The sequence below is a fragment of the Hippopotamus amphibius genome, chromosome 15 (assembly GCF_030028045.1).
Source record: "Hippopotamus amphibius kiboko isolate mHipAmp2 chromosome 15, mHipAmp2.hap2, whole genome shotgun sequence".
NCBI lineage: Eukaryota > Metazoa > Chordata > Mammalia > Artiodactyla > Hippopotamidae > Hippopotamus > Hippopotamus amphibius.
This window is the reverse complement of record NC_080200.1, coordinates 19,884,901-19,956,989: the sequence shown is the minus strand read 5'-3', so window position 1 is coordinate 19,956,989 and position 72,089 is coordinate 19,884,901. Positions and strand designations below refer to the sequence as shown.

At 36.5% G+C, this 72,089-nt stretch overlaps 4 protein-coding genes and 1 pseudogene across 4 annotated transcripts in view; all 5 read right to left on the bottom strand.

The window, feature by feature from the left end:
• The window catches only part of LOC130836322 (olfactory receptor 7A10-like), a 7,197-nt gene extending 3,487 nt beyond the window's left edge, over window positions 1–3,710 (bottom strand). The window contains exon 1 of the mRNA XM_057708376.1: window positions 2,804–3,710. Within this exon, the coding sequence (XP_057564359.1) occupies window positions 2,804–3,710 (907 nt within the window). The remainder of the gene's footprint in view (window positions 1–2,803) is intronic.
• A 10,411-nt stretch (window positions 3,711–14,121) lies between these two features.
• LOC130836321 (olfactory receptor 7A5-like) lies at window positions 14,122–15,018 on the bottom strand. Its single transcript, XM_057708375.1, has one exon. It carries the CDS (start codon window positions 14,953–14,955, stop codon window positions 14,122–14,124), a length of 834 nt encoding a protein of 277 aa, XP_057564358.1. The 5' UTR covers window positions 14,956–15,018.
• A 21,768-nt stretch (window positions 15,019–36,786) lies between these two features.
• On the bottom strand, window positions 36,787–37,755 carry LOC130836320 (olfactory receptor 7A10-like; annotated as a pseudogene).
• A 12,914-nt stretch (window positions 37,756–50,669) lies between these two features.
• On the bottom strand, window positions 50,670–51,623 carry LOC130836319 (olfactory receptor 7A10-like). Its single transcript, XM_057708373.1, has one exon. It carries the CDS (start codon window positions 51,621–51,623, stop codon window positions 50,670–50,672), a length of 954 nt encoding a protein of 317 aa, XP_057564356.1.
• A 17,306-nt stretch (window positions 51,624–68,929) lies between these two features.
• On the bottom strand, window positions 68,930–69,892 carry LOC130837369 (olfactory receptor 7A17-like). Its single transcript, XM_057710238.1, has one exon. The coding sequence runs from the start codon at window positions 69,890–69,892 to the stop codon at window positions 68,930–68,932; it is 963 nt and encodes a 320-aa protein (XP_057566221.1).
• Window positions 69,893–72,089: the final 2,197 nt, after the last annotated feature.

The following is a 72,089-nucleotide window of genomic DNA, read 5'->3' as shown; positions in this document are numbered from 1 at the left end:
TTGTTAAGTGTCCCACCTTCACGATCTAATCACCTCTCAAAGGCCCAACCTTTAAATACCTTCACATTGGGGATTAGATTTCAACATATGAATTTGGGGTGGGGGGGACACAAACATTCAGGCGGTAGTGCATAACAAAAACCTGTATGATCTAAGAGTGAGCCTAGTCCAACAGCCAGCAAGATAATGGGCCTTACGTTTCACAAATATAAGGAAGCAAATGTTGTCTGAATGAAGAGAGTCCTGAGGTCTGTATTAGAGTGGACACTGGCCAACATCTTGATTTCAGATTTGTGAGACCCTGAGAAGTGAACTCAGTCATGTCATGCCTGGACTTTGGTTCTACAGAAAGGAAAGATAACAAAAAGTTAATGTCAGCAAGGTGGAGAGATAGGAGATCCCATTGCTCCTTTCTTCCAGAAAACAAAACAAACAGTCAATAAGCAACAAGAAACTGGCAACAATTGCTCTGGAAAAACTCAGACTACAACCAAAGAGGAAGAAGAATCCCTGTGGAGTTAAAAAAAAAAAAAAAGTGAAGGGCTACATGAGAAAGCATAAAAAGCATTTTACCTTTATCACAACATCTTTCACTCAGGAGCTTGGCTCCAAAAGGGAAGAACTTATGCAACTCAATATAAAAACAAAAACAAAGAAAGAAAAATGAACAAACTGATTGAGGGGGTGGGGGCGAATGGGAAGCTGGGATGAAGTGACAGAGTAGCATTGACATATACACACTACCAAATGTAAAATAGATGGCTAGTGAGAAGCTACTGCATAACACAGGGTGATCAACTCAATGATTGGTGGTAACTTAGAGGGCTGGGATAGGGAGGATGGGAGGGAGTTGCAGAAGGGAGGGGTTATGGGGATATGTGTATAAATACAGCTGATTCACTTTGTTGTACAGCAAAACCTGGCACAACAGTGTAAAGCAATTATACTCCAATAAAGAGCTAAAATAAAAAAATTGAGCGGAAGATATTTTTTCAAACAAGACAAACAGTTGGCCAACAGGAACATGAAAAGATGCTCAACATAACTAATCATTAGGAAAAAACAAGTCAAAATCACATTGAGGTACCACTTCACACCTGTCAGAATGGCTGTTATCAATGAGACAAGAAACATGTTGGCAAGGAATCCTTGTGCAATGATGGTGGGAATGTAAATTGATGCAGATGCTCTGGAAAAAAGTATGAATGTTCTTCAAAAAATAAAATCAGAATTACCATATGGCCAAGCAATCCCACTTTTGGGGATTTATCAAAAAATATGAAACCACTAATTTAAAAAGATATATGCACTGCTATATTCATTCATTCATTCATGATTTTTTCCCGATCTTTATCAGAGTATAATTGCTTTACAATGTTGTGTTAATTTCTGCTGTAAAACAAACTGAATCAGCTGTACTTATACATATATCTCATAGCACCTCCCTCTTGAGCCTCTCTCCCCCCCCATCCCACCCCTCTAAGTCATCACCAAGCATCAAGTTGATCCCGTATGCTATGCAGCAGCTTCCCACTAGCCATCCATTTTACATTTATTAGTGTGTATATGTCAATGGAACTCTCTCACTTGCTCCCAGTTTCCACTTCTCATCCTGTGTCCTTAAGTCTGTTCTCTGTGTCTGCATCTTTATTTTTGACCTGCCACTAGGTTCATCAATAGCGTTTTTTTAGATTCCTTATATATGTGTTAGCATATGGTATTTGTTTTTCTCTTTATGACTACCTCCACTCTGTATCCTGGCTATTGTAAACATGCGGCACTATTTAGAACAGACAAGATAGGGAAGCAACCTAAGTGTCCATCAATAAATAAATGAATAAAAATATATTTATGCAATGGAATGTATATTTGGTACAAACATCCAGCAATAAAATAAATGTCATGGAGATGTAATGTACGGCATAGGGAATATTGGTCAATAATATAATAGTAACTCTGCGTGGTGACAAGTGATACCTAAATTGGTCAGTGTGAACATTTTGTAATGTATAAAAGTATCAAATCATTATGTTGGACACTTGAAATGAATATAACATTGCGTGTATATTATAATTTAATTAAAAAATGAAAAACAAGGGTAAAGGTTCCTCTTGAGGGAGGTAACCCCACAGAGAAAAAGAAGGGGGATATATATATATATATATATACATATATATACACATATATATATATATATATATACACACACACAAACTTGACTCTTTGACAATTCAAGGGTTGGGACAATGACCCTCTGTGAAATAGAAAATCTCCATAGAACTTAGAGTCATCCCTCTTCATCCACATTTCCACACCCATGGATTCAACCAAGCCTGTTATAAAATTATATAGATTGCCTTGGTCATCATTGTACTTTTTTATGTAATGCAACTCATGGCTATTCTTTTACAAAAGCTAGAAAAAAAGTACTTGGGATGATATATGTCAATTGAGGAAAAAATTATCTTTAAAAATCCATGTTGTTTCACTAAAGAAATTGGAATTTTCAACTATTTCTGATCTAAACTTTAGACATTTTTGTAGTACGAAGAAGTACAAATTAAAAACACTGCCTATACATCAGACTGAGAAGAAAGCTTAATAAAGTGAGTTACTGAAATTGTATAAAGGAGTTGAATTTTAAAAAATGGAAATTCCAGAAAATAAATAGAAGGAGCAAGTTTTATTCCACAGTGAGGAAAGTGTGACAATTACTGCTTGTCAGGCTTTGAGCCATGCAACCAAGGGTGCTTCATCACCCCCAGGACAATTGGGCTTTTGATATGTACCATTCCATATAATCTCTTCAGAGCCCCCTTTATGTCTTTATTCCTGAGGCTGTAGATGAAGGGGTTCAGCATGGGTGTGACCACAGTGTACATCACTGAGGCGGCTGCACTTGTGTATGAGCTGTGGCTAGCTGCAGAGCTAAGGTAAACTCCTAGGATTGTACAATAAAATAATAAGACAACTGAGATGTGAGACACACAGGTGGAAAATGCTTTATACTTCCCCTGAGCTGATGAGATTCTTCGTATGGTGGAAACTATTTTAGAGTAAGAGTAAAGGATACCAGCAAAGGGTCCACCAGCTAGCAGCACTGATGACAAACACAACAAAATATCATTAATAAAGGTATCAGAACAGGCAAGTTGGAGCATCTGATTGAGTTCACAGAAAAAGTGGGGGATTTCCACTTCTGTACAGAAGGTCAATTGCAAAGCCATTAAACTTTGTAACAAGGAATACATAGCACTCAACATCCAGCATACCAGAACCAGCAGTCCACAGAGCTGTGGGTTCATGATGACCGTGTAGTGCAGGGGGTGGCAGATGGCCACAAACCGGTCATAGGCCATCACCGTCAGGAGGAAGTCATCTAATACTACAAACAATATGTAAAAATACACCTGGATGATGCACCCTTCATAGGTTATGACTTTGCTCCCAGTCTGAATGTTCTGTAGCATCTTTGGGATGGTCGTGGAGGTGAAACAGATGTCTACGAAGGCGAGGTTGGAGAGGAAGAAGTACATGGGGGTATGGAGATGGGAGTCATAGATGGTGGCCAAGATGATGAGCAGGTTTCCAAACACAGTGATCAGATACATGGAGAGGAAAAGTCCAAATATGAGGGGCTGCAGTCCTGGTTCCTCTGAGAATCCCAGAAGAAGAAATTTGGAAATTTGTGTATTGTTACCTGATTCCATGTGGTGAGGTTACTACAAGGAAAAACAAAAGTTATATGACTAATTTTCACACAAATTGGCATAACTCATGTAGATGAAATAGCATACTTTCTATTTTGCAGTCAATAAATTAATTTTAATATTTGGTGTTTAGAAAAGTTCTCTTTGAGGAGATACCCTGCTTTGTGTCTGTGTAGGCATATTTGCCCCATTCTCAGCATAGTCACAAAGAAATCATGCATTCTACAGATTTAATGAGAAATATTTTCATGCATTTGAAGATTATATATTGAGTGCCAAACATGTTCCAAACACATATAGGTAACAAGCATATGGTGCTGAAAAACAAAAGTTTCCACTATCCAATGATGGTAAAAGATGATATGCAAATAAAATATTATATAATATGTCAGGTGGTGACAGATGTCATGAAGAAAACAAAACTCAGTATATAGGAGACCATAGTAGGTGGTGTTGTTGTGTACTGAGTTTTCAGGAAAGGCCAGCAAACAAGGTGAAAATTGAACAGATACCTCAAGAAAGAGAGAGAAGGAGCTAGTATGATATCAGAAGAATCGTGTGCCTGGCAGAGGGAATGGCCACTGCAAAGGACTTGCGGAAGATGCTGGTTCCATGTGTTCAAATCCCAACATGTAAGCAAGTGGGGAAAAGGAATAAGCAAGAGGGTGAATGATTAGAGATGATGTCAGAAGATGTTGAGTAACAAGTTGGCCTCACTGCTACAACTATAACTTCAGGACACAGAGACTCCCTCTTTCACATCTTGTTCCTTGCACTTTATTAATTTTGTAGAAAAAGCATCCTGTGAATTAAAGCAAATCCCGCTTTTAGCATCACTTGTTGATTGAGTTTTGGCCTCTGAATAATAAGGTATCTTAATATATGAGTCTTGTTGACTCTGTTTTAAGAAAGGCTCTCATTCCACAAGGCACAGGCACACACACCACGGCCTCCTGGGCTGTGTTCCTACCATGCACTTCTCACCCAGAGCCTTCCTTCTTACACCATGTATCATTATAACTGAAGCTAATCAGATCAGATTACCTTTCTCCTAAAGAATGTATACATGGTACCCAGAAATTCCAGTTCAGAAACGTGTGTGTGGACCAATAAACTTGGGGTTCTTTTCATGGTCACTTTCAGCTCTGTATTTAAAGAAATATAAAAAGTGTTTGTGTGTGTGTGAGAGAGAGAGAGACAGAGAGACAGAGAGAGAGACAGAGAGAGAGAGAGAGAAAGAAAAAAAATAGACATTAGAGGGTAAATATTTAATAAACTGTAATTGTCCCTGAGACTAGGTGAGGAATTAAAGATTCCTTGGTTTAGCAACATTCCAACTCCAGTTAACTTGCCTTGAGACACAGAAAAAGACAATAAAAAGATACTTTTATTACTTGACAGAGATAGTCATGACTTTAAGATGTAAGACACCTGAAAGATTTGAACACCCCAAAAGAAAAATAAGCAAAGTGAATAAACAAACAAAAATGAGAGTAGCACAGACATATATATACTACCAACTGTAAAATAGTCAGTGGGAAGTTGTTGTATAACAAAGGGAGCCCAACTCGAGGATGGAAGGTACCTTAGAGGACAGGGGCGGGGAGGGTGGGGGGGACTCGAGGGAGGGAGGGTGGGGGGGGGAGTCGAAGGAGGGAGGGAATACCGGAATATGTGCATAAAAACAGATGATTGAACTTGGTGTACCCCCAAAAATTTTTAAAAAATTAAAAAGAAAAAGAATGTACAAGCTACAGCAACAACAGTTGAGTATGTTTTCTTTAAAGCAATAGAAGACTTGTTTTTCCTCAGCCTTTTCTATTTGTTTCTATGTATTATTTTTTGTTAAGGTCCTTCAGGGAATGAGGCAAGCCCTTTCCCAGCTTTCTTATTGGGCATCTTGTGTTTGTTATTCCTGGAGTTTATGATTACTCTTCTTCTTAAAATAAATCTGATGGGCATATCCCAATCCTGATTCTGGTCTTTGTCCAACATGCAAAGGGATTTCCAAACCATACTATATAAATTCTACAGATACCATGACAATTCATTCCTTTGCCCTCAGTAAGTGTCTTCATATGATTTAAGCCGGAGGGCATTATGTTACACACACAGTTATTTTATCGAACTGTGACTTCACCATTATAATGCAAAATCCTAATCATCAGAGATTCACCTGCTTTGTTCACTATCGTATTTTAAGAAAGGCATGTGAATATATGGGCATTTATATAGGAACATATTGAAGCATATGTGAAGTTATGAAATCAAAAGAATAGCAGAGAAAATGAAAGCAAGTTAAATACAGTAGTTTCAAAGCAATTGTGTTTTAAAAAATTGAATGGAGCATAAAAACTAACTGACATAATATTAAAATAGTAATAATTTAATAGCATTGCATGGATTAGTAATTAAATTGGAAAATGTCTAAACATGAAATAATATGATGTATAGTGTTCCTAGAAATTATGACACAGGTAGATTCTCAGTTATATATTGAATGAATCAGGAATTATGTCTCAGCATAGATGCACATTAAATATTTGTTAAGGTTTTACTCAAATTTACTTGGGAAGATTAGATTATTGAATAAATCAGAGGGATTATCTATTCATTATGAGAGTAACCAATCCTTTTTATTGAACACCTAGAAAACTCCATACTAAAATCTCGAAGTGTGCCAAACCATCTCAAGGCAAAAAACTCAGAAAAAGAGAGACACATTTAATTAAATAAAATTCAAAATATTTTATGGCAAAACACTCCCCAAAGTTCAACTGAAAAACAGTAATTCTTAAAAATCATTCCAAAGGCTGATAGTGGTAAAATAAGAGGCATATATTATGTGGGCATAGAATAATAATAATACCAAATCAAAATGGCAATCCAATGTATTAACTTTTGATCAAGCTCAATAACAGTTAAGAAAAGAACACTTTTTTTCACAACCATCAGTCTGGGAAAGCACTTAAAGAGCTGCCACACAGTTTACAGTTGGTTCTTTTAAACAGGTAGCAATGGGGTACTATCTATATTTGTAGACAGAAATATAAAGTGATACATTGTTGAGAAAACAATCTGAAGAATGGCATAGATATTAAAAGTACAGATATCCCTTAACTCAATGTTTCTCAGCCTCAGCACTATTGACATTCTAGGGAAGATTGATCTTTGTGGTGGGGCCTGCCCTGTGCCTTGCAAGATGTCTAGAGTATCCCTGGCTTCCACCCACCCATCCTAGTGTAACAGACAGATATTTCTACAAGTATTGTTCAGTGTTCCTTGGGAAACAAAGTTGCCCCTGGTTAGAACAACAGTTTAAACTTAACAATCTCATATATTTTTGTAGGAATGATATAATAACTCAAAGGGAAAGATAAGATGAGGATAGTTCATCCTTAGTGTGAGTAGCACAACCCCTTATGAAATAGTAAACAGCTATTGAAATAATGAAACCGTATTATACTAGTTGGTTGGAAGAAAGTCTCTGGGGTATTATTGAGAAATAAGGAGAAGTGGACACAAGTAGAAGAAATAGATTGCACTGAAACATAAATATAAACATATGATTCTAATCATGCATTTGTATAAAATGTGTATGAATAGTTATATGTACATAATATAGAAAGAGAAGTTTTGAAAGAAACCAAGAACATATGGGAAAGTGTCACTGAGCATAAAACTAGGTTATGTGGTAGTGGTTTCAAAACAACTGAATGTAACATGGTTGCATAAACATCTGTAAGTAAGTTTCATAAAGACATGAAATAGTAATAATTTAATTATACCAACATGGGCCAATATTCAGTTTTAAATTGCTGAAGACTTAGGAATAAAGTAATATAACAGATGGCATTTTAAAATGCAAGGAGGAAGCAGTATTCAAGTTATATTTTTTTCTTAAATAAAGATGCACATTTTCAAATATGCTCATGGAGGACAAAGGTGACCTTTTTTCAAATGGTAAAGAAGAATGTCTTCTAGATGATGTCCAAAGGTGACACAACTTTAATAAAGACATTTAACCACAAAAGGCTAAAAGGAACAATAAGGAATAAGAGAAATGAGATTACAGGTTAGAAATAAGTAAATAGGTGATTAGTTAGCAATAAAAATACGCAGAACATTCTGTATCACTTTTGTTTAAAAAAATATATTTTCAAGTGAAGTATTTACAGTGACAGCTCAAATCTTTCAGTTAGAAAAATAAAAAATAAAATAGCACTGGAGAACACCTGAAACTATCACAACATTGTTAATCAACTATACCCCGTTATTACGTAAAAAGTTTAAAAAAATGGAGAGGAGCCCGTAGGACTGACTGATAAATTTGACCAGAGAAAATTTATATAGTATCAAAAATTCTCACAAACTTATTTAAACATGCATAAAATAAATGGCAAGAATTTTGTGGGGGAAAAAATAAACTTTATTTCTTTTTGAATAATGTGAACAAAGACAGGAGTTCAAACACTCCAACTGCACCATACAAAGTGTTCTCACAGACAATTTTTGATTAAGACAGTAAATGGCTAATACACAGACATATATACAGCCTCATAGGTTACAAAATAATTGCAAAGTAAAGCTCTGTATTGTGCCCATTTTCATATATTAAATTTTTCATGTGACTATCCAGAAAAGAGAAGTTACTATGATAAATATGTTTCAAGAAAATTTTTGCAGGGATATATTACATGAATCCCTTACTCATTAATACAGACTCTTACTCATTAATACAGAAACAATCAAATATGCATCATTAAAAAAAAACAACCAAATGAACAAAAAAACCCAACACTTATTGACTGTATATTCCTCCACATCTAATAACCTATTTCTCTACTCTTACAACTTAGTTTATAAGTAGGCTTATGTGCAAATTTTACTGCAAGTGCTTTATGCCTCTCATTCCCTCTTCTAATTGGATTTCCATTATGGGCATTTAATTGGCAACACTGAGCCTTATGTTACTGAGGTCAATGCTGGCTTTCCTTTACTGGTCATAACTAAACACATGTGTTTATGAATCAGGGTGGTAAACAAGAATAATCTCTGGTATCTGAGCTAGACTGGATTGGCTTTCAGGTGACCTCAGATAAATGTTTTAGGTTTCCATTCTCTCTAATCCTCTCCCACAGTTTCTACTAGCGTCTCAGACTCACCTGGATGGGAACTGAGAGAAAGGTCTCTGTGAGGAAGTTCAAATGCCACCTGGATGGTTGATATTGGAGACTGAAGCTCTGTCCCCATAAGACAGCTAGAGGGAGTGACGAATTGGTTTCCCAGCCAGACTAGGGTCTACAAAGGATGCGTGTTCTGTGGAGTCCAAGAGTTCTCAGGGTGAGGGGATTTTGGAGCAGAGGAGATTTTGTAGCTCACTTTATCTTCTCATTACAAATTTTTCTGATGTAACTCTCATATCTCTGTACATGATTTCCCTGTGGGACACAGGTCTAGACAGAAAGGAAAGTTTTTTTGTTCATTCTCTGTTCCTAGAGACCAGGTTACAAGGCAGGTGAATTCCACTTTTATTACTCCTTCTCGATTAACTCCCCTGCATCCAGAGGTCTAAACTTCCCATTGTCTTGTCCCAGCTTGAGCTAAAGTTTTCTCAAAGTCTAAGACTAAGAATTCTCTCTTGACTAGGTCCCTTGGATCTTCCAAGCTTTGACTAATGGCAAACACATAGATCCTAATATTTCTAAAAAAGTATTTTGTAAATATGATAACTTTGTCCTTTCATATGAAACCTTGGGCACTACCCTCCTTGGCTTCCTGACATTTTTGCCAACACAATTAAGATTTTCATGTTTATATCAGAAGTTAAGAGCTGCCATTGAGTCTCTCATTATCAATGTTTGTATTTTGGGGACAAGTTTGGATATTTTTATACATCATAACCTAACTAAGCACATTATAGGGATTGTCTATTTTAATTTTTACAGAAGTTCATTGGCTGATTAGTCTGCTTATGTACTTCATTCTCCATTGTAGAAAGGAGGCTCAGAGAGTTTTAATATTCTGTTCAAATGTATAAACCAAGAAATGGATGGAGTCTTGATTGAAATCTGTCAGAACACTTTTAGAGCACAAGCTGTGGGGCAGTGATTCTCTATCAGAGATGATTTTGCAACTGGGGATATTTTACAATGCTTGAAGGGATGCTACTGAACACCTGTAATGCACAGGACAGTGTCCAATACAAATAATTACACTGCCTCAAATATCAACAGTGAGAAGGTATAAAAATTTATTCTATACCAGCACTTCTCTAAATTCACTTTTCCAAAAAGTACAGGGATTGTAGTTCAAATGCAAGTGATCATTCAGCAGGTCTGATTCAGGGGGCCCAGGAACGCTGCATTTCTAACAATATCCTACGTGTTGTTGCTGCTGCAGGTCCTGATCTGCGGATCACAGTTTGAGTAGCAAGGAAGTGGTTCTGTGTTAGATCCAGGTGCAAGTAGTTTTAGGACTTTACCAACAATCTTCCATGTATGTAATTTTGAAAGAATATTTTCACTCACTTTATAAGCATTGGTAAATTCTGTTTGATTTTTTTAGCATAAGGTCTCTTGAGTGACATCAAATAATTTATCTCTGAAGGAGACCCTTTAATAGGCAGAATTAGATCCTCCAAAGATGTCCACATCCTTATCCTGAATATGCTAGCTTACATAGCAAGGGAGATTACAGTAGCTGATAGGATAAGGTTGCTGATCATTAATCTTGATATCAGATTAGCATGGATATCCATGTTAGACTAATGTACTCCCAGTGGTCCTCTATATATGGAAGACAGAAGAAGAATTGGACTCAGATAGACATTTTAAAAATGCTGTGCACCTGGATTTGAAGATGGAGGGAGGATCATGAACCAAGGAATGCTGGTGTCTGCTAGAAGTAAAATAAGGAAGTGATTGCATCTTCTTCTGGAGCACTGAGAGGGATCAGAGTCCTGCAGGCATCTTAATTTTAGTCCGGTGAGAACCTTTCAGGCTTCTGACCTTGTAGGACTTTAAGACACTCATTTGTTTTAAACCACTAGTGTGGTAATATGTCACAGGAGTAAGTGGAATCTAATACAGATATTTATTAAAGCAGACATTGTCCTTAGGAGCTGCGTTTTAGTCTTTCAGTTCCATCAGTGAGCTCCTCTTAGGTAAAGGCATTTTGCGTTGAAATCCTACCTTATATAGAAGGTTTCAGAGTCAGTTTGGAGATATTCTGCCTCATTAGCTGGTACAGAGAATTCCTCATTGCCTAAATGGAAATGTGGTATTGACTTTGAGGCCTTTGAGAATTTAAGATGGGAAAAGAAATTCATTATTAAAATTAAGGTCACACATTCTGCTTTAAACCTTCCTATCAAAATTTCTACATGCTTTCTATTTTCTGTTAATTCAAGTATCCATTCTTTTCACTTCCATCCCTCCAACTTCCTCTCAAGTGTTCTTTAAACACAATAGATGGGGTTACAAATGATAATGTGTGCATGCACATGTATGTGAGAGTGTGTTTATTTGAGAGTAATGTGTATATAGATGCAGACACATGTATACATACATGTACCCCTAACCTTGAACATGGTCTGTGGACTCAGGAAAGTATTTTTACACATTTCTTTCATTTCTCACAGCATCCATATGAAGTTAGGATTTTCATCTCACATTTTCTTCTGAACTGAGTAAAACTGAAACACAGGCCAATTACATTATTAAGAATAACATTACAAAGAAATTAAAAGTTATGTACCTTTCTGAATTACACAAAAATGAACCATGTAGTATGTACTGTAATTTTTTGAAATTCAGCAAATTGTATATTTAAAAGTTTGCAATTTATTGTATATAATTATACTTCAGTGAATTAGTTAGACTTTCAAATTTCTGGTTTTGCGTGGTTCAAGGTAGTAAGTAAAGCACGTGTAGTTTAGTCACACCTAACATTGGGAGATATGTCTTCTAACTAGGACTAAAGCAAAGTGTCACTTATTGATATAGGAACATAGAAATTAAAATAAAGCAATTAACATTTGATAACCCAACTTCTTCCTGTAAAGACTTACATTTATAAAAGGAAGAAATTGGCATAAAGTAGCTCAAGATAGATCATTACAACTGCACATGACATCATGGATGAGACTTTCTATTTTTTTTTCTATATTTTTTAGGTTTATTTATTATTAATTAATTTTTTTTTTTAGCTGCGTTAGGTTTTTTGTGCTGTGCACAGTCTGTCTCTGGTTGCGGTGAGTGGGGGCTACTCTTCCTTGCCCTGTGTGGGCTTTTCATTGCGGTGGCTTCTCTTTGCAGAGCACAGGCTCTAGGCTCCAGGCTTCAGTAGTTGTAGCACACAGCTTGCAGGCTGTAGAGCTCAAGCTCAGTAGTTGTGGCTCATTGCCTTAGTTGCTCCACTGTACGTGGGATCTTCCCAGACCATTGCTCAAACCCATGTCCCCTGAATTGGTAGGTGGACTCCTAACCACTGTGCCACCAGGGAAGTCCCTGGACAAATCTTTTTTTTTTTTTTTTTTTTTTTTTTTTTGTGGAAAAATGTTTCATTTCTCTTTTATTTCTCAAGATCACCTTTTTTTTAAATTTTATTTATTTATTTATTATTTTTGGGGGGCTACACCAAGTTCAATCATCCATTTTTATACACATATCCCCGTATTCCCTCCCTCCCTTGACTCCCCCCCACCATCCCTCGAGTCCCCCCCACCCTCCCCGTCCCAGTCCTCTAAGGCATCTTCCATCCTCAAGTTGAACTCCCTTTGTTATACAACAACTCCCCACTGGCTATCTATTTTACAGTTGGTAGTATATATATGTCTGTGCTACTCTCTTGCTTTGTCTCAGCTTCCCCTTCACCCCCCGACCCCCCAAACCTCGAGTTCTCCAGTCCATTCTCTGCATCTGCATCCTTGTTCTTGCCTGGACAAGTCTTTAAAACACCAAATAGAGCCTGGGAGCTGACAATAGATCCATGAAGAAGAGACAATCAGAATTTAAAACACCTTCCCTATTTGATAATAAATGCATTATGTTAAACCATTTGCTTTTAGGATGACTTGTTATGCAGCGACAAACTGATACAGTAATCCAAGTGAACAGAACTGAGGGAAATTATAATGATATATTGCTTCTCATTCTAGACAGTTGTTCAGATATTTGAATAGCATTTATAATTCCTCCGTTATTCAAGTCTAGTTCATATAACTATATTAAAAATTGAGTCCTTTGAGGTTTCCTTCTAGGTAAACATGAGAGGTTACATGGATATACCTGTGTGTTCAAAACTTTTGACTCTGGAATTTAAGCTCTCTAGGGAGCCACACTTTGGAGATATATACATATATACATTTATGAATGATATTTACAGTACTCATTTAGCACCCTTTCAGTGGTTATGACAAAACTTAGAATGGGGAAGATATTTCATTTATAGCAGTGGAAGGAATCAAGTCGGTAGGCAATAATGGGAGTTTCCAAGCAGAAGAAGAAAGATAATTCAATATAAAGTGTAATTACACCAAACAATACTTCACCCCAATGATAAACCCCTTTACATGTGGACACTGATCTTACATCCATCAACAAGTAAATGTAGACCATGAAAAAAGAGTTTGCATAATTAAATCTGATACAAATCTGTGCTTCATTTTAGTTAAATTCATCTCAGACGCTAGACTTCATAGTGTCAAATCCTTTATTGAAATTTGTGTTTCACATAGACTACAACTGCAGACAAACTTTTGATGATCAATTTTCCTAGTGACCCAGGTAATGTGGGCACAGAGCTTAATAAAGAACAAGACCTTATAGGGAATAAAACCAAATGCCCTGTTATGAAACACACTATATGTTAAAGTCTACATTTTCAGGAAGAGCAATTATGGTAGTGATGTACAAAGGAATGATGAACAAAAAGTGATAAACTATGGTTTGATATTTTACACTCTTATGAAATTTAGTCATTGACTTAGCTGCCAAAGTAATTTTATTTTTTCCAGAGATAGCAAAAAACTCATTATTATTCATTTAGTAGAATTAAAAGAAAAACTTTCTCATATATAATATTTCAAGAAGAAATTATTCTTAGGAAATGCACGAAGTCTCCTGAGATGAATGGGAATTTCCATATATTTCACCAAAGGTTGTGAATCAATTTGGGAGAGTGGAAAAATGACAAAGGAAAAAACATATGATGACACAGCAGAAAAGTCAATGAAGCCAGTTACTGAAATTGTATAGAGAAGTTGAAATCAAAGAAATGGAGACACCAGGCAATAAACTGAAGGAGCAAGTGCTATTTCCACAATCTGATCAAAGAATAACATTATCTGGGTCTGAGGCTTTCAAACCTACTATCATGTGCATTTCTACAGCCCCAGGACAAATGACCCCTATATAGTTTTCATCTCAACGAATCTTTTCAGAGCCTTCTTTATATCTTCATTTCTCAGACTGTAGATGAAAGGGTTCAGCATGGGTGTGACCACAGCATACATCACTGAGGCTGTTGCAATTGAGTGTGAACTGTGAGCGGCAGAAGAACTGAGGTATACTCCTAGGCTTGCACAATAAAATAAGGAGACACCTGAGAGGTGTGATGCACAGGTGGAAAATGCTTTATACTTCCCCTGAGCTGATGAGATCCTGTAGATAGAGGATACTATTTTAGAGTAAGAATAAAGGATACCAGCCATGGTACCAACACCTAGAACTCCAGCTCCTGAATGCATTAATATGTTATTAAGAAAGGTATCAGAACAGGCAAGTTGGACCAGCTGTTTGATTTCACAAAAAAAGTGAGGGATTTCCAAGTCTATACAAAAGGACAGCCTCAACACCATTAAGCTCTGTAACAAGGAATACATGGCACACATCATCCAGGATGCCAGGACCAGCATTCCACAGAGCTGGGGGTTCATGACGACTGTGTAGTGCAGGGGATGGCAGATGGCCACAAACCGGTCATAGGCCATCACACCCAGGAGAAAGTTGTCCAATCCTGCAAAGAGTATGTAAAAATACATCTGTGTGATGCAGCCATCATAGGTTATGACTTTGTTCTGAGTGTGAATGTTCCACAGCATCTTTGGAATTGTGGTGGAGGTAAAACAGAAGTCTACAAAGGACAGATTTGAGAGAAAAAAGTACATTGGTGTGTGGAGGTTGGAGTCTGAGCTGACAGCCAGGATGATGAGAAGGTTTCCAAGCACAGTGATCAGGTACATGGAGAGGAAAAGTCCGAATATGAGGGGCTGCAGCTCTGATTCCTCTGAAAGTCCCAGAAGAAGAAATTTTTGAAATTCGTGTATTGTTATCTGCTTCCATGGGGTAGAGATAACTACTGGGAGAAAAAGAAAATAAAATGACTAATTTTCACTGAAATGGGCTTACCTCACATAACTGAAATATTGTAATTTCTATTTTGCTGTCAAGAAATTGATGTTAATATTTTGTGTATAGATAAATTCTCCTTGAGGGTATACCGCATTTCATCTCCGACTAAAAATTTTTGTCCCATTCTCAGCATATTTCCAAAGAGTTCATGTATTTGCAGTTTTAATGAGAACTTCTTTCATGCACTTGAGAAAAATATGAGAACCTACCATGTTCCACACACTGATACAGAATAACTTAGGAGTGGTGAAAAACAAATCTCCTACAACTCAAATATGGTGAAAGATGATATGCAAATAAATATATAATATGTCAGAAGATGACAGATGCTATAGAGTAAACAGCACCAGGTGTAATGCAGAGAGTAGTAGGAGTTGGTATTCTTTTTAAGAGTTTTTTAATGTGGACCATTTTTGAAGTCCCCATTGTATCTGTTACAATATTGCTTCCTTCCCATGTTTTGGTCTTTCAGCCAAGAGGCATGTGGTATCCTAGCTCCATACCAGGGACTGAACCCACACCCCACCGCACTGGAAGGTGAAACCTTAGCCACTGAACCACCAGGGAAGGTGTTATTCTGTACTGAGTGTTCAGGCAAGGTGATATTTGAATAGAGACTTTAAGAAAGAGAGAAAAACTATCTAGTATGATGTCAGAAGTAGTTTATGCCGGGCGAGCGAACTGCCAGTCCAAAGAACCTGATCCAGTCTGGTTCCCTCTGTTTAAATCAAAACAAGGGAGCCACTGGGGCACAGGAATAAGGAAGAGGGGGGTAACTAGAGATGGTGTCAGAGGATGCTGGGGAAAAGGTGGCCTCCCTGCTGCAGATATAACTTCAGTAGACAGTGAATCCCTCCTTCTGTGTTGTTCCTTGCACTTTATGAATTTACTTGCAAAGGCTTCCTGTGAATTATATCAGATCTCCTTCTTAGTACCATCTGCTGATTGGGTTCTGGCCTCTGTCACCTTATTATGTCACCTTAATATATGAGTCCAGGTGCCTCTGCTTTAAGTGCTGCTCTCACTTCACAAGGCACAGTTACACAGAGATACTATGACTTCCTGGGCTATGTTACTATCATGAATTTCTCACCCAGAACCACCCTTCTTAGGCCATGGGTAGTTACAACTCAACCTGGTCAGATCAGCTTAACTTTCTCTTAAAAATGGTTTAAATGTTATCCAGAATTTCCAGTTCATAAGTTTCCAAGGGAATGATAAGGTTGGGGTTCCTTTTTGCTACAGCTACTTTCTCCTCTGTTTTGAAAGAAATAAAAAAAGTATGGGAGAGTGATAGAGATATAAAATTAAGAAAAGTGTTCTACTATGCTCAAATGGCCCCTGAGACAATGTGATGAAGAAAAGCTTCCTTGGTTTGGCAACATTCCAACTTCAGCTACATCTCCTGGATGCCCAGGAAAAATCATGAAGAAAAACACCTTTTTTCCAAGGACAGAAAAAGTGATGTCCATATGATGTGAAAAAAATATAGATTTAATATCCCAAGAGAAAAATAAGTGAAGGGAGTAAAATAACAATTCAAAAACAGATATTTCAAAATACTACAAAAACTGGGTATGTGTTATAAGAAGCAGTAGAAGACTTGTTTGTCCTGAGTCCTTTCCATATTATTTGATCAATTTTGTATGTTTGTTCTTGTTTTTTGTTTGTTTGTTTGTTTTTAATGAGACATATTTTGTTATTCTTGGGCTTAATTTTTTTACTATTTTTTTTTCATAAATTCAATGGGCACACTTTAATTCTAGTTCTGGTCTCCAGACAGCATGCAAAGGCCTTTCGAGAACATATTCTATCAAACCTGAGCAGGTCATGAAAATTCATTATCTTAATCTTGATAAATTTATTCAAATGATTTAAGCCTGAATACACTATGTTTTATTTCACAGTAATGTGACTTTGTCACTATAGTGTCACTAAAATGCAAGATCATAAGCAACAGATACTTCAACTACCTTCTTCAGATATTTTGCCAAAGGTATGTGAATATTTGCATTTATTAAGAAAATACTTAAGAAAATAATAAATGATGAAAAACAGAGTAGAAAAGTCTGAAACCAGTTAAAAAGGTGATTTCATATAATTCTATTAAACAAAACTGAATGGAACATCAAAAACTGACTGAAACATGATATACAATATCAGTAATTGAACAATTACAATGTGTATTAAAGATTTAGAAAAGAATTTGACTCAAGAGAATAGAACATATAATGGACCCAGAATTTTCTGGCACATAGCAGATACTTTGTTATTATTTGTTGAATGATAAGAATTAGGTCTCCTTATATATGAACACTATCATATGGGAAGGTTGTATTTCAGTTTGGTGGGAAAAGGCTTATTGTTGAATAAAAGCTGGAATAAATGGCCATCTATCTAGAAGAAAATGAAGTGGTTCTGATTCACTTTGTTGTAAAGTGGAAATTGGCGCAATATTGTAAAGCAATTATACTGCAATAAAGATCTGAAGGAAACAAAAAAGGGGACTAAAGACCCCAAAGTGAACAGTCGATTTTAGAAGAACATATAAAATACACATAAAATCTACAGGTGGGAAAAGTATCATAATTAAGGTGAGAAAATCAGAAGTAAGAAGAAAGACAAAATTAACTCTATAAAATCTAAAACTATTTATGGTCAAAAATACCCACCCAAAAATCAGTTGCAGAACAATAATTTGTAAAATCATTGAAAATGCAGCTAACTGTTGAGAAATAGACACAAAATACATAGAAATATGATAATAATAGGAAATGACATGATGATAAAATATATGAATCTTACTCAAAGTGAATAATAGTTAAAAAAAAAAAAAACACTGAGAAATCTCATTCACAACCCTCAACCTGGGAAAACACGTAATGTTGATTGGGCTTGAAACTTTCAAACAGATATTACAGGCCTAAGGGGAACTCTCTCACTTTGCTGGCAGAAATGTGAAGTGGGGAATATTGGGGAAACAACCTGAAGACAGCTATAGATATAAGAAACACAGATATTCTTTAGCTCAGGTTCTTCAATCTCTGTACTACTGGGTATTCTGGGCCAGATCATTGTCTGTTGTGGTGTCTGTCCTGTATACTGAAAGATGTTTAGAAGCATCCTTGCCCATCATCTACCCTTCTTCAGTCTGACAGTGAAAAATGCCTATGGATATTGCTCAAGGTTTCCTGGGCGACATAATTACTTTTGGTTGAGAAGCACAGTTTTAAATGAACAATCCCAAAATATTTTGTAGCAGTGTTATAATATCAATTTGTTGAAAAATAATATTATAGACCACTGCATGTATAAGTATCACAACCACATCATAAAATGTTATACAGATATTGAAATAATGAATCAGCATTATACTGGTTGATTGGAAGCAAGTCCCTAACATATTATTGAGATAAAGAAAAAAGAGGGAACACGCGGTAGAAAAAAGTCCCTACTAAAACATAAAGATTATTTATGAGGTGCACAGGATTGTATTCATACATTTGTGTAAATTTGTGTGAATATGTATATGTGCATAATTTAGCAACAGAAGTTTTAAAGGAAGCTAAGAACTTATAGAAAATAAAGGTCAATAAGAATGATATTAGGTTAAATATATTGTTTTCTGAAAAAGAGTATGTAACAAAATTTACAGAAGATTTACAGCTTATACAAAAAGTTAGAGACATCAATATGGGTAATTAATTCAAGATTAAAATTGCCAAAGACTTATAAATGAAATATAACAAAAGTGTGTTTAAAATTTGGGAGGGAGAAGTAACCAAATTATAATACCATCCCAAATTATAACAGATGGATTCAAATATGCTTATAGAATACATGGGTGATGCTTAGTCCAATGATAAAGAAGAATGTCTTCAAAATTATAGCCAAAAGTGATGCAACTTTTAGAAATTTAGAAATAGATTTAATCACAAGGACAAGAGGAACATTAAGAGAGATGTGAAAACGAGTTGAAAATATATAAAAGATTATGTATTACTGCTAAGGATGTGGAAGAATTTTCCCCTTTCTTTCTGTTTATAGAAAGGAAGAATATTAAAGAATATTAAAGTTACAGCTAAATTACTTGGTAATAAAAATAAAAAAAATAAATAGGTGTGATGTATTGTGACTATATTATTCACTATAGTGACTATAGTGAATAATACTCTATTGCAGGTTTAAAAGTTGCTAAGAGACAGTAGATACTAAAAGTTCTCATTATGAAAAAAAATTGTACCTATGTATGTGATAGATGTTAACTAAAATTATTGTGGTAATCCTTTAACAACATAAACATAGAATCATCATGCTGTACAGCAGCAACTGATATATTTTATATGTCTATTATACCTCAAATTCTTTTTTATTTTTTAATTTTTAAATTTTTTTCAAATTCTTTTTTAAAAGCAATGAAGGAAACACTATGTGACTGACTTAGAGACCTGACCAACAAAATTAATAAACTCTTATATAGCTCCAAAAATTCACCTATACATATGTAAAATAACTAAATGAAAAACACTCTATTTTTGTAAAAAGAAAAAAAAACATTCCTTTTGTTCAAAGTATTCAATAAGAAATGAGTAACAACACTCTAACTCTATATAAGCAAAGGATTTGTACAGACTTTTTAAAATAGAGACAATGAATGGCTAACAAACCCACAAATATATACAGCCTCACAGGTCATAAAATAATTGCAAAGTAGAGCTCATTAGCATATCCTTTTTCACTGATGAAATAAAGATTTTTTAATGTGAATACCCAGAGTGAGAGAAGACACTGTGATATGTCCATTTCATGCACTGCTATTGCAAGGAAGTATTTGCAAACATCCTTTGGTCTAGATCTTTCTTTTTCATGTGGAAACATATTCTAATATGCTCCATCTTAAAATAAAAAGAAATGCACTCACTTCACTGTATATCCCTCCACAGGTAATACCCTATTTTTCTACTCCTGTTAATTAATAAGATCCATGGATTTATGTATTACTTCTACTGGAAACTGTTTCTGTTCTATTGGGCTTCCACTAGCATGATTTAATTGTCAACATGGACACTTGCAGTTCCAAGTGCAATGTTCACTTTTTCAGTATCATCAATAAGTGCATATTAGGAAGGCCAGCAAACAACCACAGTGGTCTCTGGCATCTGGGCTATGCTGGATAGGTTCTCAAGTGACCTTGGGTACAAGTTCTTGGCTCCCATGCTCTCTGATCCTCTCTTGCAGTGTCTATTTAGCTTTTGGTCTTACCTGCATGTGAACTCTAAGAGGCTTTCCTTGTGGAAGACAAAATGATTGATGATGTAGACTAAAATTTTATGCCCAAACAGGACAACAGAAAAAGATAAGCATTGGTCTTCCAGCCAGATTTAGGACTGCAAAAGCAGCTACCAGGTCCTGTCTGACCCAAAGTGGCACAGGCTGAGGAATGGCAGCAGAGGAGACATTTACAGCTTCCTATGTTAGCTCATTAGGCATGTTTTCCTCCTGTTGCTTCAACCTCTAAGTACATGATTTCCCTTGGAGACACTGGTCTGGACAGATGGATTTTTTTTGTTGTTGTTGTTTTCCTGATTCTCTGTTCCTAGGAGACCAAATTATAAGTTAGGTTAATTCAGTTTTTATTACTGCTTCTCCTTTAACTCTCCTGCTTCCAAAGCTCTAAGCCTCCTAAAACCTCATCTCGTCCCTGAGTTCTAATTGTATTAAAAAAATAATATTGACGATTTGTCTTGACTAGATCCCTTGGGTCTTCAAAATTTTGATTTGAATACAACACCTGAAATCTCTAAAAATTACTATTCCCCTCTTCAAAAATGGTGATAATTTTGCTCCTTTAATATCAAAAATTGGGTGTTATAATCTTTAGTTTCATGAAAGTTTTGCAAAGCTAATTAGGATTTTCTATTGTTATCAGAAGTTAAGATCTGTCATTCAGTCCCTGGTTATAAATTATTTGTAAGTATAAAAGACCTATTTAGACATTGTTATGCACCACCAGCTTAGCATATTATCGAGACTGTCATATTTACTTTTGACAAGTGTATTCTGTGAGGAATACTTTTATGAACTCCATTCTCCATTGTAGATATGGGGTTCACAGAGATTTGATGTTCTGCTTAAAGGTATAAAACCAATAAAGAATGGAATTTGGAATTTGTCAGGATGCTTCCAGTTTTCAAACTCTGGGGCAGTGATTCTCAACCAGATATGATTTTGCCCCTGGGGATATTTAGCAATATCTAAAAAGACACTACTGATCTCCTATATACCGCAGGACAGCACCCAATACCTGCAACTGTCCTTCCCCAAATGTCAACAGTGAGAAAGTAAGAAAACCTATTTTAGACTAGAATTTCTATAATTTCATTGTCCATGCAAATCACTAAAGTTTATGATTGAAATGCAAGCTCTGATTTATCAGGTCTCTAGGAGACCCTGGGACTGCATTTCTAACAAGTGCTTAGGTGTTGTTGAAACTGCAGGTCTTGGTCTGTGGATCACAGTTTGGGTAGCAAGGCAGTGGTCCTATGTTAGAATCAAGTATACATATATAGTATACAGAGTATACCAAGGGTCTTCTTTGTATGTAACTTCAAAAGAAAAGAGTCCAGATCTTTTAAATGGCTCTCAAGTGACATCAAATAAAATATATACTAAAAAAGACTTTGTGGTAGGCAGCATAAGGGATTCCAAAAGATGCTATATCCTAAACCAAAGAACTTTTGAATATATTTATTTAGAAGCATGGAAATTAAGACAGTGGATGGAATAAAGTTAACTAGTCATGTATTTAAAATAAGAAGATTAGCCTGAATTATCCACCTTGAAACAGTGTCATCACAATGATGTTTTAAATGTGGAAGAGAGAGGAAGAGAAATTGGCATCAGAGAGACATTTGAATATGCTATGCTGCTGGCATTGAAGATGGAGGAAGGACCATGATCCAAGGAATGCAAGTGGTCCCTGGAAACTGGAATAGAAGAAGGAGTTCATTCTCACCAGAAACATCCTCAAACATCCAAGCTCTCCAGACATTGATTTAAGCCTGTTGAGACCCATTTCAGGCTTCTGACTTCCAGGATTTTAAGACAGAAAGTTGTATGTTTTAAGCCACTAGTGTGGCAATGTGTTAGAGCAGCAGTAGGATTCTAATACATGTATCTATCCCATAAAATACTGTTCCCAGAAACTGAGTTTAAACCTTTCAAATCATTCAGTTACCACACTTGGGAAAGTCATTCTGCATTGAAATCTCTTTTAAAATAGGAGAAATCGATTTAGAAGTATTTGGCACCATTACCTGGTATAGATAATTTCTCATTACATAATGTAAATGTAGTTCTGACCTTAAGGGCTTTGAGGATGTTAGATAGGAAAAGTAATTCCTTGTTAAAATTAAAGTCACCCATTCCACTTTAAAAAAATCTTTGTGTAAAAATTACTACATTTGTTCTATGTTATGTTCATTCAAATGTCACTCTCTTCATTTCTGTCCCTCTCATCTGTCTCAGGATTTCTTTGCACATAGTAGATGAGATTATAAATGAGTATGTGTGTGTGTTTATGTAAATATGTTAGTGTGTTTAGTTGAAAGAAGGATGTTCACAAATGCACAGACATGTATACATACACATATTCCTAATCCTTGAAGATTTTCTTTCAACTCAACAAAATGTATCTAACATTTCATTTACTCCCCACAGCATTTTTCTGAAATAAGTTGTATTATCCCACATTGCCTTCAAAAACAGGGATCTGATGCCCGGGTGGATTACATTTTAACAATTACTTACAAAAGCAGTTAAAACTTATTCTATACCTGCTCTGTTACCTACAAATGAATCCATGTATTTATTGTGTACCCTCATTTTTTGTATGAATCCTTAAATTCAGCTAATTGTACATTTTAAAGTTGAGCAGATTATTGAATATAGTTGTACCCCAATATGTTAATTAGAATTATACTTTTAGTGATGCATGTGTCAGGTGGGATCTAGATATTATATAGCGAAGTCACTCCAGACAGTGAGAAGAGATTCATCTTATACATAGGAAGAAGATTTTTATTTGGACATAGAAATAGTGAAATTAAATCAAACCAATTTACTTTTGAAAAACTATTTTCCCCATAAAGTAGAAGGTTAAATGATATATATCAGTGGAGTAAACATCATATATTGGTTGAAGAAAGCATAGCAATGCAGATTCCACATCATGGATGAGCTTCAGAAACAAATCACAGTTGAATTAGACTCATGAGCAGCCCAGAGGAGGTTGAGGAAAACCGCACCACACAATCACTGAATTGTAAAGGAACTATAATAAAAATAAGTGCTTTCAAGTTAGTTTGTTACGCAACACCAGCTAACTGACTGAATAATAAAAGTTAACAGAACTGCGGGCAGCTATAATAATTTGTCTTATCCCTTTCTGGGAATTTGTACTGGTATTTGAAGATGGCATTCATGGTTAAATACACATAACTGGATTTAAAACAGATTCCCTGGAAGTTCCCTCCAGGTAACCAGAAGAGGTCAAAAGGACCTGCCTCTCTGCACAAAATGCTGACCTGAATCATATGTATGGACAGGAATTGAAGGTCACCAGTGAGTCATCCTTTGATCATGAGAATATATATAGATCTCACATATACATACACATATATATGATGCATGGCATTAACTTTGCTTAGTCACTTCCTATTTCATGATTATTACCAAATTTGAAAAGAGGATATATTTTGTTTAGATCAGTGGAAAGAGTCATACTCCTCTGCAGCACTGGAAGTTTGCAAATGGAAACATGAAGATAATTCAATTAAAAAAAAAAACACATAAGTACACCAACCAATCCTTCACCCTAATGAAACAGTCAGTACTTTTTCCCATGTACACCAAAATCCATACATCATTGAATAGACATAGAGCATGAAAATTAAATATTTTGCAGAGTAAAATAAAGTGTAACAAATATTCTTCATCATATTTAAGATTTTCCCTTTCTCAGTGAATCTATTCAAATTTGTTTCTGGGTAGACTGCACTTGGAGTCATGTAGTTGACAATCATTTTGCCAATCACCGTGGACACAGCTGAATAGGAGAACATGATACTGAAGAGAAGTATAAAACTGAATAACCACCTATTTAAAAAATTGTTAAATACTCCATTTTAAGCAAATCAATTAAAGTAGTGAATAACATGGGGATGATGTACACGAAAGTCAAAAACAGCGATCTCAGTTTTTCTCTATCAAAATTTTTATAGCTTGTCTTGGCTGTTAATTGTAGATTTTTTTTCATATGAATGGTATAACTGGGACTAGTCTTTCAGTAGCACAAGAGAAAAATTACTTGGGATAATTTGTGTAATTTGAGAATAAATTATTCTAAAGAAATACATTAGTCCTTGAAATAAATGGGAACTTTTAATATTTTGTATGAAGATTGGGGAAATTTTTGAGAAAGTAATAAATGGACAAAGGGGAAAACTGTCTACAAATCAGACAGAGAAGGAAACTTCATAATGTGAATTATTTCAATAATATGGAGAAGTTGAAGTCAAATAAATGAAAATTTCAGGAAATAAATAGAAGGAGCACTCTGATCAAAGACTATCAATTTCTGGTTCGAAAGACTGAAGCCCTGAAAAAATGGGCACTTCTTCAGCTTTATGAAAATTGTCTCTTTTATAGCTGCCATCCCAAAGAATCTTTTCAGAGCCCTCTTTATGTCTTTGTATTTTAGACTGTAGATGAAGGGTTCACCATGGGTGATATCACAGTATACATCACCAAGGTTGTTCCACTTGAGTGTGTGCTGTGTGTACCAGCAGGGATAAGGTACAGTTTGAGGCTCTTATAATGAACAAGGAGACAACTGAGAGGGGAGACACACATGTAGAAAATGTTATACTTTTCTCATGAGGTGATGGAATTCCACATATAGAAGAAACTATCTTAGAACATGAGCAAAGGATCCCAGATAAGGAATCAATTCCCAGGAAAACAGCTTCAAAATATTTCACCATGTCATTAAGAAAGGTGAGGCGATAGGCAAATTGGAATACTTGTATGATTTCACTTAAAAATTTGCGGATTTCCAAGTCTACACAAAGGGACAACTGCATTACCATTCATCTTTGTCACAAGGAAGGCAGGACAACTCATGAATTCAAATGCCAGAACCAGAGGTCCACAGAGCTGGGGGTTCATCATGACAAGGTAGTGCAGGGGGTGACAGGTGGCCATGAAGTAGTCATAGGCCATTGTGATCCGAAAAGGGTTCTCCAAATCTGCAAATTGTAGGTAAATATATATCTGGTTGATGTAACCTAGATAGGTTATGACTTTGGTTTTGGAGGGATGGTGGCGAAGGTGAAACAAATGTAAAAAAGGACAGTTTGGAGGAGACACATTACATGGATGTGTGGATGTCAGAGTCAGAGCTGGTGGCCAGGGCAATGAGTGGGTGTGCAAACATAGTGGTAAGGTGCATGGGAAGGAAATTTTAGGGGCTGAAATACTGGTTACTTTGATGATCCTAGAAAAAGTCATTTTGAAATCCAGGTGTCATTTCTTGGTCCCATGTACTAGTGCTGATGAGTAGGAATGAAATATATACCATGATTAATTTTCACCCTAACAGGTACTTGCTAACACAGCTGAAATACTACAACTTAGATTTTACAGCAAAGTAGCCTTTCTATATTTTGAATGAATCTCATCTCTTTAAGGATCTCCAATGATATCACTGATTATGAATTTCTGTCCTATTCTCAACCTTCCCCCAAATAGATCATGTATTACACGATTTTAGTGAGGAATGCTTTCATGCATTTGAGGAATATATGTTGAATATCGACCTTCTTATAGGCAAAGGGTATAGGATGCTGAGGAACAAAAGCACTAGAAGGTAATGAAGGAATATAAACAAATAAATATTATACATCATGGCATGATGACAGGTGCTATGAAGAGGAAAAGTGTAGTTATAGGAAGTGTGGATGGAGGTATTATTTGTTACTGGGCATTCAGGAAGATCTGCAAAGCAATTGACATTTGAATATAGAACTCAAGGTAGGCAGAGTGGGAGACAGGAGGTTATCTGGGGGGACAAGTGTGTCATGTTGGGGAAAGAGTCAGTGCAAAGACCCTGAGGATGCCACTGGTTTCAAATATTCCAGACTCACAATGAAGCCAGTATGAAAGGGGGAATGAGCAAGAGGGAGAGTGATGAGAAGTGGTTTTCTTGTTACAGCTGAGACTTCAAGACAGGGAGTCCCTTGTTCCCATGTTGTTCCTTTCACTTTATTAATTTGATTTCCAAGGAATCCTGTGAATAGTATTGGATCTCCTCCTTATTTTCATGTGTGGAGTGACATGATGCCGTCTGTATCATAAGGGCGTGTTTGGAGTGCATGAGCTCAAGTCAAACTGCCATGAAAATTAATCATGCCTTACAAAACACACACACACACATGTACGCGTGCACACACACACACACAAACACACAGTGCACTATAACCTCCTGGCCCATGTTATTATCAATTTCTTCTCACCTCCAGCCCAGTAATTATTAAATGAATAATAGTGGAGAAGCTGTGAACATCAGATTTTCCATATCCTAAAATTATAGAAATAGTACCAAAATTCTTGTCCTTATCATCCCATGAAAATGTAAATGAAATGCTCACTTTTAATATGACCATTTTGTGCTCTTCATTTAAAGAAACTTTAAAAATTGGTTAAAAAACAGCAAGAGAGAAAAAATGGATTTGAGAGGCAAAGATAGTATCCAGTGAGCTCAGGTGGTCCCTGAAAGACTGTGCTAAGGAAAGAACTTCCTTGGTGCTGGCAGCATTCCAACTGCAGCTAAATCCCCATGATGCTTAGAAAAACAAGTCAAGAGGCAGAAATCAATTTATTCCCAGGAGAAGGGAATGGTATCTTGCATTTTCAAGTCATGTTACAAATTGAACATACTTCTAGACAAAAAAGCTAAGGGAATAAATACACAATTTGCAACAGTAAATGACACGTACAATAGTGAGTTATTTTTCTACACTAAGAAAGTAGAAGTGTTTTTATAGGATATTAAATCCAAAAGTTTTGGAAGCAAAAAATCAGCTTTTGAATCTGTGACCTACAACATATTAACTGTTTGAACACAGAGAGCTATCTATATCATTGTAAATGTTGACATTCTTACCTGAATAGTGGAGATAGCGGTATCCTTCTTAAGGGGGTCAATAGGTTTAGTCAGTTTATGTTCAAAGCATAGCACAGTGTCTTCCTCTTTATAAATGAATTATTATCACCAGTGATGAGAAAAGGCTGATTTTTTTTTCTTCTGCCTCTCCATTGTTTCCGTTTGTTCCCTACCCCTTGGTCCCTACTTCCACAGCCTTATTTCAGATTATGGTCACCTTTCCTATCTATCACAGGCATCTGCACCTCTAGCTGATATTCATATTCACTCAGCAATATTTCTATATTGCAAAGTTGATCAACCCATGATTTAAACTCCCTCCAGTGATTCCCCTATGGAGAATGCAGCCAAAATCTGTAGCATCACATGTGACTCCAGGCCATCTGTGACCTTTCTGCTAGCTTCATCCTCACACTGCCCTGCCCTTGCCCACACTGATTCCCAGACACTGAACCTGATTTGCATCTTCACCCAACCCTGCAGGTTTCATGCTCAACGTTTCATGCACCTGAGTCCATTTTCTTGAAGTCTCGCCCACTGGTATATTTGGAATTTTTTACCCCTCCTCATATTCAAGTCTCCATTTGCTCTTTCAAACTGCTTGCATCATCTCCTTCATCAAACATTTTTCCCCTTAAATTACCACAGGAGAAGGACTGTCCTCATGCACTCAATTTAGCTGTACCACTAGCATTTAATAATTTGTATCTAATCCCAATTCTTTTATTCCATGTTAGACTTTGAGTGACTTGAGGCATGTATCAATGTATACTAATCCCCCCACCACTCCCAGTTTTAGTTTACATGGGAACAGGATCTGGATAAATATACATTGCATGAGGGAGTGAGAGAATGTGCTCCCACAAAAATTGCAGGTGATGAAAATGATGACAGAAAGAACAGGTCCTGGGAATTCCTAGCCTAGGATGAAGAAGTTGTTAGAAGAATGTCTTCCATATTCTGAGAACAAGAGCGATTAGAATGCTGACTATGATTGTAAGAACAAAATTAACTGGAATAAATGAGGCACAAAAGAAAATATGAATCCTTTATACTACAGAATAAGGGTATATCCCAAGTTGTTTTATGATTTTCTTCGTTTGGTGTCTGTGTGTCTTGCGAGTGTTTGTGGGGTGTGCATATGTGTGGAATTCTGTGTTTTTTGTGTGCAGACATGTTTGATTACAGTGTAAAAGGCCTGTCTTACTCTAGGAAACAGTAAAAAAAAAAAATCTGGAATGTACTGAAGTAAGTGAAAGAAACATTCCCAAAGAAGGACAGTTCCTGCTAATGAGGTCAAAACAATATGAATGAGGGGCCCAATAGAAGAACCAGGATGCAGAGAGAACAGGCAGCAGCGTGGGTGCTGATGTGACCTCAGACTCAAGGGACCACACACAGCTGGAGCTTTATTGCTCCACTTGTCTCATCACAGTGACCAACTCATGTCCCTGATATTTGTTATATACTTGATACATGTTATTCTTGTATCTATTCCATGTTTGACCAAACTTGTTTTAAATATAGCCCACTTTTCTCCTTTGTTGTTTCTAAGCTTTGAGAGTCGACATCTTTTCTGACACATCCAATAGTTACATTCTAGTTCTGGTTAAGTTCTGTTTCCAACATGCAAAGGTTTCCATAGAGATGTTCTATAAAATGCTGTACATGTTACTAACATGTATTCTCTTTATTAGTAGTTTTATCCCTGATGACATTGTATCATGTGTGCACTGATTTCAAGGTACTAGGTTTTTTACATTACAATCTAATGTAAAATCCAAATGAGCAGGGACCTCATTTAGGAGATCACTGTTGTGGTTTCGTAAATGTATGCATTTATACAGAAAATAATTATGGAAATGAAAATTAAAGAGATAAGAAAGAATGGTGGGAGATATAATTTTCTACAGTGGCTGCACCAATTTACTATCTTAATGCAATTGAATAAAAAAAGGCTAAATTCTTAAAGAAAAATTGTTAAAGAATAATAATTTAAACATATGTAAAAGATCTCTAATTAAAAATTAATTTGCTAAAATATGGAAATAAAACATAAAATACACTTTTGAAAAAGCAGCGGAAGAGGCAATATCTAAAATTATAATTTCTACCTATATCAACGTCAATGGATTCAAATACGCTTGTGAAAAAGAGAGAAGAGTTCATGAGTTTAATGCAAAGGAATGCCTTTCATAAGATAGGGAAAGATAATGTCTATTTTTATTTTAAAAACACATCAAGGGGACCCTAAAGATGGAAGAGGATTAGGAGGATATGGAGTTCATCTCTCTCCAAAAATGCATCAAAAATACAACTGCAAACTGAACAATTCTCACAGATAATCTGCTGAACACTAACAAAGAACACTGGACACCTAAAAGGACAAAGAAAGATTCCCACATAACAAGGTAGGATGAAAAAAGAAGGGAAAAGGAAGAAGAGAGGAAGCGGGACAGGATCTGCACCCCTGGTGGGAGCCAAAGAAAGCACCTGGAGGGTGCTTTCTCAGGTCCCCCAAAGGCAGAATGATCAGCTGGGCAAGAATTGGAGTTTCAGGGGTTCGAAGGAGAGCCCAGCAAGTGGTCTGTGGTAGGTAGGGCAGAAGTGAGACCTACATAGATATCTCATGCCACAGCCCTGCCCACACAAGCCTAAGTTGTGCGTCCCCTGATGTGCATGGAATCTGGGTGCTGAATGTGGGGTTTGGAGAGCTGACCTGGGGAAGGGACTGATGTTGGGTGTGAGGAGACAGCTGGAGGGGATGGGAATTTGTAGCTCCATAAGCAGGAATGCTCATGAAGGAAGCCTGGACAGCAAAATAATAGGTGCACCGTTGTAGAGTGATATGCAAAGGGAGGGGTGGACATTTCATCCTCTCTCCTCATGTGGGCCTCTATCTCCATGAGCACTAGGGAGGGATCCTGCCAGAGCCAGCTTGCATGCCTGCCCCATTGCCTCCTCTGCCCCACCCCTGAATGGGTAGCCCTCTCGCCCCAATCGCCTTCTCACTTCCTTCCTGCTTGACCAGTTGCTGTGCTCTGGCAACCTCTGGAGCAGACTCTGGTGGGGGGAACACAGGCAAAGGTGGGGATGAAACCACAGCTGAGCACCAAGGGCCGTGTGACTAAGGACAAATAACTGAAATATCTCCTCACAGCTACAAGGAGAAAACTCTCCTTGGAGGTACACCTTCTAAATTCAGCACATGCAAAATATCTGAAAGGACAACAATGCTCATGCACGTGGGACAGTTCTGGCTTTAGCAGCTCCGGGCTGTGTGGGCAGGTTCATGCAGTGGTTGGGCCAGGTCAGAGTCTGAGCTGCCGTTGTACATCCCACAGTGGGTCCAGGTGCAGCACTATGGCAGCCCTGGGACCTGACCTCAGTGAATCTTTACCAGCAGTCTGGTGGAAAAAAAAAAATGTCTGAGAGTTACCAGGGTGAATTGGCAGCATAACCATGGGTAAGGTGGGACTGAAAGCAGCACCAACAGCAATGTACTTTGTGAGCCCACACAGTGGGTGAAAGGGGACACAACAGAGCACACTCACAGGTGAACAGCTCCAGAGGAGGAATACTCAGTGGCTTCTCTCCCGGTGGGAATGCTCTAATCCCACCTACCTCACACCACAGACCAAAAACACTACTATGAAACAGATCTGGGGGCTTCTACATCAACAACTAGGGAGCAGACACCACCCCTGACAGGCCAGTGACACCACAGAGCAAAGATGAGGCCCAAAGCAGGCTCTGATCACCACAGCACCAATTAAACCCCTTATTAAGGGGATAATGGAACAAGCCTCTGGACCAACCTCACCCACCAAGGGGCAGATGACAGAAGAAAGAGGAACTGTGATTCTGCAGCCTGCAGAAAGGAGACCACAAAGACAGTAAGTTTGACAAAATGAGAAGACAAAGAAATATATAGCAGACAAAGAAGAAAGAGAAAAAACTATAGAAACAGCTAAGTGAGAGGAGACAGACAGTCTACCTTGAAAAGAATTCAGAATTATGATAGAAAAGATGATTCAAGATCTCGGTAAAAGAATGGAAATATTGATCTAGGAGATGCAAGAAATTATTAACAAAGACCTAGAAGAACTAAAAAACAAACAATCAGAGGTGAAATCTATAATAACTGATATGAAAAATACACTAGAAGGACTCAGTAGCAGAATAATTGAGGCAGAGAAAAAGACAAATGAGCTGGAAGACAGAATGGTTGAAATCACTGACACAGAACAAAATAAAGAAAAAATAATGAAAAGAAATGAGGACAGTCTCAGAGACTTCTGGGGCAACATTATATGTACCAAAATTTGAATTATATGGGTCTCAGAAGAAGAAGAGAAAGAGAAAGGGCCAGAAAAAAATTTGAAGAGATTGTAGTCAAAAAATTCCTTAACATGGGATGGAAACTAGTCACCCAAGTCAGGGAAGTGCACAGAGCCCCATACAGGATAAACCCAAGGAGGAATAAATAGAGAAACATATGAATCACTAACAAAAATTAAATACAAAATAAAAAATATGAAGAGCAATAAGGGGAAAGCAACAATTTGCATACAGGGGAATCCCCATAAGGTTAGCAGCTGATTTTTCTGCAGAAACTCTGGAGGCCAGAAGGCAATGGCATGATACATTTAAAATGTTGAAAGGGAAAAAAAAAAAAAAAAAACTACAATCAAAAATATTCTACCCAGCAAGGGTCTTATTCAGATTTGACAGAAAAATCAAAAGCTTTACAGACAAGTGAAAGCTAAGAGAATTCAGCACCACCAAAATTGCTTTACAACAAACTAAAGGAATGTCCCTGGGCAGGGCAAAAAAAAAAAAAAAAAAAATAGGTCAAAACTAGACACAAGAAAGTCACAAATGCAAAAGCTCACTGGTAAAGGAAAACATATAGTAAAAGCAGGAAATCAACCATACAAAAATATGATATCAAAACCAGCAACCACAAGGAGAGGAGAGTACAGATGCAGGAAATGGGAATTGCATTTGAAATTAAGACCAACAACTTAAAACAACCTTGTATATATAGAGACTTCTGTATCAAAATCTCATAGGATATTCAAACCAAGAAGCTACAATAGATACATACACACAGACACACACAAAAGCAAAAAACAAAAAACAAACAAACAAACAAAACAAAAAAACCACTATAACTGGTCATCAAATCACAAAGGAAGAGAACAAAAGAGAAAGGGAAGAAAAAAGACCTGTAGAAAAAAACAATTGAGAAAATTTGTCAATTGGAAAATACATATCAATAATTACCTTAAATGTAAGTGCATTAAATGTTCCAAGCAAAATAAATAGACTGGCTGAATGGATAGAAAAAAAGACCCATATATACAAATCTCTAAGAGACACACTTCAGACCTAGGCCCATGTCCAGACTGAAACTGAGGGGATGGAAAATGTTATTGCATGCAAATGAAAATCAAAAAAAGCTGGAGTAGCAATAGTCATAACAGAATAAATAGAGTTTAACATGAAGGTTATAAGAGATAGGAAAGGGCACTACAAAATGATCAATGGATAAATGAAAGAAAATATAACAATTGGAAATATATAACCATGCAACATAGGAGCTCCTCAATACCTAAGGCAAATCCTAACAGCCATAAAAGGGGAAATTGCAGTACACAATAATAGTGGGGGACTTTATTACCCCACCTATGCAGTGGAGAGATCATGCAGGCAGAAAGTTAATAAGGAAACACAAGCCTTAAATGAAACATTAGAGCAGACAGACTTAATTGATATTTATAGGACATTCCATCAGAAAGCAGCAGAACACACTTTCTTCTCAAATGCACATGGAACATTCTCCAGGAGAGATCACATCTTGGGTCACAAATCAAGCCTTGGTAAATTTAAGAAAACTGAAATTATGTCAGGCATATTTTCTGACCACAACACTATGAGTCTGAAAATAAATTACAGGAAAACAATGTAAAATACACAAGCACCAGGAGGCTATACAATATGTTACTAAATAACCAAGGAAACCTGAAGAAATCAAAGGGGAAATAAAAAAAAATACTTAGTGACAAATGACAATGAATACATGACAATCCCCAAACTATGGGATGCAGCAAAAGCAATTCAAAGATGGAAATTTATAGCAATACAATTATACCTCAAGAAACAAGAAAAATCTCAAATAAACAACATAACCTTACACCTGAAGCAACTAGAGAAAGAAGAAAAAACAAAACCCAGTTAGTAGATGGAAAGAAATCAAAGATCAGAACATAAATAAATGAAATAGAGACAAAGAAAGCAATAGCAGAAATCAATGAAACTAAAGCCTGGTTCTTTGAGAAGATAAACAAAATTAATAAACCTTTAGCTAGAATCAAGAGAATAAAGGAGAGGACTCAAATCAATAGAAATGAAATGAAAAAGAAGTTACAACAGACACTACAGAAATGCAAAGCATCATAAGAGATTACTAAAAATAACTATACACCAATAAAATGAACAACCTAGAAGAACTGGATAGATTCTTAAAAGGTACAACCTTCCAAAACTGAATGAGTGAAAAAATAGAAAATATGAACAGACCACTCAAGAGTACAGAAAGTGGAAGTGTGATTTAAGAACTCCCAACAGACAAAAGTCCAGGACCAGATATCTTCACAGGCAAATTTTATAAAATATTTAGAGAAGAGTTAACACCTACCCTTTTGAAACTCTTCCCAAAATTTTGCAGAAGAAGGAACACCTCCAAGCTCATTCTATGAGGCCACCATCACCCCGATACCAAGACAAAGACATCACAAAAAAAAAAAGAAAATTACAGGCCAATATCGCTGATGAATATAGACACGAAAATATTCAACAAAATACTAGCAAACAGAATCCAACAACACATTTAAAGGATCATACACCATGATCAAGTGGGATTTATTCCAGAGATACAAGGATTTTTCAATATCCACAAATCAATCAGTGTGACACATCACATAAACAAATTAAAGAATAAAAACCATATGATCATTTCAATACATGTAGAAAAGCTTTTGACAAAATTCAACACCCATTTATGATGAAGACTCTCCAGAAACTGTTCATAGAAGGAACCTACCTCAAAATAACAAAGGCCATACAAGAGAAATCCAGAGCAAACATCATTCTCAATGGTGAAAAACTGGAAGCATTTCCTCTAAGATCAGAAAAAGAGAAGAATGTCCACTCTTCCCAATTTATTCAATATAGTTTTGGAAGTCCTAGCAAAAGCAATCAGAGAAGAGAAAGAAATAAAAGAAATCTGAATTTGAATAGAACATATAAAATTGTCACTGCAGATGGCATGATACTATACATAGAAAATCCTAAAGCTGCTACAAGAAAACAACAAAGGCTCATCAATGAATTCCGTACATTACAGTATATAAAATTAATACACAGAAATCCCTAGCACTCCTATACACTAATAGTGCAAGATCAGGAAAAGAACTCAGGAAACAAGCAGATTTCCATCACATCAAAAAAAAAAAAAAAGTAAAATATCTAGCAATAAACCTACCTAAGGAGGAAAAAGACATGCACTCAGAAAATTATGCGATACTGATGAAAGAAGTAAAAGGTGACAGAACCAATGGAGTGATATAACATGTCCTTGGATTGGAAGACTCAATATTGTCAAAATGACTATATTGCCCAAAGCAATCTACAGATTCGATGCAATCCATGTCAAATTACCAAGGGCAATTTTCACAGAATCAGAACCAAAACCTTTGCAATTTGTAAGGAAACACAAATGACCACAAATTACCAATAAATCCTAAGAAAGAAAAACAGACCTGGAAGAATCATGATCTCTGGTTTCAGACTATACTACAAAGCAACAGCCATGAAAATAGTATGGCACTATATCAAAAACAGAAATATACAACAATGAAATGGGATAGAAAGCCCAGAGGTAAACCCACACACCTATGGTCGTCATATCTATGACAAAGGAGGCAAGAAAATACAATGGAGAAAAAAAAATTCTCTTCAGTAAGTGGCACTGGGAAAACTGGACAGCTACATTTAAAAGAATGAAATTAGAACATTCCCTAGTGCCATCACAAAAAAATAAACTCAGAGTGGATTAAAAACCTAACCATAAGCCTGGACACTGTAAAACTCTCAGAGGAAAACCTTTACAGAACACTCTTTGACATAAATCACAGCAAGATCTTTTTTTATCCATCACCTAGAGTAATGAAAATAAAAACAAAAATAAACAAATAGGACCTAATTATAGCTTTTGCACAACGAAGGAAAGCATAAACAAAACGAAAAGTCAACACTCAGAATAGGAGAAAATATGTGCAAATGAAGTGACCCAAAAGGGATTAACATCCAAAATATACAAACAGCTTGTGCTGCTCCATCTCAAAAAATAAATAAATAAATAAGGAAAAACAAAAATTCAAAGAAAACAAAAAAACAACCAAATCAAAAAATTGGCAGAAAATGTAAATACATGTTTCTTTAAAGATGACGTATAGATACCATAAAGCACATGAAAAGAGGCTCAACATCACTAATTATTAGAGAAATGCAAATCAAAACAACAGTGAGGTATCATCTCACACCAGGCAGAATTTTCATCAAAAAAATGTACAAATAATAAATGCTGACGAGGCTCCAGAGAAAAAGGAGCCCTCCCGCTACACTGTTGGTGGGAATATGAATTGGTACACCATTATGGAGAACAGTATAGAAGTGCCTTAAAATAAGTAAAAATTGAGCTACCATTTGATCCTACATTCCCACTCCTGGGTATATATGTGCAGGAAACCATGCACGCACCCAATGTTCATTACAGCACTATGTGCAGTAGCCAGGATATGGAAACAACCGAAATGCCCATCAAAAGAGGAATGGATAAAGAAAAAGTGGTACATATACACAATGGAATATTACTCAGCCATAAAGAGAATGAAATAATGCCATCAACAGTGACATGGATGGACGTAGAGATTTTCATATGGAGTCAAGTAAGTCAGACATAGAAAGACAAATGTATGATATTGCTTATATGTGGAATCTAAAAACAATGGTACAAATGAACTTTTTCACTAAACAGAAAGAGAGTCACAAATTTAGAAAATTAACCTATGGTTACCAGGGAGTAAACAGCAGGGTAGGGATAAATTGAGTAATTTGGATTGACGTATACATACTATTATCATAAAGAAGCTAACTAATAAGGACTTACTGTAATGACCTATTTGGGAAAATCTTAAAAAGAGAGGATATATGCATATGTATAACTGAATCTCTTTGCTGTACACCTGAAAGTAACACAACATTGTAAGTCTACTGTACTCTAATAAAATTTTTAAAAAAGAATTGGAAACCCAGAAAATAAATAGGAGCAAATTTTATCATAATTCTGATTCCAATGTTTTGAGTCATACAATCAAGGGCACTTCTTCACCTCCAGTAAAATTGTCCCTTTTATACCTGACATCCCAAAGAATCTCTTCAGAGCCCTCTTTATGTCACTATTCCTCAGACTGAAGATAAAAGCATTCAGCATAGGTGTGACCACAGTGTACGTCACCTAGGCAATTGCACTTGAGTATGAGCTGTGGGTTGCAGCAGAGACAAGGTACACTCCTAAGACCGAACAATAAAACAGGGAGACAACAGAGAGGTGAGATGCACAGGCGCAAAATGCTTTATACTTCCCCTGAGCTAATGAGATTCCACGTATGGAGGAAATTATCTTAGAGTAAGAGTAAAGGATACCAGATAGGGGGCCACCAGCCAGCAGCCCAGTTGAAAATTATATTAGTATTTCATTAAGAAAAGTGTCAGAACAGGCAAGTTTTACAATCTCATTGGGTTCACAGAAAAAGTGGAGGACTTCCAAGTCTGTACAGAAGGACAGCCGTGACACCATTAAGATTTGTAACAAGGAATTCAGCACACTCATGATCCAGGGCATCAGAACTAGCAGTCCACTGAGCCGAGGATTCATAATGACTATGTAGTGCAGGGGGTTACATATGGCCAAGAAACAGTCATAGGCCTTCACAGTCCAAAGAAAGTTGTCCCAACCTGCAAAGAGTGTGGAAAAATACATCTGGGTGAGGCAGCCTGCATAGGTTATAATATTGTTGTCTGTCTCTTTATTCACCTGCATCTCTGGGTTGGAGGTGGAGATGAAACCGATGTCTACAAGGGACAGATTGGAGAGGAAGAAGTACGTGGGTGTGTGGAGTTGAGAGTCTGAGCAAACTGCCAGGATGATGAGTAGGTTCCTAATTACAGTGATCAGATACATGGAGGGGAAAAGCCCAAAAGTGAGATACTGAAATTCTGGTTTCTCTGATAATCCCAGAAGAAGAAATTTTGAAATTCGTGTATCATTCCCTTGTTCCATGTGGTGGTAGTGATGCTTAGAAATGAAAAATTTTAAATAACATGATTAAAATTTAGGAAAGTGGGCATTATTGACATGCTACCATTACATTGTGATGGGGGGAAAAAAGCAAGTATAAAAGAGAGCAGGTGGGTGAGTTATTTTTACTGGGAGCTCAGGATGACCTAAAAACAAAGGGACGTTTGAACAGAGATCTCAGGGAAAATGGGTTGGAAACCTGATGTTATCTTAGGAATATGTGCTCTGCAGGGAAAAGAGCCAGCACAAAGGTCCTGAGGAAAGTGCCTATTTCACATAATCACAGCTAAAAATGTACCCAGTGTGGTGAGCAAATTGCAAGAGTGAGACTTTTGAGAAATGGTGTCAGAGAGTGTTGAGGAAAGTGGTGGCCTCCCTGCTACAGCTGAGACTTCAGGACACAGGAAATCCCTTGCTCACATACTGTTCCTTGAACTTTATTAATTTTGATTTCAGGAATCTTGTGACTAGACATGGTTCTCCAACTTATTTTTATGTGTTTGTTAACATTCTGTCATTTGTCTTTTAAGGGTCACTTTAGAACATAATGGTCAAGTACCCAATTCTCATACATGCTCATCACCCACAACACACACACACACACACACACACACACACACACACACACACACACACACGAGAGAACACATTGTGACCTGGGGGCATGATACTACCAGGCTCTTCTCACATCAAGGCATAATAATTAGCAAAGAAATTATACAAATCAAGTCTTCATAATCTTCTTACCCTTAAGAACAAATAGTTTCCAAATTCTAGTTGGTGAACCTCACCAGGACTTGTGAAGTTTGTGCTCCAGTTTATTATGACCATTTTCCTTGCTACTTTTAAATAAATATTAAAAAGAACTCAGTTAAAAAGATAGAGTTAAAGAAAGAAACTAACATGGGTTGGGAAAAAAAGATCTTGTTAGCTCAGGTGGTCCCTGAGAGATTGTAAAGAGGAGAAAGCTTCCTTGACTCTGGCAACATTCCAACCGCAGTTCTACCTCCCTGATTCCTAGAATAACTAATAAAACAGCAAAAAGCAATTTATTCGAAGGAAAGAGGAGTCTTGTATTTACAGTCAAACATCTTAATGAATGAACAGCCACTAGAAATATGAGCAAATGAATTGTGCAAATGAAATAAATGCACAATTTACAGAAAGAAATATGCAATGTGTGGAAATAGTAATTTTAAAGATGAAACATTAAAAGACTCTTCTGTATGATATTACATGCAATATTCTGGAATCAGTAACTGAATTTGGAATTTTGGATCTACCACACATTAGCTATTTGAAAATATTGAGCGATACAACCCATCTATTCCAGGTGTTAATATCCTCACACAAATCATGGACGTAGTGATATCCAACCTCCTATGGTAGTCAATAGATTTAGTCAATACATGTAAAAAGTTTAGCATGATTTCTTCTTGTTAGTATATGAATGGTAATTATTGGTGGTTATTCTCTTTGTTTAGTTCTGTGTGTTTGTCCATATGTGTAGCTGTGTTTTTTGCATGTGCACATGTTTGATCCCTATGTAAAAAACTTTACTGTGGGATACAGTCAAAAAATTTGGAACCCACTGCAGTAAAAGAAAAATTAGTGTTAAAAGAAGACCAGTTTCTGCTACTGAAGCAAATGCAATATGAATGAAGAGCGCATGAAAAGAGCCAGGTTGCAAAGAGAAAGGGAGGAACTGGGTACTGAAGGGACCACACTGGCTGCTCCACTTGGTTTATCATGGCGTCCACCTCAGGCCCCTGATTTAACTTCTATTCCTGTCCCTATTCCATGTTTATATGACCACACTTGCTTTTGAGTGTCCCAGTAGTGGGTGAGCCTGACCTTCCTCTCACTTTTCTTTGTAGCATTCTTTCCTTTTTGATTCTTAGGGTTTGGGCTTTGATCTCTAATCTGACAAATCCAGTGGGACTAGCCCTGATCCTGTTCCTCATCCAATTTGCAATGACGTCCCCCAACCACACTCTATAACATACTGTGTATTCCACGACAATCTACCCCCTTTCTTTATATGATGTTTCCCTGTCTGCCTTATGTCATACAAGCATTTACTTCATTGCTTTTTATTTTTTTATGTTATAAAGTATTATCGAAATGAACAGGGACCTCACCCACTCAGTTAACTTGTATTTTTTAACAGAGGGGTGAGTTTATATAGCATAAATGTTAAGAAAATGAGAATGCATTAAATAAAAAGAATGGTTGGAAAATAAAACTATGTTAATAATAGTACTTTCAAATAACTGTTCTAAACAAGTTGAATAAATACACTACCATCTCAAAGAAAATATATATAACAAGCATAAATTAATCACACTAACATTGGTCTGTAATTTAAGATTAAATGGACAAAATATTGGAAATAAAAGAAAAGGAAAATATAGTTTTTAATAAATAGTGGAAGAAGCAGTATCTAAAGTCACAATTTCATCCTATATATAACCAGACTCAATCATGCTCATTAAAAATTATATGGGATCTTTCATTGTGTATAAAAGAATGTGTTCTACAACCTGAGAGATGATTGCTATTAGTAAAAGTTCTTTTAATTAAAAAACATATAACGGTTTAAATAAAGAAAACTGGATGTGAAATAAGATAGCCATATGCATATAAAGCTATTTCTTACTACTAAAAATGCAGAACTTTCAATGTTTAAAAGCAATGAGGGAAGCACAGTGGGTTTGACAGATAGATTTGACCACACACTGCTTATAAACTCTCGCACAACTCTGCAAATATATCTATACACACATAAAATAATTAATAACATACAACACATGGGGAAAAAATCCAATTTTTTGACATAATGCAGTCAAACCAATAAAAACACTCAGATGCCAGTACACACAAGCAAAGTACTTGTAAAGAGAAGTGCATATAGAAGGTAAAGGGCTAACAAAGTCAAAAATATATTTAGCCTCCCTGGTAATGAAATAAATGCAAATAAATGCTCCTTGGTATGTCCCTTTATGTATATTAAACACATTTTTTTTTTCATGTGAATAGCAGCATGGGACCAATACCATGAAGTGCCTGTCTCAAGAATAGCTGTTATAAGGGTGTATGGGTCTGGATCCGTCTGGATCCGTCTATAAACACAGAACATGTTCAAAAACACCCCGTGTGAAAAAAATTTCACTGCTCACATCTCCAGCACTAACACTCTGTTTTCCTACTCCCCTGAACTGCAAAACACCTCAGATATCTTCTAATATTACTGGAACCACTTTATCCTTCTCTCTCATCCAACTGGAATTTGATTCCCATCATACAATTGCCAACAGTGATCTTTTTGTTATTGAGTCCACAGACACTTCTGTATGTAATATATTACTTATCAGTTTTAAATGTATTTTCAGCCCAGAAAAACATGGCAATTTCTTGTCTCTGGGTTAGGCTGCTTAGGTGCTCAGGTGACTTTAGGTAAATTTCTCCACTTACATTCTCTCTAAAACTTCCTGAAGTTCCTACAGGTCTGTAAGACTCATCTGGATGGAGTCTCTGAGAGGAAGGTCTCATTGTGGAAATCCAGTTCCTCCCTGGATGGTTGATGATGGAGACTGAAGCTCTGTCTTCAGACAGGACAGCAGCAAGGAGTGAAGCATTGATCCTCCAGTCAGATTTATGAATCCAGAAGCAGTAACCATGCCCTGTCTGGGAATCGTTGTACTCACTGAGGGACAGCAGCAGAGGAGATATTTACAGCTCACTACGTCTGCTCATTAGTCACTATTTCCACGATTCCTCTTACCTCTGAGCCTATCATTATCCTGTGGGACACTGGCATGGACAGATGGGATTATTTTCCTGCTGAATCTCTGTTCCCAAGAGATCAGATGAGAAGACAGGTGAATCCAGGCTTTATTACTCCTTATCCATGAACTTCTGCATTTTCCAGAGATCTAACTACATCCCACCTTATCACAATCTTTAGTTAACTGTTTCTCCAAATCTGAGATTGAGGAACCTTTCTTGGGTAGGTCTCATGGACTTCCAAAGTATTGCTTGTGGTGGGAACATATCCTGAGATCTCTATAAAATCGCTATTCTCTTTTCCAAAAAGGGAGAGAAAGGTGTGTTCCTTTGCTATAAATACATAGGTACCACAAGCCTTGGCTTAACGATGCTTCTGCCAAATCCATTAGGAGATTCATGCTTGGAATACATATTAAAAACTGTTATCAATGTTTCATTTAAAATGTTAAAGATACATCTAGATTTTTTATGCACTGTGCACTGAGCTTAGAATGTCACATGCCTTGTATTATTTTATTTTCAAAATCATTTATTCTCTGATGTCTGTACTCTGATGTACCTTATTCTCCTTTTGCAGAAATGGAGCTCAGAAAGGTGAATGGATCTGCCCAAAGTTATAAGCTGAGTAAGGGATCAGCTTTGATTGGATCTCCACCAATAATTTTTCAGTTGTAATGCTCTAGGCCAGTGGGTCTCAACTGGGGTGATTTGCTTCCACGGAACACCTGACATTCTCTCAGAAAATTTTGGTTGTCACAACTGGGGAGGTACTACTGCCACCTAGTGGGTGAAGGTCAGGGATGCCGCTCAAAATTCTATAATGCACAGGATGGCTCCCATCACAAAGAATTATCCAGAGCAAATGTCAACATTGGGAAGGTGAGAAACACTATTCTACAGCAGAACTTCTCCAAAATCAATCTGTAAAAGAGTCACTTAGTGATCTTGTTCAGATGCAGATTCTGATTTGGTAGGTCTAAGACAGGCCCAAAGATTCTGCATTTGCATCTAGCTCCTAGTTGATGTTTAGGCTGTAGGTCCTGGTCTGTGCACCACTCTTTTAATATAAAGACTTTAGCCCAGTGTTAGAGTCAAACATAGATATTTTGGCCTTCTCCACCAAGAAGCTTCCTGTCCACCTCAGGTCTGACCTCAGGTGGTCAAATGATGGATTCAGTAGTTCAGCTTCTGCATGCTTAAGTTAACGTATGTTTTCTGATCATTTCCTTCATGACAGAAAATTAATTCGTTAGGCCTCTGTTTCCTTGATTATCAGTAAGGAAATTTCACCTATGTTATAGAGATGGTGTGCAAAGTTGGCAATAATTTTGAGCTGATAGAAAATACCTGGCACAGAGTAGATGATCAGTCAGGAGGAGCTACTGTGACACTGTCCCAGTTCTGCATTTTCTAAGCTCAGGGTGACATCAGAGGGTCTCTAGGCTCTGAAAGTGAGTCCAACATTGCTCCCCTCCTGGGATACAGGGAGCTATGATCTTTCAGGGACATCTGCTCCCAGGGGGCCACACATGGAGAAGAGTGCTGAAAAGCCACTATTCTATGCTGTGTTGTACTCAGGGACGTAAACCTCTGACACCCTCGCATTGGCTCCAAAGGGTCATGGTAAGAATTTTTCCACTCTTCAGGCTGTTTTGCTATGTTCCTATGTTCTGCTCTTGGGGATATCTGCAAAGATGCTGTTTCTTGGTGAATCAAACTATTCCACCAACTCTTTGTATCTTCCTTGTTGCAATTCTATAGTATATAATTCATAAATGTTTGCTGTCAAAAGAAGTATGACATGTTTCTGTGTCTGTTTACCCTATTTAGGATTTTATTTTTGACAATGATTGATTCATTCCCCCATTCATGTGGATTGCATACCCCCACTCCTTGCTTTAAGACAATAATAATTTTCCAAAACTATGTTGAAAAATAATGGTGAGAATGGACACCCTTGTCTTGTTTCTGTTCTTAGAGGGAATTCTTTCAGTTTGTCCCCATTGAGAACGATGTTGGCTTTTGGTTTCTCATATATGGCTTTTATTATGTTGAGGTTACTTCCTTCTATGCTCATTTTCTGAAGAGCTTTTATCATAAATGGATGTTGAACTTTGTCAAAAGCTTTTTCTACATCTATTGAGATGATCTCATGGTTTTTATCCTTCAATTTTTTGATATGATGTATCACATTGATTGATTTGTGTATATTGAAGAATCCTTGCATCCCAGGGATAAACCCTGCTTGATCATGGTGTATGACTTTTTTAATGTGCTGTTGGATTCTGTTAGCTAGTATTTTGTTGAGGATTTTTGCATCTATATTCATCAGTGATATTGGTCTGTAATTTTCTTTTTTTGTGACATCTTTGCCTGACACCATTATTATTCAACATAGTTTTGGAAGTTTTAGCCACAACAATGAGAGAAGAAAAAGAAATAAAAGGAATACAAATTGGAAAAGAAGTAAAATTGTCACTCTTTGCAGATGACATGATATTATATATAGAAAACCCTAAAGACTCTACCAGAAAACTCCTAGCACTAATTGATGAGTTTAGTAAAGTAGCAGGATACAAAATTAATGCACAGAAATCTCTTGCATTCCTATACACTAACAACGGAAGAGCAGAAAGAGAAATTATGGAAACTCTCCCATTCACCACTGCAACCAAAAGAAGAAAATACCTAGGAATAAACCTGCCTAAGGAGGCAAAAGATCTGTAGGCAGAAAACTTTAAGACACTGAGGAAAGAAATCAAAGACGACACAAACAGATGGAGGGACATACCATGCTCCTGGATTGGAAGAATCAACATCGTGAAAATGACTGTACTACCCAAAGCAATTTACAGCTTCAGTGCAATCCCGATCAAATTACCAATGGCATTTTTCACAGAACTAGAGCAAGAAATCTTACGATTTGTATGGAAACGCAAAAGACCCCGAATAGCCAAAGCAATCTTGAGAAGGAAAAATGGAGTTGGTGGAATGAGGCTTCCTGACTTCAAACTATACTACAAGGCCATAGTGATCAAGACAGTATGGTACTGGCACAAAAATAGAAAGGAAGACCAGTGGAATAGAATAGAGAACTCAGAAGTAAGCCCAAACACATATGGGCACCTTATCTTTGACGAAGGAGGCACGAATATACAATGGAAAAAAGACAGCCTCTTCAATAAGTTGTGCTGGGAAAATTGGACAGCAACATGTAAAAGAATGAAATTAGAACACTTCCTAATACCATACACAAAAAGAAACTCCAAATGGATTCAACACCTACATGTAAGGCCAGACACTATAAAACTCCTAGAGGAAAACATAGGCAGAACACTCTATGACATCCATCAAAGCAAGATCCTTTTGGACCCACCTCCTTGAATCATGGAAATAAAATCTAGAATCAACAAATGAGACCTCATGAAACTTAAAAGCTTTTGCACAGAGAAAGAAACCATAAACAAGACTAGAAGGCAACCCTCAGAATGGGAAAAAATAGTTGCCTATGAAACAATGGACAAAGGATTAACCCTCAAAATATACAAGCATTTCATGCAGCTTAATACCAAAAAAGCAAATAACCCAATCCACAAATGGGCAGAAGACCTAAATAGACATTTTTCCAAAGAAAACATACAGATGGCCAACAAACACATGAAAAGATGCTCAACATCACTCATCATCAGAGAAATGCAAGTCAAAGCCACAATGAGGTATCACCTCACACCGATCAGAATGGCCATCATCACAAAATCTGGAAACAATAAATGTTGGAGAGGGTGTGGAGAAAAGGGAACTCTCCTGCACTGTTGGTGGGAATGTAAGTTGGTACAGCCACTATGGAAAACAGTTTGGAGGTTCCTTAAAAAACTACAAATAGAACTACCATATGATCCAGTAATCCCACTCCTGGGCATATACCCAAAGAAAACCATAATCCCAAAAGAAACTTGTACCATAATGTTTATTGCAGCACTATTTACAATAGCCAGGACATGGAAGCAACCTAAATGCCCATCAACAAATGAATGGATAAAGAAGATGTGGCATATATATATATACAATGGAATATTACTCAGCTATAAAAAGGGATGAAATGGAGCTATTTGTCATGAGGTGGATAGACCTAGAGTCTGTCACACAGAGTGAAGTAAGTCAGAAAGAGAAAGACAAATATTGTATGCTAACTCACATATACGGAATCTAAAAATGGTACTGATGAACTCAGTGACAAGACAAGAACAAGGATGCAGATGCAGAGAATGGACTGGAGAACTCGAGGTTTGGGGGGGCTGGCGGTGAAGGGGAAGCTGATACGAAGCAAGAGAGTAGCACAGACATATATATACTACCAACTGTAAAATAGATAGCCAGCGGGAAGTTGTTATATAACAAAGGGAGTTCAACTAGAGGATGGAAGATGACTTAGAGGACTGGGACGGGAAGGGTGGGGGGGACTCGAGGGAGGGTGGGTGGGGGAGTCGAAGGAGGGAGGGAATACTGGAATATGTGTATAAAAACAGATGATTGTACTTGGTGTACCCCAAAAAATAATAAATTAAAAAAAAAGCACATATGTGAAAAAATCACTGTGGAACGAAAAATGAGGGTGGCAGTATTCAAAAAATAATAATAATTTTCCAGATTCTTCGAAGTATAACTGACATATAACATTGTGTAATTTTAAAGCACACACCATGATGATTTATACAGATATATATTGTGAAATTATTACCACAATAAGGTTAGTTAACACATCCAGTACTGCATATATTTACCTTTTCTGAGGTAGCAACATTTAAAGTATACTTTCTTAGCAATTTTCAAGCATATAATATGGTATTGTTAACTATAGTCACCATGCTGTACATTAGAAACCTGGAACTTCTGGTTTATAATGGGAAGTTTGTACTATTTGGTCAGTATCTCCACATTTTCATCACCCCGCAAGACCTAGGCAACTATCTATTTGCTCTTTGTTAGATGAGTTTGGCTTTTTTACATGCCACATATAAGGGAGATTACACAGTTTTTTCTATCTCTACCTGACTTAGTTCATTTATTATAATACCCTCAGTGTCCATCCATGTTGTTAATGGCACGATTTTTTTAGCTTTGAAATATAGACTATTTTCTGTTGTTAAACTTGTTATAATTTTTATTTTATATTGGCATAAAATTGATTAACAATATTGTGTTAGTTTCAGGTGTACAGGAATGTGATTCACTTATATATATATATATAATTATCTATTCTTTTTAAAAATATTTTCCCATTTAGGTTATTACAGAATATTAAGCAGAGTTCCCTGTGCTATACAGTTGGTCCTGGCTGGTTGTCTATTTTAAATACAGTAGTATGTACATGTGACTTCCAGTCTTTCAACCTATCCCCTGCTCACCTTTCCGCATGGTAACCATCAGTTCATTCTCTAAGTCTATGAGTGTTTCTGTTTTGTAGATAAGTTCAGTTGTATCATTTTTTTTCAGATTCTGTATGTAAACAATACATATATTGGTCTTTCTCTGTCTTACTTCACTCAGTATGATAATCTCCAGGTTCATCCATGTTGCTGCAAATTGCATCATTGCATTTGTTTTAATGGCTGAATATTATTCCACTGTATATATGTACCACAGCTTTATCCATTAATCTGTCAATGGACATTTAGGTTGCCTCCATGTCTTAGATACTTTAAAACTCTTAGAAGAAAACAGGCAGACCACTCTTTGACATAAATCTCAGCAAAATCTTTTTCGATCCATTTCCTAGAGTAATGGAAATAAAAACAAAAATAAACAAATGGGACCTAATTAAACTTAAAAGTTTTTGCACAGTAAAGGAAACCATAAACAAAACAAAAATATAGTCCTTAGAATGGGAGAACATATTTGCAAATGAAGCAAAGGACAAAGGGTTAATCTCCAAAATAGGCAACCAGCTCATGTAGCTCAATATGAAAAAGACAAACAACCCAATCAAAACATGAGCAGAAGATCTAAATAGATATTTCTCCAAAGAAGACATAAAAATGGCCAAGAGGCACATGAAAAGATGCTCAGTATCACTAATTATTAGAGAAATGCAAATCAAAACTACAATGGATATCATTTTACACCAGTCAGAATGGCCATCATCAAGAAGTCTACAAACAATAAATGCTGGAAAAGGTGTGGAGAAAAGGGAATCCACCTACATTATTGGTTGGAATGTAAATCGGTACATCCACTATGGGAACAGTTTTGAGGTTCCTTAAAAACTAAAAATAGAGCTACCATATGATCCAGCAATCCCACTCCTGGGCACACAACCAGAGAAAAAATATGATTTGAAATGACAAATGCACCCCCATATTCGTTGCAGCACTGATTTCTTTATTTTTTAACACTGAATAATATTTAAGTCACAATCTATTTCTCATGTTTTATTTAAGCATCCATTCACTGGTGGAGACATGGTTTGTTTCCATGTATGTCTTGGCTATTGTAAAATAATACTGCCATGAACCTTTGAATATGGGGCTGCACACATGTTTTCTAGACAGCAGTTTTGTTTTGTTTGGATATACACCCAGCAAGATAGATGGACCATAGTAGTTCTATATATAATATTTTGAGGAAACTACATGTTGTTTTTCATAGTGACCATACCAATTTACATTCTTACCAACAGTATACAAGCATTCACTTTTCTCCATATCCTAGCAAGCATTTTTATCGTTTGTCATTTTGGTAATAGAATTCCTAATCTTTTGAGATGATATCTCACTGTGGTTTTGATACACAGTTACCTGATGAGCAGTGATGTTGAACAGCTTATTATGTATGTGTTGGTGATATGTTTGTCTTCTTTTGGAAAATCTATTTAAATCCTCTGCCCATGTTAATTGGATTACAATTATTACCACTATTGATGCTACTTAGCCTTATGAGTTATTTATGTAATTTGAATATTCACCAGTCCTTAGTTATATAGCGTCCATATATTTTCTCCCATACCGTTTCATCTTGTTTCTTTTACTGTGAAGAGACTTTTTAGTATGATGTCATCCCACTTGTTTATTTTTGTTTTTCTGTCATATGCAAACAATAATTACCAAGGTTCATGTGAAGAATATTTTTCCTATATTTTCTGCCCAAATTTTTATTATTTCAGGTCTTACATTTGAGTTTTTGATTCACTTTTAGTTAATTTTTCTGAGTGGTGTAAAATAACATTCTAGTTTTATTATTTTACATGTGAATATTCAGTTTTCTAAGCACGATTTATTGAAAAGACGTTCCTTTCTCCATTGAATATTCTTGGTGCATTCCTCAAATATTAGTTGATCATATATGCATGAGCTTATTTCTTTATTTCTGGGCTCTTAGTTCAGTTCCATTGGTATTTGTGTTTACTTTTATGTCAGTACCATTTATTTTGATTTCTATACCAGTATAGTGGAGCTTGAAATCAGGAAGTGTGATGTCACCATATTTCTTTTATGTTTGATTGTATGTTTTGTTTGTTTTTGATTTTTATTTTTTATTTATTTAGTTTTTCTTTTTATTTTTTTTTTCTTTTTCAATCTTTATTGGAATATAATAGCTTTACAATGCTGTGCCAGTGTCCGCTACAACAAAGCGAATCACCTGTATTTATACATATATTACCTCCCTCCTAAGTTTCCCTCCCAATCTTCTCTCCCACCCTCTCTATCCCACGTCTCTAGGTCATCAACAATCATCAGGCTCATCTCCCTGTGTTAAGCAGTTGCTTCCCACTAGCTATCTATTTTACATTTGGTAGAATATAAATATCAATACTACTCTTTCACTTTGTTCCAGCTTCTCCTTCCCCATCTCCCCATGTCCTCAAGTTTGTTCTCTACCTCTGCACCGTTATTCTTCCTCTACCACTGAGTTCATTAATACCATTTTTTAATTCCATATATATGTGTTAGCATACTGTATTTGTTCTTTACTTTCTGACTTACTTCACTCTGTATGACAGACTCTAGTTCCATCCAGCTCACTACAAATACCTCAATTTCATTCCTTTTTATGGCTGAGTAATATTTCATTGTGTATATGTGCCACATCTTCTTTGTCCATTCATCTGTTGATGTACATGCAGGTTGTTTCCATATCCTGGCTATTGCAAATATGCAGCCCTATTTAGAGCAGACAATATATGGAAGCAACCTAACTGTCCATCATTAAATAAACGAATAAAAAAGATATTCATGCAATGGAATGTTACTCCATATTTGGTACAAACATCCAGCAATAAAATAAATGTCATGGAGATGTAATGTATGGCATAGGGAATATAATCAGCTATATAACAGTAACTCTGTGTGGGGGCAAATGATACATAAATTGATCACTGTGAGCAAATTGTAATGTATAAAAGTATCAAACCATTATGTTGGACACTTGAAATGTATATAACATTGTATGTATATTATAATTTAATTAAAAAATGAAAAACAAGGGAAAAGGTTCCTCTTGAGGGAGGTAACCCCACAGAGAAAAAGGAGGGGGATATATATATATATATATATATAATCTCGACACAAACTTGACCCTTCAAAAACTCAAGTGTTGGGACAATGACCTTCTGTGAAATAGAAAATCTGCATAGAACTCTAGAGCCATCCCTCGTCATCCACATTTCCACACCCATGGATTCAACCAAGCCTATTATAAAATTATATAATTTGTCTTGGTCATCACTGTACTTTTTTATGTAATGAAACTCATGAGTATTCACTTAGGAAAGCTAGAAAAAAATTACTCGGGATGGTATATGTCAATTGAGGGCAAAATATCTTTAAAAATCCATGTTGCTTCACAAAAGAGATTGGAATTTTCAACTATTTCTGATCAAAAATTTAGAAATTTTTTAAGTAGGTAGAAATACAAATTTAAAAAAACCTGCCTATACATCAGACTGAGAAGAAAGCTTAATAAAGTGAGTTACTGAAATTGTGTACAGGAGTTGAATTTAAAAAATGGAAATTCCAGAAAATAACTAGAAGGAGCAAATTTTATTCCACAATGATGAAAGTGTTACCATTACTGGTTCCCAGGCTTTTAGCAATACATACATGGGCACTTCATCACCCCAGGACAATTGGGCTTTTGATATGCACCATTCCATAGAATCTCTTCAGAGTCCCCTTTATGTCTTTATTCCTGAGGCTGTAGATGAAGGGGTTTAGCATGGGTGTGACCACAGTGTACATCACTGAGGCTGCTGTGCTTGAGTGTGAGCTGTCGGTATCAGCAGAGCTAAGGTACACACCTAGGGCTGAACAATAAAATAAGGAGACAACTGAGATGTGAGACACACAGGTGGAAAATGCTTTATACTTCCCCTGAGCTGATGAGATTCTTCGTATGGAGGAAACTATCTTAGAGTAAGAATAAAGGATACCAACAAAGGGTCCACCAGCTAGTAGCACTGATGACAAATACAATAAAATATCATTAATAAAGGTATCAGAACAGGCAAGTTGGAGCATCTGATTGAGTTCACAGAAAAAGTGGGGGATTTCCACTTCTGTACAGAAGATCAATTGCAAAGCCATTAAACTTTGTAACAAGGAATACATAGCACTCAACATCCAGCATACCAGAACCAGCAGTCCACAGAGCTGTGGGTTCATGATGACCGTGTAGTGCAGGGGGTGGCAGATGGCCACAAACCGGTCATAGGCCATCACCGTCAGGAGGAAGTCATCTAATACTACAAACAATATGTAAAAATACACCTGGATGATGCACCCTTCATAGGTTATGACTTTGCTCCCAGTCTGAATGTCCTGCAGCATCTTTGGGATGGTCGTGGAGGTGAAACAGATGTCTACGAAGGAGAGGTTGGAGAGGAAGAAGTACATGGGGGTGTGGAGATGGGAGTCATAGATGGTGGCCAAGATGATGAGCAGGTTTCCAAACACAGTGATCAGATACATGGAGAGGAAAAGTCCAAATATGAGGGGCTGCAGTCCTGGTTCCTCTGAGAATCCCAGAAGAAGAAATTTGGAAATTTGTGTATTGTTACCTGATTCCATATGGTGTGGTGACTACCAGGAAAAACAAAAATAATATGACTAATTTTCTCACAAATTGCCATAACTCATGTAGGTGAAATAGTACAATTTATATTTTGCAGTCAATAAATTAATTATATTATTTTATGTTTAGAAAAATTCTCTTTGAGGAGATACCCTGCTTCATCTCTGTGGAGGCATTTTTGCCCCATTCTCATTATAGTCACAAAGAAATATGCATTCTACAGTTTTAATGGGAAATAATTTCATGCATTTGAAGATTATACACTGAGTGCCAAACATGTTCCAAACACATGTAAGTAACATATATATGGTGCTGAAAAACAAAAGTTTCCACAATCCAATGATGGTGAAAGATGATGTGCAAATAAAATATTATATAATATGTCAGGTGGTGACAGATGTTATGAAGAAAACAAAACAGTATATAGGAGACCATAGTAGGTGGTGTTGTCATGTACTGAGTTTTCAGGAAAGGCCAGCAAACAAGGTGAAAATTGAACAGATACCTCAAGAAAGAGAGAGAAGGAGCTAGTATGATATCAGGAGAATCGTGTGCCTGGCAAAGGGAATGGCCACTGCAAAGGACCTGCGGAAGATCCTGGTTCCATGTGTTCAAATCCCAACATGTAAGCAAGTGAGGAAAAGGAATAAGCAAGAGGGTGAGTGATTAGTGATGGTGTCAGAAGATGCTGAGGAACAAGTTGGCCTCACTGCTACAACTATAACTTCAGGATACAGAGACTCCCTCTTCCACATGTTGTTCCTTGAACTTTATTAATTGTGTAAAAAAAAGCATCCTGTGAATTAAAGCAGATGCCATCATAAGCACCACTTGTTGATTGAGTTTTGGCCTCTGAATTACAAGGCATCTTAATATATGCATCCTGATGACTGTTTTAAGAAAGGCTCTCACTCCACAAGGCACAGGCACACACACCATGGCCTCCTGGGCTGTGTTCCTACATGCGCTTCTCACCCAGAGCCTTCCTTCTTACACCATGTATCATTATAACTGAAGCTAGTCAGATCAGATTATCTTTCTCCTGAAGAATGTATACATGGTACCCAGAAATTCCAGTTCAGAAACATGTGTGTGGACCAATAAACTTGGGGTTCTTTTCATGGTCACTTTCAGCTCTGTATTTAAAGAAATATAAAAAGTGTGTGTGTGTGCATGAAAGAAAGAGAAAGAGAGAGAGAGAGAGAGAGAATACACATTAGAGGGTAAAAATTTATTAAACTGTAATTGTCCCTGAGACTCAGTGAGGAATTAAAGCTTCCTTGGTTTGGCAGCATTCCAACTCCGGTAATCTCACCTTGAGGCCCAGAAAAGACAATAAAAAATGGTTTTCTTACATTGAGAGAAATAGTCATGCCTTTATGATGTTATACACCTGACAGATTTGAACACCCCAAAAGAAAAATAAGCAAAGTGAATAAGCCAACAAAAATGACAAGCAACAACAACAGTGAGTATGTTTTCTTTAAAGCAATAGAAGACTTGTTTTTCCTGAGCCGTTTCTATTTATTCCTATATATTAATTTTTTGTTAAGGTCCTGCAGGGAATGAGGCAAGCCCTTTCCCAGCTTTCTTATGGGGCATCTTGTGTTTCTTATTCTTGGAGTTTATGATTTATCTTATTTTTAAAATAAATCTGATGGGCATACCCCAATCCTGGTTCTGGTCTTTGTTCAATGTGCAAAGGGCTTTCCAAACCATACTCTATAAATTCTACATTTACCATGGCAATCCATCCCTTTGCCCTCAATAAACGTCTTCATATGATTTATGCCAGAAGACATTATGTTATACACATAGTTATTTCACTGTACTATGACTTCACACTTATAACACAAAATCCTCATCATCAGAGACTTCATCTGCCTTTTTCACTCTTGTATGTTCAGAAACGTATGTGAATATATGGGAATTTATATAGGAATATATATATAAAAGCATATGTGAATTTACCAAATAAAAAGAATAGCAGGGAAAATGAAAGCAAGTTAAATATAGTAGTTTCAAAGCAATTGTATTTTAAAAAATTGAATGGAGCATAAACCCTAATGGAAATATTAAAATAGTAATGATATAATGACAATTGCATGGGTTAGTAATTAAATTGGAAAATGTGTAAACATGAAATAATGTGATGTAGAGTGTTGCTGGAAATTATGGCACAGGTAGATTATCCGTTATCATATATTGAATGAATCAGGAATTATGTCTCCGGATAGATGTACATTAAATATTTGTTAAGGTTTTACTCAAATTTATTTGGGAAGATTAGATTATTGAATAAATCAGAGGGATTATCTATTCATTTCTAGAGCACCCAATCCTTTTTAATGAATACCTAGAATACTCCGTACTAAAATCTCGAAGTGTGCCAAACCATTTCAAGGCAAAAAACTGAGAAGATAGACATATTTAGTTAAATAAAATTTAACATATTTTATATCAAAACACTCCCCAAAGTTCACCTGAAAAACAGTAATTCTTAAAAATCTTTTCAAAGGCTGATAGTGGTAAACTGAGGCACATATTATGTGGGCATAGAATAATAAAAATACCAAATCAAAATGACAATTCAATGTGTTAATTTTTGATCAAACATAGTAATAGCTAAGAAAAAAACACTCTTTTTCTCAACCATCAGTCTGGGAAAGCACTTAAAGAGCTGCCACACAGTTTACAGTTGGTACTTGTAAACAGGTAGCAATGGGGCACTATCTATTTTTGTAGACAGAAATATAAAGTGGTACATTGTTGAGAAAACAATCTGAAGAATGGCATAGATATTATAAGTACAGACATTCCTTAACTCAAGGTTTCTCAGCCTCAGCACTATTGACATTCTAGGGAAGATTGGTCTTTGTGGTGGGGTCTGCCCTGTGCCTTGTAGGATGTCTAGAGTATCCCTGACTTCCACCCACCCATCCCAGGGTAGCAAGAATTGTTCAGTGTTCCTTGGGAAACAAAGTTGCCCCGGTGAGAACAACAGTTTAAATTTAACAATCTCACATATTTTTGTAGGAATGATATAATAACAACTCAAAAGGAAAGATAAGATTAGGATAGATCATCTACAGCGTGAGTAGCCCCTTATGAAATAGTAAACAACTATTGAAATAATGAAACTGTACTATACTAGTTGATTGGAAGAACGTCCCTGGGGTATTATTGAGAAATAAGGAAAAGGACATAAGTAGAAGAAATAGATTGCACTGAAACATAAATATAAAGATAGGATTCTAATCATGCATTTGTATAAAATGTGTATGAATAGGTATATGTACAAAATAGAGAAGTTTTAAAAGAAACCAAGAACATATGGAAAAGTGTTACTGAGAAAAAAACTAGGTTACATGGTAGTGGTTTCAAAACAACTGAATACAACATGGTTGGATAAATATCTGTAAGTAAGTTTCATAAAGACATGAAATGCTAATAATTTAATTATACCAACATGGGGCAATAATTTAATATTAAATTGCTGAAGACAAGGCATTTTAAAATGCAAGGAGGAAGCAGTATTCAAGTTATATTTTTTTTCTTAAATAAAGATGCACATTTTCAAATATGCTCATGGAAGACAAAGGTGACCTTTTTTCAAATGGTAAAGAAGAATGTCTTCTAGATGATGTCCAAAGGTGACACAACTTTAATAAAGACATTTAACCACAAAAGACTAAAAGGAGCAATAAGGAATAAGAGAGATGAGATTACAGGTTACAAATAAGTAAATAGGTAATTAATTAGCAATAAAAAGTATGCAGAATATTATGTATCATTTTTGTTTAAAAAAAGTATTTTCAAGTGAAGTATTTACAGTGACAGCTCAATTTCTTCAGTTAGAAAAATAAAAAATAAAATAGCACTGGAGAACACCTGAAACTATCACAACATTGTTAATCAACTACTCCATCATTACATAATTTTTTTTTACAGGAGAGAATACTCTAGGACTAGATAAACTTGACCAGAGAAAATTTATATAGTATCAAAAATTCTCACAAATATATCTAAACATACATAAAATAAATGGCACGAATTTTGTGGAAAAAAAAAACCTCCAATTCTTTTTGAATAATGTGAACAAAGACAGGAGTTCAAACACTCCAACTGCACCATACAAAGTGTTCTCACAGACAATTTTTGATTAAGACAGTAAATGGCTAACACACTGACATATATACGGCCTCACAGCTTATAAAATAATTGCAAAGTAAAGCTCTGTAGTGTGTCCATTTTCACATATTAAATTTTTCATGTGACTATCCAGAAAAGAGAAGTTACTTTGATATATATGTTTCAAGAAAATTTTTGCAGGGATATATTGCATGAATCCCTTGATCCAGATCTTACTCATTAATACAGCAACAGATATTCATCATTTTAAAACAAACAAAAAACAAGCAAACAAAAAACACTTACTTGACTACATATTCCTCCACATCTAATAACCTATTTCTCTACTCTTACTTCTAAGTTTATAAATAGGCTTATGTCCAAATTTTACTGCAAGTGCTTTATGCCTCCCATTCCCTCTTCTAATTGGATTTCCATTATTGTCATTTAACTAGCAACACTGAGCCTTACGTTACTGAGGTCAATGCTGGCTTTCCTTTTCTGGTCATAACTAAATATGTGTATTTATGAATCAGGGTGGCAAATAAGAATAACCTCTAGTATCTGAGCTAGACTGGATTGGCTTTCAGGTGACCTCAGATAAATGTTTTAGGTTTCCATTCTCTCTAATCTTCTCCCACAGTGTCTACTGGCCTTTCAGACTCACCTGGATGGAAACTGAGAAAAAGGTCTCCATGAGGAAGTTCAAATGCCACCTGGATGGTTGATATTGGAGACTGAAGCTCTGTCCCCATAAGACAGCTAGAATGAAGAATCAGTTTCCCAGCCAGACTAGGGTTTACGAAGGATACGTGTCTTGAGTAGTCCAATACTTCTCAGGGTGAAGGAATTGCAGCAGAGCAGATTTTATAGCTCACTTTATCTTCTTATTATGAATTTTTCTGATGTAACTCCCATATCTCTGTACATGATTTCCCTGTGGGACACAGGTCTGGCCAGAAAGGAAAATTTTCTTGTTCATTCTCTGTTCCTAAGAGGCCACATTACAAGGCAGGTGAATTCCATTTTTATTATTTTTATTACTCCTTCTCCATTACCTCTCATGTATCCAGTGTCTTATCCCAGCCCGAGCTAAAGTTCTTTCAAAGTCTAAGGCTAAGAATTCTCTCTTGACTGGGTCCCTTGGATCTTCCAAGCTTTGACTAATGGCGAATACACAGATCCTATTCTTTCTAAACAGTATTTTGTAAGTATGATAACTTTGTCCTTTCACATAAAAACTTGGGCACTACCCTCCTTGGCTTCCTGACATTTTTGCCAACACAATTAGGATTTTCATGCTTATTTCAGAAGTTAAGAGCTGTTATTGAGTCTCTCATTATGAATGTGTATAATTATTAGACAAGTTTAGATATTTTTATACACCATAACCTAACTTCACACATTATAGGGATTGTCAGCTTTAATTTTTATAGAAGTTCATTGTGTGATGTAGTCTGCTTATATACTTCATTCTCCATTGTAGAAACAAGGCTCAGAGAATTTTCATATTCTTCTCAAAGGTATAAACCAAGAAACGGATGGAGTCTTGATTGAAATCTGTCAGAATGCTTTTAGATCACAAGCTCTGGGGCAGTGATTCTCTATCAGAGATGATTTTGCAACTGGGGGTATTTTACAATGTTTGAAGGGATGCTACTGAACACCTATAATGCACAGGATAACATCCAATACAAATAATTTTACTGCCCCAAATATCAGCAGTGAGAAGGTGTAAAAATATATTCTATACCAGCAATTTCCTAAATTCACTTTTCCTACAAACTACAAGGATTTTAGTTCAAATGCAAATGATGATTCAGCAAATCTGACTCAGGGGGCCCAGGAACTCTGCATTTCTAACAATATCCTACATATTGTTGCTTCTGCAGGTCCTGGTCTGCGGATCACAGTTTGGGAAGCAAGAATGTGGTTCTGTGCTAGATCCAGGTGTAAGTACCTTTAGGTCTTTACCAAGAATCTTTCACGTGTGTAATTTTGAAAGAATATTTTTCACTCATTTTGTAAACATTGGTAAATTCTGTTTGATTTTTTTAGCATAAGGTCTCTTGAGCGACATCAAATAATTTATCTCTGAGGAATACCCTTTAATATGCAGAATTAGATCCCCCAAAGATGTTCACATCCTAATCTCAGGATGTTTTGAATATCCTACCTTACATAGCAAGGGAGATTACAGTAGCTGATGGAATAAGGTTGCTGATCATTAATCTTGATATCAGATTAGCATGGATATCCACATTTGACTAATGTACTCACAGTGGTCCTCTTAATGTGGGAGAGAGAAGAAAAATTGGATTCAGACATTTTAAAAACGCTATGCACCTGGATTTGAAGGTGGAGGAAGTATCATGAACGAAGGAATGCTGGTGTTTGCTAGAAGTAAAATAGGAAAGCAAATACATCATCTTCTGGAGCATTGAGAGGGATCAGAGTCCGGCAGACATTTTAATTTTAGTCCAATGAGAACCTTTCAGGCTTCTGACCTTATAGAACTTTAAGACACAGATTTATTTTAAACCACTACTATGGTAGTATGTTACAGGAGCAAGTGGAATCTAATACAGATATTTATTGAATCAGGTATTGTTCCTGGGAGCTGAGTTTTAGTCTTTCAATTCAATCAGTGAGCTCCTCTAAGGTAAAGGCATTTTGTGTTGAAATCCTCCCTTAAATAGAAGGAGAAAATGAGAGTCAGTTTGGAGATATTCTGCCTCATTAGCTGGTACAGAGAATTTCTCATTGACTAAATGGAAGTGTGGTACTGACTTGGAGGCCTTTGTTAATTTAAGATGGGAAAAGTAATTCATTATTAAAATTAAGGTCACACATTCTGCTTTAAACCTTCCTATCAAAATTTCTACATTCTTTTTATTTTCTGTTAATTCAAACATCCATTCTTTTCACTTCCACCCCTCCAACTTCCTCTCAAGTGTTCTTTAAACACAGTAGATGGGGTTACAGATAAGAGTGTGTGCATGCACATGTATGTGAGAGTTTGAGAGAAATGTGTATACAGATGCAGACACATGCATACATACATATGCGCCTAACCTTGAAAATGGTCTGTGGACTCAGCAAAGTATGTCTACACATTTCTTTCATTTCTCACAACATTCATGTGAAGTTAGGAATTATCACCTCACATTTTCTTCTACATTGAGTAAAACTGAGACACAGGCCAATTACATTATTAACAATAACATTACAAAGAAATTAAAATTTGTGAACCTTTCTGAATTATACAAAAATGAACCATGTAGTATGTACTGTTGATTTTTGAAATTCAGAAAATTGTATATTTAAAAGTTTGCAATTTATTGTATGTAATTATCCTTCAATGAATTAGACTTTCAAATTTCTGGTTTTACATGGTTCAAGGTAATAAGTAAAGCACATATTGTTTAGTCACACCTAACATTGGGAGATATGTCTTCTAACTAGGATGAAAGCAAAGTGTCACATATTGATATAGGAATAGAGAAATTAAAATAAAGCAATTAACATTTGATGACCCACTTTTTTGCTGTAAAGACTAACCTACATTTATAAAAGGAAGAAATTGGCATAAAGTGTCTCAGACCAGAAGATCACTACAACTGCACATTACATCATGGATGAGACTTTCTATTTTTTAAGATTTATTTATTATTAATAAATTGATTTTTTTTTTGGTTGCATAGGGTCTTCAGTGCTGCATGTGGGCTTTCTCTAGTTGTGGCGAGTTGGGGCTACACTTCCTTGCAGTGTGTGGGCTTCTCATTGGGGATGCTTCTTTTGTTGCAGAGCACAGGCTCTAGGCACATGGGTTTCAGTAGATGCAGCACAAGGGCTCAGTAGTTGTGTCTTGTGTGCTCTAGAGGGCAGGCTCAGTAGTTGTGGTGCATGGGCTTAGTTGGTGCACAACTTGTGAGATCTTCCCGGACCAGGGCTCGAACCCATGTGCCCTGAATTGGTAGGCAGACACTTAACCACTGCATCACCCTGGATGAGCCTTTAAAACACAAAATAGAGCCTGGCAGCCGATAATAGGTCCATGAAGAAGAGACAATCAGAATTTAAAACACCTCCCCTATTTGATAATAAATGCATTATGTTAAACTATCTGCTTTTAGGATGACTTATGTAGCGACAAACTGATACAATAATCCAAGTGAACAGAACTGAGGGTAATTATAATAATATATTGCTTCTCATTCCAGACAGTTGCTCTGATATGTGAATATCATTTATAGTTATTCTGTTATTCAAATCTATTTCACATAACTGTATTAAAAATTGACTCCATTGAGGTTTCCTTCTAGGTAAACATGAGAGGTTACATGGATATGCCTGTGTGTTCAAAACTTTTGACTCTTGAATTTAAGCTCTCTAGGGAGCCACACTTTGGAGATATATACATATATGAATGATATTTATATTATTCATTCAGCACCCTTTTGGTGATTATGACAAAACTTAGAATGGGGAAGATATTTCATTTACAGGAGTGGAAGGAATCATATTTGTAGGCAATAATGGGAGTTTTCAAGCAGAAGAAGCAAGATAATTCAGTATAAAATGTAATTACACCAAACAGTCCTTCTCCCCAATGATAAACCCCTTTACACATGGACACCGATCTTAAGTACATCAACAAGTAAATGTAAAGCATGAAAAAAGAGTTTGCATAATTAAATCTGATATAAATCCATGTTTCATCATAGTTAAGTTCATCTCAGATGCTAGACTTTATAGTGTCAAATCCTTTATTGAAATTTGTGTTTCACTTAGACTACAATTGGTGACATACTTTTGATGATGAATTTTGCTAGTGACCCTGGTAGTTAATGTGGATACAGAGCTTAATAAAGAACAAGACCTTACAGGGAATAAAACTGAATGCCCTGTTATGAAACACACCATATGTTAAAGTCTACTTTTTCAGGAAGAGCAATTATGGTAGTCATGTACAAAGGAATGATGAACAAAGAGTGATAAACTATGGTTTGATATTTTACACTCTTATACAATTTAGTCAATGATTTTAGCTGACAAGGTAGTTTTATTTTTTCCAAAGAGATAGCAAAAAAATCATAATTGTTCATTTTGTAAAATTTAAAAAAATGCTCATATATAATATTTCAAGAAGAAATTATTCTTGGGAAATGCACGAAGTCTCCTGAGATGAATGGGAATTTCCATATATTTCAACAAAGGTTGTGAATCAATTTGGGAGAGTGGAAAAATAACAAAGGAAAAAACGTAAGATGACACAGCAGAAAAGTCAATGAAGCCAGTTACTGAAATTGTATAGAGAAGTTGAAATCAAAGAAATGGAAATACCAGACAATAAACTGAAGGAGCAAACACTATTTCCACAATCTGATCAAAGAATAACTTTATCTGGGCCTGAGGCTTTGAGCCTGGCTATCATGTGCATTTCTGAAGCCCCAGGACAAATGACCCCTACATAGTTTCCATATCAAAGAATCTTTTCAGAGCCCTCATTATGTCTTCATTTCTCAGACTGTAGATGAAGGGGTTCAGCATGGGTATGAACACAGTGTACATCACTGAGGCTGTTGCACTTGATTGTGAACTGTGAGTGGCAGAAGAGTTGAGGTACACTCCTAGGCTTGTACAATAAAATAAGCAGACACTTGAGACGTGAGATGCACAGGCGGAAAATGCTTTATACTTCCCCTCAGCTGATGAGATCCCACAGATAGAGGGCACTATTTTAGAGTAAGAGTAAAGGATACCAGCCAGGGTACCACCACCTAGAACTCTAGCTCCAAAATGCATCAACATGTTATTAAGAAAGGTATCAGAACAGGCAGGTTGGACCAGCTGTTTGAATTCACAAAAAAAGTGAGGGATTTCCAAGTCTATACAAAAGGACAGCCTCAACACCATTAAGCTGTGTAACAAAGAATATACGGCACTCATCATCCAGAACATCAGAACCAGCAGTCCACAGAGCTAGGGGTTGGTTCATGATGACTATATAGTGCAGGGGGTGGCAGATGGCCACAACTGATTAAAGGTCATCACAGTCAAGAGAAAGTCATCTAATCCTGCAAAGACTATGTAAAGATACATCTGGATGATGCAGCCTTCATAGGTTATGACTGTGTTCTTGGTCTGTATGCTCCACAGCATCTTTGGGATGGTGGTGAAGGTGAAACAATTGTCTATAAAGGACAGGTTGGAGAGGAAGAAGTACACGGGGGTGTGGAGGTGGGAGTCTGAAGTCATGGCCAGGATGATGAGCAGGTTTCCAAACACAGTGATCAGGTACATGGAGAGGAAAAGCCCAAATATGAGGGTCTGCAGTTCTGGTTCTTTTGATAATCCCAGAAGAAGAAATTCTGAAATGTGTGTCTTGCCATGTGCTTCCGTGGGGTAGAGGTGACTATTGGGAAAAAAGAAAATAACATGACTAATTTTCACTCAAATGGAAATAACACATAAGTGAAATACTATAATTTCTATTTTGCTGTCAATAAATTGATGTTAGGGCTTCCTAGGTTGTGCAGTGGTTAAGAATCTGCCTGCCAATGCATGGAACACGTGTTCGATCCCTGCTCCAGGAAGATCCCACATGCCGAGGAGCAACTAAGCCTGTGGCCACAACTATTAAGCCTGCGCTTTAGAGCCCGTGAGCCACAACTATTGAGTCCATGTGCTGCAACTACTGAAGCCTACGTGCCTAGAGCCTGTGCTCCACAACAAGAGAAGCCACAGCAATGAGGAGCCCTCGCACCACAATGAAGAGTAGCCCCCACTCACTGCAACTAAAGAAAGCCTGTGCACAGCAAAAAAGACCCAACACAACCAATAAAATAAATAAATAAATAAATAAATAAATAAATAAATAAATTTATAAAAGAAAGAAATTGATGTTAATATTTTGTGTATAGAAAAATTCTCCTTGAGGGTATACCCCGTTTTATCCCTGACTAAAAATTTGTGTCCCATTATCAGTGTATTTCCAAAGATTTCATGTATTTACAGTTTTAATGAGAATTTCTTTCATGCATTTGAGAAATATATATTGAGAGCCAACCATGTTCCAAGCACCATTAAGCTATGAAATGAGAATACACAGCACTTATCATCCAGGATATTAGAACCAGTGGTCCACAGAGCTGGGGGTTCATGACAACTGCGCAGTGCAGAGTAGTAGGTGGTTTTTTTTTTTTTTTTTTGGATCTTTATTGGAGTATAATAGCTTTACATTGTTGTGCCAGTCTCCGGTGTACAACAAAGCGAATCACCTGTATTTATACATATATTCCCATATCCCCTCCCTCTTGAGCCTCCCTCTTGATCTTTTTTTTTTTCTTTTTTTTAAAGATTTTTTTGATGTGAACCAGTTTTAAAGTCCCCATTGAATCTGTTGCAATATTGCTTCCCATGTTTTGTTCTTTCAGATGCGAGGCATGTGGTGTCCTAGCTCCAGACCAGGGATGGAGTCAGCACCCCCTGCACTGGAAGGGGAAGTCTTAAAAACTGGACTATCAGGGAAGTCCCAGGAGGTGCTATTCTGTACTGAGTGTTCAGGCAAGGCTGGCAAACAAGGTGATATTTGAAAAGAGAGTTCAAGAAAGAGAGAAAAAGGATCTAGTATGATATCAGAAGTTTATGCCTGGCAGAGGGAACTGCCAGTCCAAAGAACCTGAGACGGTGCTGCTTCCATCTGTTCAAATACAAACAAGAAAGCTAGTGAGGCAGAGGAATAGGCAAGAGGGGGAGCGACTAGAGAAGGTGTCAGAGGATGCTGAGGACCAAGGCAGCCTCCCTGCTACAGCTACAACTACAGTACACAGAGAATCCCTCCTTCACATGTTCTTCCTTGCACTTTATGAATTTAGTTGAAAAGGCATCCTGTGAATTAAAATCCCCTCCTTAGTAACTCTGTAAACTGAATTCTGGTCTCTGAATTATGTCACCATAATATATGAGTCCAGATGCCTCTGCTTTAAGAACTGCCCTCACTCCATGTGGCACAAGCAGAAACACACACACACACACACACACACACACACACACACACCCCATGGCCTCCTGTGCTGTGGTACTCAAACATTTCTCATCCTGAAACTCCCTTCATAGATGATGTATCTTTACAACTCAAGCTGGTCAGGTCAGATTACCTTTCTCCATAAATGGTACCCAGGAATTCCACTTAATAAACTTGCCATGGACCAATATAATTGGGCTTCCCTTTTGGTATGTATTAAAATAAATATAAAAGCAAGAGAGCGAGAGAGACACACAGACAGACAGAGACAGAAAAACAGAAAAAAAATGATCATATGGACATTAGGGAAAACCAAAACACAAAGATCTAATAAGCTAAAATAGTACCTGAGACAATGTGATGAAGAAAAGTTTCCTTAAACAGTATGGAGGTTCCTTAAAAAATTAAAAATAGAACTACCATGTGACCCAGCAACCCCAGTACTGGGCATATACCCTCAGAAAACCATAATCCAAAAAGAAACACGTACCACAATGTTCATTGCAGCACTATTTACAATAGCCAGGACATGGAAGCAACCTAAATGCCCATCAACAGATGAATGGATAAAGAAGATATGGCACATATATACAATGGAATATTACTCAGCCATAAAAAGGAATGAAATTGAATTATTTGTAGTGAGGTGGATGGACCTAGAATTGGTCACATAGAGCAAAGTAAGCCATAAAGAGAAAATAAATACCATATGCTAACACATATATATGGAATCTAAAACAATGGTACCGATGAACCCAGTGACAGGGCAAGAATAAAGATACAGATGTAGAGAAAGGCCTTGAGGACACGGGGTGGGAGGCAAATGGGAAGCTGGGACCAAGTGAGAGAGTAGCATAGACATATATACACTACCAAATGTAAAATAGATAGCTAATGGGAAGCTGCTGCATAACATAGGGAGATCAACTCGATGATGGGTGATGACTTAGAGGGCTGGAACAGGGATAGTGGGAGGGAGTCGTGGAAGGGAGGGCATATGGGGACATATGTATAAATATAGCTGATTCACTTTGAGGTACAGCAGAAACTGCCACAAGAGTGTAAAGCAATTATATTCTAATAAAGACTAAATGAATAAATACATAAAATAAAAAATAAAAGAAAAAGAAACATGGGCTGCTTCTGGGGCACTGCTTGAGTAAGCATCAACAGTGGCTGCTTCAACCCTACCCAAGGATCTGCCCTGGCACCAGGTCACCTCTGTGACCCAAGGTTGCGTCTTTTCCCCAGTCCTGTCTGTCCCAAATCCAATGCCATGATGTGGAATAGAGTTAGCAGGGCTGGAGCATTCACTAAGCTCTGCTTGTTCCTGATGAGGTGGTCATGGGAAGCCTGGCAACCACTAGAGCAGACCTTTCTCTGTCCTGATCTTTGGGATGGCAGAGCTTGGGGACTTGTTCCTCACAAATGGAGTCCAGACTTCCCTATCCTTTCTGTCTGTCCCAACAGTCTCCAAGTATCCAAGGCAGCTTGCCTCTTCCATTTAGGACCCCAGGATAAGATGTCCAGTCTGTGGTCGACTTACTCACTCTCCAGGGTGGGTATCAACTCATGTACTCTCCTTTTTCCTGTGAGTCCCCTCCCAAAGGCACAGGTCCTGATCCAATTGCTTTTCTTCTGTTGCTACTCAATTACATGCATATCTTTCTTACAGTCTTGGTTGTACAAGGGTCCTTCTGTGAGTTTCCAGTTCATTTTCACTGAGAATTATACCACTTGTCGATGTGTTTTGATGTGTTTGTGGGCAAGGTGAACTCCACATATTCTCTCTCTGCCATATTGATCTCCTCCTCCAAGATTTCATCTTTTTAGTATACCTGAGTAGCATTCCATTGTGTGTGTGTATACCTTCTTCTTTATCCATTTATCCTTTGATGAGCACTTAGGTCGCTTTGATACTTGGCTGGTGAAAATAGTGTTGTGATGAACTTAGGGGTGCATAGATCTTTTCAAATTTGTGTTTTCATTTTTTGGGGACAAATACTCAAATTGAAATAGCTGGATCATAAGGTAGTTGTTTTCTTAATTTTTTGAGCTATCTCCATGCTCTTTTCCATAGTGACTGCACTAATTTATATTCCTATCAAGAGTGTAGACATAAATGGACAATTAATTTATTAGAAAGGAGCAAAGTAAATACAATGGTGAAAGGATAGTCATTTCAATAAAAATGGTTCACTTTTCTCCACATTCTCACCAATTATATTCCAAGTATATTCCAATACAGAGCTTAAACAAATAATAAAATGTTTTAAACCAAAAAAAAAAAAAAAGAAAAAGAAAGAAAAAAGAAAAGTTTCCTTGCTTTGGCAACATTCCAACTCCAGTTACATCTTCTGATGTCCAGAAGAAATAAGAAAAAAGATACATACCTTTATTCCTTTGACAGAAACAGTGATTCATTTACAACATGAAAGATTCAATATCTCAAGAGTAAAATAGGCAAAGGGAATAAACTAACAATTCAAAAACTGAAATATACACTATACAGCAAAAGTTGGGTATGTTTTACATGAAGCAGTAGAATATTTCTTTTCTGTGAGCCTTTCCCACATTATTTGACCAATTTTTCTTTCTTTTTTTATGTGATGAGATAGTTTTGTTTTGTTAATTATCCTTGGGCTTAATGCTTTGTCCTTTTTTCATTTTATAAATCCAGTGGGCATACTTTTATCCTGGTTCTGGTCCTTGTCCACATGCAAAGGTCTTTCCAGAGCATGCTTTGTAAAAACTGAGCACCTCTTGAAAATCCATCCACTTACTCTGAATAACTTTCTACATATCATTTAAAACCAGAGGACATTATATCATACACACATTTATTGCACTGTATGTACTATGACTGCCATTATAATGTCAGATTCTAATCATCAGAGACTTCACCTGCCTTGCTCACTTTTCATTTTCAGAAAGGTATGAGAGGGCTTCCTAGGTAGCTCAGTGGTTAAGAATCTGCCTGACAATGCAAGGGACAGGGGCTCAATCCCTGCCCCAGGAAGATCCCACATGCCACGGCTCAACTAAACCCATGAGCCACAACTATTGAGCCTGCGTTTTAGAGCCTGTGAGGCACAAGTGTTGAGCCCATGTGCCGCAACTACTGAAGCCCATGAGCCTAGAGCCTGTACCTCACAAGAGAAGTCACGGCAATAAGGAGCCCGCACACCACAATAAAGAATAGCCCCCACTCGTCGCAGCTAGAGAAAGCCCATGTGCAGCAACGAAGACCCAACACAGCCAATAAAAAATAAATAAATAAATAAATAATAATACAAATTTTCAAAAAGAAAGGTATGTGAAAATATGAGTACTTATATAGAAATACATTTAAGTAAATATGAAGTTATGAAATAAAAAAATGGCAGGGAGAATGAAAGCAAGTTAAACGTAGTAGTTTCATTTTTTTTTATTTTTTGTTTTAACATAGTAGTTTCAAAGCAACACTTTTAATAAATTTCAATGGTGCATCAAAAACTAACTGAAACTCTAATTTGTTCTCTATCTCTGTGAGTCTGTTTCTGTTTGGTTACATTCATTCATTTGCTTTATTTTTTAGATTCCACATGTAAGTGATAGCATACAGCATTTGTCTCTCTCTGTCTGCTGCCAATGAGGAGAGGGAAGTGGTGAGGAGCAAGATAGAGGTAAGGGATGAAGAAGCACAAACTACTCTATGTCTAAAATAAATAAGCTATAAGGATATATTGTATAGCACAGGGAAAATAGGCAATATTTTATATCTTCCTATGGTGTAAAATCTGTCAAGATACTGAATTACTCTGTTGTACACCTAAAACTAATATTATAATATTGTAACTATATTATTGACTATGGTTCAACTAAAAACAAAATTAACTGAAGCAAGATTAAATTTGTAATTTAAATGTAATGATACAATTGTACCACAAGTATTAGAAATTATATTGGCAAAGGTATGGATTTAAAAGACTGTAACATACGTAGTTCCCAGAAATAATCACACATATGGTAGATTCTTCTTTATTATTTGTTGAATGAATCAGGACAGCAATTTAAGCTCTCTAGTGAGCCATACTTTGGATGTATATACTTATATATATATATATATATATATATATATATATATATACACACATCATGTATATCATATGTCATAAATTATGGCATTTATATTTTTAGTTCACTACTGTTTTAGTGGGTATGATAGAACTTAAAATCGGGAAAATATATTATTTAGAGCAATGGAACAAATAATATTCATAAGTAATAATGGAGGTTTTCAAGTAGAAGCACAAAGATATAATTACATCAAACAAGCCTTCACCCCAATGATAAACTCCTTTATACATAGACACTGAAATTAAGTACATCAATAAGTAAATGTACAGCATGAAAAAATAGCTTGCTTATTAATAATCTGACGAATTTTTGCTACATCATACTTAAGTTCCTCTCTGATTCTAGGTTTTACAATGTAAAACTATTGAAATTTGTGTTTCACATAGATGACAATTGGAGACAAGCATGTGAAGCTCAGTTTTGCCAGTAAGACTTGTAGGCAATGTAGACATAGAGCTAAATAGAGAGCAGTAAACTATAAGGGAGGAAAACCAAATGATGTATCTTGAAACACACTGTCTGTTAATGTCTACATTTTCAGAAAGAGCAATTATGGTAGTGATGTTCCAAGGTATGCTGGAAAAAAAGTAATAAACTGTGGTTTCATATTTTACTGTCCTATTACGTAATTGGTTTGCTAGCTTGGTTAGTTTTCTTTGCCATACAAGTAGCACAACTCATGATTTTTCTTTTACTAAAATTAAAGAAAAAGTACTCAGTATAAAGTGTCTCATTCCAGAATAATTTATTCTGAAGAAATGTGCATATCATGAGATAAAAGAAAATTTATATATACTTTACATAAGATTTTGAGTCCATTTAAGAGAGTAGAAAAATGACAAAGATAAAACTTAGATGACAGAAAGCAGAAAAGTTAATAAAGGGTGTTTTTTAAACTATATTGAGAAGTTGAAATCAAAGAATGGAAATACTAGGTAGTAAATTGAGAAGCACTTGTTATCACGATTTGATCAAAGAATCACAATATCTGGCTCTCAGGTTTGAGCCCTGCTATAATGGCTATTACTTCAGTCCCAGGACAAAAGGCCTTCTTATAAAAGTTTCCATCCCAAATGATCTTTTCAGTGCTCTCTTTATATCTTTATTTCTTAGACTGTAGATGAAGGGATTCAGCATGGGTGTGACCACAGCGTACATCACCGAGGCTGTTGCACTTGAGTGTGTAATGTGGGTAGCAGCAGAGCTAAGGTACACGCCTAAGCAAGAGAAATAAAATATGGAGACAACTGAGAGGTGAGATGAGCAGGTGGAAAATGCTTTATACTTCCCCTGAACTGATGAGATTCCACTTATACAGGACAATATCTTAAAGTAAGAGTAAAGGATACCAGCCAGGGGACCACCACCCAGCAGTCCAGCTACAAAATACATCACAATGTTACTGAGAAAAGTGTCAGAACAGGCAAGTTGGATCAGCTCTTGGATTTCACAGAAAAAGTGGGGGATTTCCAAGTCTGAGCAGAAGGACAATTGCAACAACATTAAGGTTTGTAACAAACAACTCAGGGCACTCATCATCCAGGACACCAAAACCAGCAGTCCACAGAGCCGGGGGTTCATGATGACTGTGTAATGCAGAGGGTGACAGATGGCCACATACCGGTCATAGGCCATCACAGCCAGGAGAAAGTCATCTAATCCTGCAAAGATTAAATAAAAACACACTTGGATGATGCAGCCTTTATAGGTTATGCCTTTGTTTTGGGTCTGAATGTTCTTCAGCATCTTTGGGATGGTGGTGGAGGTGAAACAGATGTCTACAAAAGACAAATTTGAGAGAAAAATGTACATAGGCATGTGAAGGTGGGGGTCTGAGCTGATGGCCAGGATGATGAGCAGGTTTCCAATCACTGTGATCAGGTACATGGAGAGGAAAAGCCCAAATATGAGAGGCTGCATTTCTGTTTCCTCTGATAATCCCAGAAGAAGAAATTCTGAAATTTGTGTGTTGTTATGTGGTTTCATGTAGTGGAGGAAACTATTGGGAAGAATGAAAATAACATGACTAATTTTTGCACAAATGGTCATAAGTCACATAGGTGAAATAGTACTATTTCTATTTTGCCCTCAATTATTTGATTTTAGTACTTTGTGTGAAATAAGTTCTCCTTGATGGTATACCTTATTTCATCTCTGACTAGAAATCTTTTGTCCCATTCTCAGCCTATTCCCACAGAGGTCATATATTTATAGCTTTAATGAGAAATTATTTCATGCATTTGAGGAATATACACTGAATAGCAACTGTATTCCATACACATGTCGGGAATAGAGAGTGCTGGAAAACAAACCTCCCACAATACAGTGATAGTGAATTATGATATTCAAATAAAAATATTATAGAATATGTCAGAATGTGACAGATGCTATAAAGGAAACAAAGCCAGCTATAAAGGTGAGAGAGTTAGCAAGTGTTATTTTGTCCTGACTGTTTAGGCAGCACCAGCAAACAATATAATATTTGAATAGATACATCAAGAAGGATAGAGAAAGAGCTAGTATGCTATTAGGGGAAGTGTGTGCCTGCCAGAGCGAATGACCACTGTAAAGGACCCGAGGAAGATACTGGTTCTATATATTCAAATCCAAACAAGGAATCAGGGCTGCAGAGGAATAAACAAGAGGGGGAGTGATCAGAGATGGTGTCAGAGGATGCTCAGGACCAAGGAGGCCTCCCTGTTACAACTATAACTTCAGTACACAGAGAATCCCTCCTTCCATGTTGTTCCTTGCACTTTATGAATTTAGCTGCAAAGGCATCCTGTGAATTAAAGCAGACCTGCTTCTTACTACCCTTATTACCATCTTTGATTGGGTTATGGTCACATTATTATGTCACCTTAATATATGAGTCCAGGTGCCAGTGCTTTAAGAACTGCTCTCAATTCAGGAGGCACAGGCACACAGACACACCATGGCCTCCTGGGCTGTGATACCACCATAAATTTCTCACCCAGAACTACCCTCCTAGGCCACGCATGGTGACAACTCAAGCTGGTAAGATCAGATTAACTTTATCCTAAAGAATATTTAAATGGTACCCAGAAATTCCAGTTCATAAGCTTCCAAGGGAATAATAAACTCGGGGTTCCATTTTGCTATGGCCATTTCTGCCCTATTTTGAAAGAAACATAAAAGTATGGGAGACAAATAGAGAAATAAAATGAAGGAAAAATATATAATAAGCTCAAATGGCCCCTGAGACAATGTGACAAAGAAAAGCTTCCTTGGTTTGGCAATCTTCCAACTTTAGCTGCATCTCCTTGATTCCCAGGAAAAATCATAAAGAAAAAATACCTTTTTTCCAAGGACAGAAACAGTGATATCTATCTGATGTGAAAAAAATATACAGATTTAATATTCCAAGAGAAAAGTAAGCAAAGGGAGTAAACTAACAATTCAAAAATGAAAATGTACAAAATACCACACAAGTTGGGTATGTATTATATGAAGCAGTAGAACACTTGCTTGTCCTGAGTCTTTTCCACATTATTTAACCATTTGTTTTTCTTCTGATCTGATAGTGGGTGAAGTAAGCCCTATCCCTATTTTCTTATGGGTCATGTTTTGTTATTCTTAGGCTTAATATTTTACTTTTTACTTTTTTTAAAAATAAATCCAATGGACACACTTTAATTCTAATTCTAGTCTTTGGACAACATGCAAAGGCTTTAGAGATCATGCTATATAAAGCCTGAGCAGCTCATGAAAATACAATGCCTTATTCTGGATAAATATCTTAACTTGATTTAAGACTGAAGACTATATTTATTCCACTATACTTTGTCACTATAATTCAAGATCCTATTCATAGAGACCTCAACTGCCTTGTTCACTTATATTCCCAAATGTATGTGAATATATGTGCATTTATTAACAAAACACACTTAAGAAAATGAGAAATTATTAAAAAAGGAATGGCAACAAATATGAAACCAAGTAAAAGGGTGAATTCATACAATTGTATTAAACAAAACTGAATGAAACATCAAAAACTGACTGAAACATGATATGCAATAGAAGTAATTGAACAATTATAGCATGAATTATTATTTAATTTAGAAAAGACCTTGACTCAAGTGAGTATAACATATAATGTGCCCAGAATTTTCTAGTACATAGCAGATGCTTTGGTACTATTTGTTGAATGATTAGGAATTAA

Bases quoted from the DNA above. Each gene is read 5' to 3' on its own strand.
- LOC130836321 (XM_057708375.1), bottom strand. From the start codon at position 14,955: ATGTACCTGATCACTGTGCTTGGAAACCTTCTCATCATCCTGGCTGTC.
- LOC130836319 (XM_057708373.1), bottom strand. From the start codon at position 51,623: ATGGAATCAGGTAACAATACACAAATTTCCAAATTTCTTCTTCTGGGA.
- LOC130837369 (XM_057710238.1), bottom strand. From the start codon at position 69,892: ATGAAACCACATAACAACACACAAATTTCAGAATTTCTTCTTCTGGGA.